Here is a 72,089-nt window from a genome sequence, read left to right on the forward strand (position 1 = left end):
ATGCAGTGCACTGGCTGACCTGATTTAAATTGTTTACAATTACCCATCACAAATCAATGGCATGTCAGAACTGCTTCTGCCACCATCCTTAAAATAACCAGCATACAAGAATATCAGAATTTTCTCTAGCAGAAATCTTCTTGCAAAGAGGTCAAATTTTTGGTTTGATTATTATCAACATTTTACTTATAGAGATAATTAACCATTTTTAAAAAGCAGTTTCCAGGGAACTAAATGTCCCTTATGTCCCTTATGAGAGAATAGACAAATAATAGGTCTCTTACAAGAAGGCAGTCAGTGATGCTTGTCAAACCTTGAAAATATATCATTGTCATTCACAGGCACACTCAGAGAAATATGATAGGAGAACTGAAGATAAACCTTTCCCTTGGGTAATATATTGCAAAATACTTTAGAATAGGAAAATATTCATTACACTTGGAAAAGGATCTTAAAATGCTCTATCAATTGTAGAGATCCTCATGAAAGCAAGAGACCCAACCTTGTATATAAAACCTCAACAAAGAGAACTGAATTTGTAATTAAGTTTGATGAAAATAACATATGTAACAAGCTGTTACAAACACTGAAAAAAACAATGATATTAAAATTATGCCTTATTTTATTCCATGCTAAAATAATTTTAAATCATGAACATTTTGCATACATTATGGCAATACAGACCTTAGTACAAAACAGATCTATGCTCTGTATAATCTTCACTAAAGTTAAAAAGAGGCAAAGAAAAAAATACAATCCAGGTAAATAATTTTTAATAATGAAGTTATCTAAATATTAAATAAGGTAAAATGCAATGTGACCAAAATATTCTTAAATTATACATATATAAGGTAGAACTGAAACAAACAAGAACTATTAAGCACTGCTGTTTACACAACTGCAATAGAATATCAAACTATTCAATTTTTATGATGAAAGAAACATGAGGATTCTTCTACTTTACCCTCCTTTTGTATAGATAACAGACATACTTATGAGTAGCTTGTATTGTTTTCTCAGTAATGGATGGAGTTTGAATACTTGTTAAATCTTAGGATTTAATGCTAAGTACAAGAGAAGTATTTTCTCTTTGAATTCTAAACATTTACTTATCCTTGTAGGTTGCTATAGTGGACACAATAAAATTATTTCTTCTACAGAATTCATTGGAAATTAAAGTGAAAATTTTGTAAAGTCAAATTTCTCTACAAAAGGACTTAGGGGAAGTGCCAAAGTGGGATATTAATACAAAACGTCTCCACTAAGGCTGATGGCTTTGATATTAGTTGGATAATCATATCTAGAAGTACAAATAAGTAGTTGACTTGTTTTACAAAAAATATAGACATCATGAAACACCAGTATCACAAACACGTGTTGCCATATAATGATCATTTTAAAGAAATCTCTCATTCAGTAGCATGGTAGGCAGTTTACTATATTTTCTTGTGTTGTTGTTTTCTTTTCAGTTTAGCATTTTTTAGAAATCAACACATGACTTTGTGTAAGTTAAAATACTCAGCTCAACTTTATTGCATTAAACTTTGGGCTTTTTATACAGGAGGAATGTAAAGATTAGAGACTTTACATAATTTACTTAACTGAAATTCACAAGAGTTGAAAGAGGTCAGTCCAGATTTAAACCATTTCTCTCATACTCTTAAATTTTCATTTTTATTCTTTGACTTAAACTAATATGAGGCCCAGAGAAGTGAAGGTAACAGAAACACCAATTTAAATGTGTAACTTCAATAACTCCTATTTCATGTGATTCCTGCTCTGTGCATTCTCATTTAGTATGAGAAGCTGAATCAACTAAATGTCATGAGAGTCAGCCAAAGGGATTTTTAAAATAAAAATTTATTATAAGACAATTTCAGAAATATAGAAAAACTGCAGTGTTCATGTAGAGTTCCCAGGTCTCAGGCCAAGTTTCTCCTATCATGAATATCTTACATGAGGATGATGTCTTTGCTATAATTAATGGACAAATATAGATTAATTATTGTGAGAAAATGCTAATACCTTACTATGATTTCCAAAGTTTTTACCTATGTCTTTCTGATGATTCAGGATCTCATTCAGAATACCATATTGCATTTAATCATCTTGTTCCCCTGGGGTCCTCATAGCCATAACAGCTTTTCAGAGTTTCCTTGTTTTTTGATGACTTGATAGCTTTGAGGGGTACTGGTCGGATATTTTGTAGTTCCCCACAGTTGTACTGTGTCTGATATAATAGAAGGTTTATAGGTTATGCAGGAGAGAAGACCACAGGGACAAAGTGCCATTTCCATAATATTATATTGAGAGTACAGTCTGGCAATAAGACTTGTCACTTATTAGATTTACCCTGGGTCACCTGGATGAGGTAGTTTGTCAGTTTTACTTCACTCCATCCTCCCATATTGTACTCTTTTGAACGAAGTAACTAGGTGCATCAACACTTAAACAGTGAAGAAGGGTGAAAATCAAATAGGGAAATATTTTAAGTGATCTTCAAGGCTATCTTTGTAAATTACTTAGCATTCTTCTGCTTGCAAAATTGGTTCATCTTACCTCACTCATTTATTTTTAAGCACTTTCTTATTTTCTGGCATTATGAGATATTCTAGACTGATCTTGTGTATTAACTGACTCAGTCCTAGAATTAGCTACTTATAAGGAGCACTGATTCCTTTCATTGTAGAATAATATTAGACAGCAAAATATGAAGGCTAGGGGGGCTCACTTCTAGGGAGCTGTCATTATTTCTAAGATATCAGAGAACAACATAGACATGCATGTAGGCTACCTGCCTGTGATTGAGACATATAAATATTTATATATGTAACCATGTCTATCTCTATTAAAGTAAATGTGGCTTCATTGATGTCTGAGGCTCTAATCTATTACCAGATACATAATTTCAGACTCTTCCCTTGATTGATTTGTAAATTCCAATTGCAGCAATTAAAAAACTGTCTCACACCATCCACATTTACTTAATTGTGTATTATTAGTATACTCACATAGGAATATCAGAATGTTAGCCCATATAAACAACTTTTTCAACTAAAGCATAACATTTATGAGCATTTGATTTTTCCTTTAGATTTGCAACTAGAAGATATTCAAATTTCTAGATTTTTTTTTCAATGTAGACCAAAGATTAGAAATAGAAGTGTTGGAGAAACCTCTTAGATCACATGAATACATTCACCTTTTGTAGACCAGTTCATATCTATCAGGAATGTTTTATTCTATATAAGTATTCATTATTTTAATACAACTTGGCATCTAGCCAGGGTAAAAAACTATTCTATTGCAGGTAAGTGACAGACTATTTGTATCTGAATAAACTGTTCTCTAGGTAGTCTCAATTAGTTACTGTTGATATTTATAAAATTATAAAGTAAATATATATGGTACTACTGCAACTGAATAGTTATTCAGATTGTCTGTACAGGTAAATAGAAACATCACACGAAATAAGACATTTTCTTGAAAACAAATTCTAAAAGCTGAGAGAAAAGATGTGATGTTCACAGTTTAAATTGAATGTTATGATTTAATGAGTGGGAATGCTTGCTCTTATAATAATATTTATAGTCATTTCAATGTAATTATTAATATCTCTTATGCATAATCAAGTTTAAGCAACACTTTGTTTCAGATAGGATAATTCTGATTGGACCTTGAATCATATATGCCTCTTATTGGTTGATAAGGTTTTTCAAGTGCCAAACAAGGAAAGTAACTTAAAACACATAATACAGTTGTGGTTTAGTATCAAGGAGAAGACTTATAGAGCATGTTGAACTGTCCTAAGTAAATAATAAGTGATTCAGAATTATTTTTTCATCCATATCATTTGTAACTTCTTCTAGGAAAAAAATATGCAATATGGCACTCTCTTGGGAAATCATATTGCACTATGAGTTTCTATCATCATTACTTGAGGCATGACTTTGATCAAATCCTGTAAGTTCTTGGAAATGCCACTCTGTTATCAAAGTGATTAATATTCTCTTCTATCATGTTACCTTTTTGTTTATTCTTATCATAAATAGTTCAATCTGTTACATAGAATATGTGACAATATAGAGACCTTAAATGGAAACAAAAAGAATAGAAGAAAGGAACCTAAGTGTTCTTTATTTAAGTTTTTCCCAAGAGTATAGGACATGGTTCTGAAGTACACAGATGTGTTTCTGAAAGCATTAAATTCAGGCTTTTTAGAAAAGGACCATGTCTACTTTTTCAATCACTGTTTCTTTTGTTTTTATTACTAAGGCTGATATTTGTTATTCATTCAATACACATTGGTGGGATAAATGAAAAAATGAATTAAAACCTTCTCTCCATTACATAAACACTATTTAACTTTGTGGATATATTACTCAATGTTTATTATATTTGTTATTTCTCCTTAAAGCTCAGTTTCATCATTTACTAAATATTTCTTAATCAGGGTAAAATACTCGTTATACCTATGCAATATGTAAATATGATTGGTTACAGAAGAATTGGCAAGCTATGTTTCACAGACACTCCATCCCACTTTCGTAAATAGAGCTATTCATTTGTTTAGTTATGTCTATTGCTGCTCTCTTGCAACCATGGTAATTACATTGCATAGCTGCCATAAAGATTATATGAACCACACAGTCTAAAATATTTACTATCTGGCACTTCTCAGAAAAATAAAAATTGTTGACCTTTAAATTAGAGGAATAAGATGGAGATTTAAAAGCAATGTTTAATAATCTCTGCATTATTTACAGTAAGAAAAACTTCCTGGGGAAAATATCATCTGCATTATATGTAACTTGGTATAGAAAATGTGAATTTAGTGCTATGCAACTGACATTTTGAAAAGAATTTGAGAATTTATAGATCTCAAGGAGTGCTATCTTCTGTGGCACATGCATTTATGTACCTCAATAGTACAAATGGATTTGTTCTTTAATGGTAAGTTTAAATTTTGGAAGCATCCAACATTGTTTTAGAGCTCATGTTACAGAATAATGCTTTTGACAGCTAGCAACAGTTTCTGTATGAAAATATGAAACACGGATATTTATTACTTTTCATGACCTGTAATCTGACTCTAAGGTAATATCAAAAAGGCAGTTAAAAACATTTTGAACAAAAGAAGCATCAGGGAAAAAAGTGTATTGTTTACCAAGATTTCAAATGTCACAATTGTAAAACCCAAGAAAACAGTCACATCTGGTATGAGCAGGACATATAAACATAAAGCTTGTGGTATCATCTGTGATATCATAACATATTACTTTGGGTTATCAGCCTTCATTCTGATTATTTTTTTCTTTCTTTCTGGTGAACATTTGGATCAAACAGGGGAAAAAACAGACATTGAAAGGCCAAATAAATTTGCAAAATAAATTAATTAATACAGAGTTTTTTTCCAAAGTGCATTATAAAGCATCAAATAACCTTCCTAATGTTCAGCAAAACTAACAACTGATTCTTATTCTGTCTGGGCAGAGTGACATTACACATTTTAACTACATTGGTTATGAAAACATGTGTCAGCTTGAACATAATTTCTTAGGAATGCAAGGGTATTAAATATTGCCTTGCAGATGCTCACAAAATATGTACCCATTTTCGCCATATGGAAAAGACAAATGAAAGTCTTCAAGGATCAACAAGAGAAAAACAAACCACCCATATGCAGATAAAATTAAGTGCCAACTTGGGATAAAATCCTCTTTTGAAGTGTCTGGAATGATAAGAGAGCTTTAAAAAGAGATCTATGAATACACAATGGCAAGAACAGCAGCAAACAAATCCTCTTATTTTGTAACAAGTAGATAGACAAATCTATTTTTATATTGCAAAATAAATATTGAGCCATGTTGCAAGAGATATAATGGTATTGTCTATGCCTCAATTTTAAATACAATTTGAAAATAAAAGCTCAGGATAATATGTTAGTATGCTATTTTTACTGTATACAAGGCTATTAAACACCCAAAGAAATATTAAATATGCACATGGCCACAGAATACAAAAGAATACCTAATGGTGTGGTTGATGCTATCTTATTCAATAGGAAATCAATATCTCTTCTCTTTCTGCCTCCTAAATTGACTTCATTTACTGTGTTTATAATGTCAATAATTGGCACCACCTTCAACTGAGTCAGCCACTTGAATCACCCTGTTTTCTTCTTTCTCACCCTCCACAATCTGTCACCAAATCCTAGAAATTTTACTGAATAACTGGATCTAATTTCTATTATTTCTATTTCCTTTACTTCTAAGTCAAGATTATCATACAGTCTATCACTATGATTAAAAGTCCCTTCATAATATTTTCCTCTTTCACAGGACCTTAGTTACATAAAATTAAATTAATAATAATCCCCTTCCTATGACTTACTGTTATAACTTTTCTGCATGGGCTGTTTCAATAAAAATATCTGTAATTGTTTTACAGTGCATATATCACACATTTAGCAAGATGGAACTGCATACCTAAAATGTAAGTTGCTAGGTATTTGAGAACATTAATTTATAAAATAATAATAACTTTTTAAATGGTGTACTAATTTCATCCATGCCTGCTATATATGAGATAATCTTAACCCATGTCTGCTATAAAACTTGATATTGTCAAACATTGTAATCTTTGATAATGAAATAAATGAAAAAATGTATTTTATTTTATATTTGAATCAGCATTTCTTTAGTAACAATCAAGAATGAATACTTCCTGCTATTATCTCTAGTTTTTCACCATCTCTACCTCTGACGTAACCATAAAATAAACACATGCAAATGTACATACACATAATGTACACTCATGACACAAAATAACATACTTATGTTCTTCACTTGTATAGTTGTTACTTGTTTTATATCTCAGCTTAAACGTCATTAGCTCTTGGAATTTTTTATTTCTGCTTTATTCTGTATCTTTTAGTTAAATATTATGTGCTCCCTATAACATTTTCTACTTCCTCTGTCAGAGTAATTAACTATACCATGTGTTTAATGAATATCTACTTGTTTGAATTCCCAAGCATGAGCCCATAAAAACAAAGGATTTCACTGCACATTCTCAATGTATAGTGAGAGGAATACTAAAAGTTTTGAAGTATCTATTTTTTCTGATCTTAAATTTGTGCTTATTCTAGATAATTCTTAAAATATGAAAAAAAAAGTTATTTCCACTTAGTAGCATCAGTTACTTTTGGTATTAATTTCTTGTTCTTGCTTTCAGTTTTTATTTTTTAAATACTTTATATTCATAAGTATATATTCATAAGTATATTCATAAGTATTTGTGTACATATATATGCTTTAAATGTTCCATATTTATACATATAATTTGAAAGAACTTCTATCTAATATGGAAGGCTAATATTGTATAAGACAGAAAAATGAATACAAATTAAAAATTCAGAAAGACACATAGGAGTTATGAGGAAAATAAAACAAGATTCATTGGTATAGTAGAGCTGCATGCTCATTTCAGAAAGTAACACAGTTTGACTTCTCTGTAGAAGTAACATTTGAGTTTAGATATTACTGATGAGAAATGGAGCTGGTATTTATTTCTTGAAAGCTGATTTAAAAATATCTATAGCCAGTTTTGTTTGTTCTCCTGATGGCATTGCCAATGTCATGCCAAGAATGCTACCTCCAGATATTCTCACAAGTTACTATGAAAGACCTTAAGGCCCCAGGCCCAACATTAGGAAATCCAGCCCCTATGCCTTGAAGCTGCAGGATGCTTTCTTACCCAAACCCCATGTCAAAGCCCCACCAGCTGCCCATAGCATTTCAAGTGTTGCACAAAGTTACCACAAGATGTTCCATGTAGATAACCCTAACAGGCCCCCTACCACAAAATGTTCCTTTCAGACAGCCCTACCGGCTAAACTTGAGAACTAGGTTTAAAAACAGGAACCAAGAAGGGCAGGGTGTAACTTTAGGGTTTTTCCGAGAACAAAAAGTCGAAAAACAAGTTTACCCCCTAGGTGACCCCCCTGCTGGATTCAGAGGAACCAATAGAAGGGCTGTTGCTGTGCTAAGCTAAGAACTAACCCACTTGTACCCTATAAAAGATCTGTATCCCAAAGCCCGGTGTGCCAGTTCACCGAAGCTCCGGCTGAGGTTTCGCTGAGCACCCGCAGGCGCCTGTGTGACAATAAACGCCTCCTGCTTTTTGCAGCCAGTGTCTCGTGTGGTTTGTTCCGGGTTTGGGATCTGTGGATCTTTCAACTACACCCTTTTGCTTGCCACAGTGATGCAGACCCTATGTATAAGAAAGGCAAAGGACTCTAACCCAGGATCCTAACACATGTGCCTCCAAACTCAGGGCTTTCACAAAAGATTGTTTACTTCAGCTATTCTGATCATCCTCTACTGAAGTAAATTTCTACAGCTTCAACAAACTCCATAAGAAAAGTTCTGTAAATGAATTTTGTTTACCAACCCAAGGAATTAACCCCCACTTCTGCTGCAAATGGCTTTCAAAATAAAGCTCTGCCACAGTGAATAAAGTGCATAAACTTTGAATTTAGGAAGATATAGTCATGAAGTCTCATTTCATTGACCTCTATGACATTCAAAACTATTTAATGGTATATTGTGATTGGCCGCACTCACTAACATTCAATGGAAAATACTTCTTAGGTTTGCATCTAACAAATTCAATCCTTAAAGAGTAATCTGCAGGTTAGCTATGCCAGAAGGGAGCAGAGGCCCAGTTCAGTCAGTGTGTGTGTGTGTGTGTGTGTTCAATATGTAAAATAAAAAAAAAAAAAAAAAAACATTAAGCAATTGTGGTCATAGTTGGTGTACACTCAAGTGTGAGAATTGCTACCTCTGACAACAAAATCAAGAGCTACTCAACTTGTTTTAAGGCATCAGGAATGTGTTAGTTTCTTAAGACTACTATAAAAACAGACTACAAATTGAGTGAATAAACAAGACAAAAACTTACTCTCTTACATATTTGAAGGCTAGAAGTCCAAAATTAAGATTCCATAAAATTAGTTATCTCACAGTGTTGAGAGAATACACTTCATGCCTCTCTCTGGCTTCTGCAGACAGCTACAGTCCTTGGCATTTCTTAAATGGTAAATGCATAGCTAATTGGTAGTTGTATTCTCTGCCTTCCTTTTTTACATGGCATTCTCCTGGTAGGTATCCCTCTCTTTATATTGGATTAAGGGCCTACCCTACTCCAGTATGATATCATCTTACCTAATTACATCTAGGACAATTGTATTTTCAAACAAAGTCACATTTCTAGGACTGGAGGATTAGGCCTTTGTATTAGGGTTCATCAGAGAGACATGAACAATTGGATGAATAGATAAAAGATTATTACAAGAACTGGCTTATATGGTTGTGGAGACCACAAGTCCCATATGTTGTCTACTGTGGAGAATCAGAGAAATCTGTGTTGTGTGTAATTCAGTCCTAGTCCTATGTACTTGGGAATGCTGGTGTAAGTCGTAGAGTTTGAAGGTTTGAGGAAGAAAAGCTCTCATGTTCCAAGGCTGGAGAAAATATCCTAACTCAAGAAGAGAGAGAAATTAGGTCTTGTTTTATTTCCAGGATGTGAACAGCTGTTAATTCAGGTACTGGATGAGGGGTGATATGAAGATGAAGAGAAAACAACCAGACACACAAATAGAGATAAATCTGAGGCTTGGTGGTTCACTAAAATCCCTAGAAGGGAGATAGTGATCCAAAACAAGCTCAGCATGTTTATTATATAGGTATAATCATAAAAAGGGTTATTGTGAGAAAGTTTCTTCAAAACAAGCAGAATCAAGGTCATAAGAATGAGCAGCCCAATTATGATTGTCAGCTTCCACCCATAAATTTCTACCCCAGAGCAGCTGTATCTGAACCTCAAAGTCAAGAACTTATAACTCCACGACTGGCATAGAACCTCCTTTTGAACAGGGTGTCACCGTAGCAACTGAGCAATCTTTAATTAGCACATTCTCACTGAAAGTTCCCAGGAGAGGCATTGCCTCTGTAGCAGGACAGCTCAAGGACCCTAATTCAGCCACCGCTCCTGACATTCCATGTTTTGTTTTACTGGGCCTTCAGTGAATTGGGTAATGCTCACTAGACTGTGCATTCCTTAGCCCAGTCAAATTGGCACATAAATTAACCAGTAAAGAGTTTAACTGACTTCATTTTGAGGGAGAAACAAAATTCAACTTAATTGCATATTCAGCCTCCCTGACTACCCCCTAATGATATGCATCAGTATCTTCCAGATATCAGGGTAATAATGCAGCTATACTCCATGACTCATAAATAAGAATTATCAAAGATATAGACTTCTCATTTGATTTTTAAGCAACTTTTACAAATGTGTTTTAAAATCACTATTTTAAAGATATACCAGTGGCATGTTAATGTTTCTATGGCAATAGATTGTGCCATTTATAATATAGTGGAACACCTTTTTGACATTAAAACTCAAGGTAAGACAGAATACCAATTTTCAAGTTAACCAAGCAGTATTAAATATTGCTTTTATGAGGTTGCTATGCTACAGATATAAATAAAAAAACATTTCAGCTTAAAGTGAAGTATTTTGAATTTCTCTGTATCTCACATTTTTCACATACTCATTTATTCCCTTTTTGTATTAATCCTTATTCTCTCTTTTCTTGGTATCTCTACATTTCTTTTTTTTTTCTTTCGTAGAATAACAAATTATTTCACAAACATATTGCCATTTTAACAAATTCTTAATAAGTGCATATTTGATTTTCTGTTAAATGCTAAAGAAAAAATGTTCTTTAAGATGCAATCCTAGTTCAGAATTTTTTTTTATTATAAAAGAGAGGGAGAGGGAGAGTCACAGAATAGAGAAAAAGGAAAGGAAAAAAAGAAGGAAGAAAAAGGGATGAGGATAAGTGAAAGGAAAGGAAAGAAAAAGAATTGTTGAAATGTGAAAGTGGTTCTAAAACTTCAAATTGACTTGGGTTCTTGTTTAAAGTATTATCTGTTGCAGTAAATGTGGAGTGGAGCCCGAGTTTCTTCATTAATAACAATCTGGTAATACTTATGATCTGTGACCTATGCATTTTTGTAGGTAGTGGATATGAAATAAAATAGAGATGCATTCAGAATGCTAGTGGAACATAGATAGGAACAAAATTATTACAGCCTCAGTGTTATGGTTTAGATATTAGGTGTTCCCCCCAAAGATTATGTGTGACACAATGCAAGAATATTGAGGAGTGAAATGATTGGGTTATGAGAGTCTTTACCCAAGTGCATCAGTCCCCTGATGAGGACTAACTGAGTGGTAACTGAAAGCAAGTAGAGAGTGGCTGGAGAAGGTACACATTGAGGGTGTGGCTTAGGGTATATATTTTGTTTCTGGCAAGTGAATTCTCTCTTTATGCTGCTTGATCATCATATCTTCATCTGTTTCCCTCCAACCACACTGTTCCACCATGATGTTCTGCCTCACCTTGAGCCTTGAGGAAAGGAGCTGGTTGTCTATGGACTGAAATCTCTGAAACCGTGAGCCCTCAAATAAACTTTTCTTCCTCTAATTGTTTTTATCAGGTCTTTTAGTCACAACAGCAGAAAAGCTGACTAAAACACTCAGTTTTCAGGTTTAAGTCTTAATGGCTTAAAGGTAGTTACATAGAAGAAAGATGTTGATAATGGGCATTAAAAATCACTGAGTTAATTGTCTAAATGGGTAAAGAACACTCTTAACCATGGAAATGGAACACATAAGTGTTCAGAAGAAGAGGAATAACCAATAATGAATATGGTTAGAGGAGTGATTTTTAAAAGGCACTTGTTATGAGAGCAGATTTTTGAAACACACCCCAGACATAATGATTAAGAATGTGTGAGGCCAGACCATGGGACTCTCCCTCTTCAGTGAACTCTCGACTGCTCATCTCTCCCCTCAAGTGTGACAGTTCTAGCATAGTATTTTGCATATTGATACAAGAAGGAAATAGTGTTCTGAGAATATCCTTCAACATAGCTTAAGGTCAAATGGTGAGAAGCTGTCTGTACCTTATCTAGGAGTATGGCTTTTTTTCTTCCATAGGCATATTCAACATTTTTAAAGAAATTTTTGCTCCTATTTTTAAAAAGTTGAATATATTCCCTGTAAATGTATCATTGTTTATTTATAATATATTGAGTACAGTAATTTGCCTATTTTATATTAAATAACATTAATGAAGTAAAAACAGTGAAATGAATGATATGCATGATATCCATAAAGATTAAATACATGATACAAATTTAAAAAGGCAATATATAGATAAGTGAAGTTTACTATTATTCATACTCAATACAAAAAGCTATTTGCAATATACTATTATAAAGCTTATTTCTTATGAAACATTACATCAATGTTTTCCCTTGAACTAGGGAAGCTTTGAGATGGAATTAATTATCAGTTCACTAAAGTTTACATGATTGATGTCATCTACAGTTTGGCAATTTTTGTTTTTATGTGTTGCCATTTTTTTTTCATTAGGAAAGAGTTATGTGATTTAAGTCTATTAAATGCAAACTTCCAATACATGCAATTGAGCAGGCATTAATATCAATATTTAGCAATGTCCCCAGAGACAACAAAACCATATATGTGCTGGTTTCAACTCCTTCCTAGAGAAGAATTATTTTTACTTCCCTTGGATCTACTCGGGAGACTTAGTCAAGGGAGGATTATGTGTATGGGTGTATAAAACAAAAAAACATAGACAAAATAGAAGATCTAACATTGCCTTCAATATTTCAAAGAATATTCTCTCCCTGTTCACTGCCAAGTTCCAGAGTATAACTACTACTTTGGAAACCATGCACTAGGCTTCAGAAATTTCTAATAAGCCTCAGAAAAAATAAAAACTTATTTGGTCTATTCAGTATTCACTAGATAAGTATCTGCAAACAAACAAAGAACATGGAAATACATGCTTATTTAAAGCAACCAGTTTGACTCTGAAGTCATCCAGTGATTGCATGTAACTATAGACAGAAGCATCTTAGAACTTTGCAAGGGGGAATGGAAGTAAGATAATCTAAATTACAATAACCCTAAAGATAGTTCAAAGTGTAGAAAATCCAGTGCTGTAGGTAGGGAGGCCAACTGGTCATTCTCAAGTCTACTGTCTAACTGGTAGAGGCTCCAGACACTAATTTACGAGTGGATCGATGGTGACTTAGTTTGGTCTTTGATTCTAAATTGTTCTCATATATTGATAATTGTAAATCTCTTGGATGTTTTGTCAGTATAAGCATTCTTTCAATCATATGAAGTTTAATTTAACGTAAGCTAAGGGCACTGAAAGCTTCCCATTACAGTAATAACTCTGTGCATTCTCTCTCTCCACCTTCATCCCATATAAAATAAGAAGAAAACAGAGTAAACTGAGTTTATAACAATAAGACTCCTCTATGCATCCCAATCAACTATTTATATTACACTAGAAAATGTTTATATCTCTTTGGCTTTCAGAGTAAAATTATTTACAGTTGACATTGGTTGCCAGCTTTATGATAATTTTAATGAAATGTTCTGCAGTCCCTCCAAATATAAAGGATGCTTAAAGTGTGAGATAATGCTCCACAATTGAAGGGATATAACCAACAGGGGAGAAATGATGCAGTAATAAGCAATCTGAATTGTTGTATCGCGACCGTTCTCTTCCAACAGCCTTATTCACTCCTTTTTATGCTCTGGATAAACTATCTTCTATAGTAGTGAATAAGTAATAATGGATCATATCCCAGCTGTGAGCCGTTTTGTGGTTAGTAAAATAGGGAGCAACCAGGGATTTTCAATCTCAAATAACATTGTGTATGACAAGTAAACTTTAGTAATTTGCAGTGAATATTTCCAAGAGAGAAGAACAGAAAACTACAGCTATGTGTTTCAGTTCTTTACATATAATTGGATCTGTGTTTAAAACCTGAGGCTTGGGAATTTAATAAATCAGGGAATTCATCTTTGTTAGCTCATTTATGATATCAGAAAAACTAACTTTCCCAAGTCTCGATTATTCCCATCTTTAAAATAGAGAATTGAATGATGATTTTGCATTTAAACCATGGGGAGTGTAATACAATATGAAACATGGTTGTATCCTCCTCTCTAAAACTGGTTCCTTCTCTTCTTTACATTTTCTCAGATTTGCAATGTCCCAGTGCTGGACTGCAAAGCTTTCCTCTTCTCTTTCTACACAATATCCCTAGAAAAGCTTTCCTTGTTCTTGGTCATAAATCCTTCATGCATTCGGCGGTTCCTAAGTAAGATCTCAAATAGTTCTCTTACTTCAGTCTGGCTTTACATCTTCCTACTCCCCTTTTTGTTTAATAGACATGTCCCCATCACATATTCAGAACTAAGTACTGATTTACTTACCTTCTCCTCAAACCACTAATCTGCGGTTATCCCAATTTACCTCACATTAACAAATAAGATAACCTCTCTTCTCTTACAGCTCAAATTCAATCAGAAGCAAACACTGTCTTCCTGAATTTCAAAATATCTCAATTTTTTTTTACCTCCTTACCATTTCCTCATTCTCCAAACCATTGTTATCTCTCACCTGAATTGATGGAATTTCTTTTAAATTCAACTTTTTACTTTTTTTTTTCTTTTTATTCTGCCACAGGCTCTTCCCTGATTAGCAGTGAAAATAATTATTTTAAACAATGTCAGATAATGCCATTTACTTGCTACCCTTATCCTGTAGAGCACCACCCAGGTACATGTCATGGCTTCCAAGGTGCTGCTACCTTTCTGACCTTATCTCCTGCTTTTTGACCTATTCTCACTAAGTTTCATCCATGAAGTTCAAGTGGATTAAGCTCCCACTTTAAGGCTTTTGAAATTCCTTGGCTCTTCATGAATTTGGGACACATGTTTTAGGGCTGGAATGCTTGGAATATTTGGGATAGTAAGGTCTTTAATCATTTATTTTCTTATCCTTAAAAAGGCTAACTTGGGATTTTTCAGAAGGTAGCAGAATAGTTTTCAGCAGCTATAGAGGGCAAGACTTAATATGTTATATATGGCTTCTTCTTCTATTTTTTTTTTTAATGTTCATTGACCAAAGTAAATTTCACATCCAAACCCAAAAAAAGTGTGGGAGAAGTCTACACAAAATCATGGATCAGTGAGTATAGTTGTAATTTACTGGTAGTTTTACTGAAACAATTTTGTTAGCTTCCTACTGTTACAGTACAAGGGATTCAATGAAGGGTCTGGAATGTATGCCTGCTGGAGAAATGAAGGTAAGAAAGTAGATTGAACATATTATGAGAGAAGGTGAAAAGGCTTCTGCCAAATTTGGTAAGAAGCTTAACCAAAGCAATAATCTGATTAAATTATCTTTTTTCAGAGTTTGATCTGGTGATAACATATAAAATTGACTCAAGAATTGGTAGTATGTGGTAAGAAAAATAAAGCATTTTCACAATTACAATTAATTCACATTTGTATAAATTAATGTGAATAAGTGAAGAAAAGGAGTAGATGGATTAAAAACATGAAAATTTAGAAAGCATATGATTTTTGTTGTGTGATTTTTTCAGCTATAGTTATGAAAATATAAAAACTCCCATTTTTAAAAAAATTGATGTCATTTATAGAAGTCATGTTTTAAACTTTTGCAATCACTTGAAAATAACTGTTTAGTTGATGTATTGAAGATACATGAACTAAAAGACAAAAGCTCAGAAGTAAAAGACATACATAAAAATAATTTTATTATTAAAATATAAAATATATAAAGCAAAATGTAATATAAATGATTATATCCTTAATAAAAGTAAGGGAATTCAGAAAAAGAACATTTTTCTCATGAAAAATAATTAACTGGACAGATTTTTCCAAATAAGAATTGAAATCAAAACATTTTGCTTTGCTTTTTGCAAAGCTATGAAAATTTGAGAATCAGTTAGGATGTACTGCCTTTTCAGCCTCATCTTTCTTTCATAATGAAGTACCAAAGCTTGAGCAAGAAAAACAATGATGATTTTGATGATGTCAAAGCCTAATGTTTGCTGGGGATGTGGCTCAAACGGTAGGGCGCTCGCCTGGCATGTGTGCGGCCCGGGTTCGATCCTCAGCACCACATACAAAGCCTAATGTTTAGGTATTCCTAAAGGCATTTCCACTTTCATCTTCTTTTAATTTGGCATTTAACTCAATATATACAGTTTTTTTAAAATCTATTTCAAATTGGTTTTCTGTCCCTTGAATTGAACATTAACATAATTCAAAATTTTTATATAGAAGGTTGGGAAAAAGGTTTAGTTTTTTTTTTTTGTTTGTTTGTTTGTTTGGTACCAGGGACTCAACACAACAGTGCTTACCCACTGAGCCACATCCCAGCCCTTTTTATTTTTCACTTTGAGACAGAGTCTTGCTAAACTGCTGAGGTTGGCCTTGACCTTGTGGTCCTCCTGCCTCAGTCTCTCAAGTTGATGGAATTCCATGTTCGAGGAAAACAAGTTCTATGCTGCAAAATTTCTTTGAGGATAAAGTAAGCTTGGAATAAGGAAAACAGGTAAAAACTAGAGGCTTAAAAAAACCTAGCATGTGAATATGAAGAGATTTTACATATGTCTGAAAAGCAAGTTAAATGAATAAGAAGACACATAAAGAAGACTACCAGCACTGGATGGATGCTTTATTCCTTTACATTGGAAAAGAAGAATCTTTTTTGTTTTGTTGAATTATGTTTAGGTTTTCCCTTTCTCTGCAGTGAAATGCTTGTCTTTCAATATGAGAATGATAAATTTATTCTATTACTCCTTGTAATTACATTACTTACTATGTCTCAATATAGTCCTAAGAAAACAGTTTTATAGAAGTATAATTCCTAGAAGCTCACTTGGCAATTTCTACATAAAATTTCACATTAATATATGAATAATTCTTCTATAATTAATTTTAAAAGTGTGGTTTGCTAGTGATTCTGTTTTTCTTTGAAAAGTAATCAATGTCCAACAGATTCTTTTTCATTAATACTCTGAAATATGAATCAATACACTAATTTTCTTTTAAAAATCAGCAAACCTTTGTTTGTTTGTTTTTGAGAATATTCTATACATTTGAAGAAAGTTATGGACACTGGAAAAGTAATTACACTGTTAAGAAATTACCTCAAATGTCCACAACAAAGAATTTGAAAAGTTTCTTTATCTTTGTTTTCATTTTTTGGCATTGGGGACTGAATCCACAGGTTCTGGACCACTGAACTACATCCCAAGCCCTTTTCTTTTTTATATTGGGAGAGGATGCCACCAAGTTGCCACGGTGGCCTTGACTTGCAGTACTCCTGATACAACCTCCTGAGCAGCAGAGATTACAGGTGTGTACCACAGCATCTGATTAAAATCTGAATTTTTAAGGGTTTATGACTCAACATTTTTTATTATACTATTATATAAAATAGAAATGAAAATAATTTTCTACAAAGTATAAAAGAAAATTTATGTATAAAAATGCACTATTAATATATTCAGGTTAAAAAATCGGAAAATCATATAATGGGATTGAGTTATTATGCTATAAGCAAAACCCAACTATCATCTAACAACTAAGATGATATTTAGAAGTGGTGTAGTATGAAAAAATGTATGTGAAAAGTTGCAAGTATAAAATGAAACCCTGAAAATAGCATTACTATCTTAATATCGCTGTTAATATATACATTGATAATGAGAAAATTGAAAAATTTTTAATTCTAAATTTTGATGTCTGATTTTTCTCCATAAAAATAAATAGTTCTCATGCTTATTAAGTCAACCTATAGTTTAACCATTTTAACTAATATCTACTGGATTGTTGCATTGGTTCAGAGAGTAATATTGGATAAAACTGGAGAACCACCTGGGAAACAACAAATTTGAGGGGGAAAAATCTATCAGGTAATACAGTTATTTCCCCAGTTGATGATACAGAAATGAAATCAACTTTCCAATGTCCACATGGTTAAATAAACTGAACATCTTAGAACCTCCAGGCTAGAAAGGGCACAAGAAAGGTCATGAATTTTGTCCCCGGCTCTCTATAAACTGCCCCCAGAAAAATGAGAAAGCGTCCTATTCTCTTTTATTATAATTCTCTAGAGAATGCATTGCTATAACTTCTCACTTTAACTAAGAGTTTTCAATTTTCAAACTTCTTTTAAGGAAACTTCCTTCTTAAACACCCAAGGCAAAAATATAAATAACTTTCTTTCTGTAGATATACAAACTCTGAAATCTTGAAATCATTGATGACCACTATCAAAGTCATTTTCTAAATTTCCACTTTAGTTAAAACAATTGTACATCCTTCAACATTTCTCAGTGTATTTTATTTTTTGGCCCATAAAATATTTCCATGATCTTTCTGAACACTCCCCAGTTTCTCTGAATACCAATTTATTTGTGCAGCAAGAAATTGATCAGAGTCCCCCCATTCCCTTACTTTCCAAACTCTTGTAATCACTTTAAGTTTCTAATGCAGTGTTTTAACAACAACAAAAATTTGTTCATTAATTATAACTACAATCGATGTTTTATCATTTAAAAGTTTATTAAACAGAAAATTAGTAGGATTCGATGATTGCCATGATATACCCATTGCCAAATTTTTGTTGGCTGATCTCTTAGGGTAAGGAATAACTTCAGATATTTATTTTCACCCAGTATCAAGGCTTTATCTTTAACAGGTTTGGTACAACCATCTACCAACCTCCTGAAGGAATACCTATTTATATTTAATAACCCGTATATAATCAAATTTATGAAAATCTTTAAAACTAAAGGCAGTTCCATGAAGTAGGATTAGAGGCACCCAGAACTTGTCCAGTTCTGTGGGAAACAGAATTAAAGCAAGAATGTGGCTGCTTATTGAGAAGGCTGACTTGGGGTGGCAATGCAGTAGTGGACAGAGAAGTATTGGAAGATGGAACAGTGGGAGAAACAACCCTCCCCGACCTTCTGCAGAGCAGAACAGCAAGGGTAGTACACCCACTTAGTGCAATGACAGTGAAATAGGGGGAGTCCCAGTGAAATCTAGAGGACAGGATGTTACCCTACAGACAAGAAAACTAAATGAATAAGGGGCCTGGAATTTGCATAGGGAACTAGCTCTAAAGTTCTCTGCACTTCCCATGAGCTTGTAGCTGTGGAAGTTAATGGGGCCTCTGCATTTTCCCAGGCTGGGAACCCACAAGGATATAACACTGTACTTAATCAGCAGACTTCCACCAGAGAGTCAGTCTGGCGCCTTGGGAAAAGACCGTGACTCCCCAGAATTATATGAGATAAAAAACCAGTCTGTGATGCAGAGGGGAACTGAAGGTGCTTCCCTTTAAATCTTGGGTTGGAGAATCTGTCTCTGAAAATCAAGGGGAGGAAATAGTTACTTTTGATTTGTTGTGGGAGGCAACTCTGGAAGTACCCAAATTGTAGGAAGCGGATCATGCAGACCCCTCCACAAATACCCCCACATCAGCACAATTATTTTGTGACTTTGTTGCTTCTAACTGTCCTTGGGGACATTTGGGGGTATGCCACAGAACCAGCCTTAACCCCATCGTTCCTCAGAGTGCACAGCCCAAAAAGCTTTGGAGAAAACTTTTGTGGAGTTGCACATTTCACACTATCACTCTGATGAGCCCCAGGATGTTGTAAGCAGCACCCTTAAAGCATACAGATCAAAATCTCCAGAGAATCTGCAGGCTTTTCCTTCATTCTTGCTTTCCAGGTGCACGGTCAGTTTCTCCACCATTGCAGAGCACAGTCTAAAAAGCTCCAGAGAAAATCTTTACCTGGGGAGCTCCACTTTACACTCTAGTTTATTATAGTGAGAAAAGCATCAGAGAGGAATTCCAACTACAGCTATAAATAACTTCTACTAGTCACTGGGGGAAGCACCACAAAGAAAAGGAGACAAGGATGAATAAAACCCATCCTTTGCTCTGATCATTAGATGCCCAGTCTAAGAAGACCCACAGAGGAGCTTTGATCAGAATAGGTTGTAAGCATGCACTTTCATCCCTTCTTTCAAGAGCCTTAATGGGCTAGAATTTTCATTTCCCCCTAATACATTTTTAGTTGGTGCTTTTTTGTTTATTTCCTTCTGTCTTCCTTTACTCTCTCCTCTTTCTAAAATTTACTCTTTCTTTTTATCCCTGTTTTACTTTCTATCTGCTTTTCTTCTATTTTTCTCTTTTCTTCTATTTAACATTTAATTGTTTTCTCTTTTTTCCTTTTATTAAAAAAGATTATTTCTATGGTATTTGTAAATTTTTATTTTGTTCTATGTCACTTCCCTCCCTATATTTTGTGTAGTTTTTGATATTGAATTTGTTGTTATTTTAGTCTTCTTTTTTTTAAGAGAGAGAGAGAGAGAGAGAGAGAGAGAGAGAGAGAGAGAGAGAGAGAGAGACTGAGAATTTTAATATTTAATTTTTAGTTTTTCGGAGGACACAACATTTGTTTGTAATGTGGTGCTGAGGATCAAACCCCGGCAGCAAGCATGCCAGGCAAATGCGCTACCACTCCAGCCACATCCCCAGCCCTATTTTAGTCTTCTTAATAATTTATTTTTCTTCACAGTGCTGGGAGTCAAACCCAGGACTTTGCATATGTTGCACAAGTGCTCTGCCACTGAACTATACTCCCAGCTCATCTGGGAGAAATTTTGCCTTGCTACTATCTAGTCCCACGGAAACCTTGGTGGATACTTCAAAGAAAAAAAGGAGAGAAAAACCTCCCAGCTGAAGACTCATTCCCAAGTGGTATGGGTAGGGGAAGAATCTGATGGCCTGCCCCTAGACACTCACCCCAACAGAAAAAGCAATGAGAAATAACATAAATTTATGGATATCCTACCTATGAAGGTTCTAAACATTGGTTGCCATATCCTATGGCACATTTACTGGAAGTGAATGCCACAGAAAGGGAGATCTGACCTTGAACCTTTTTATACCCCAGGAAACACCATGATCTCAACCAGTGTTTAAACAGAGAATATAACCATGGTTGTAGCAGTCAGTACCAGAATTGCTTTCAAATAATAGAACCAAGATCAACAATACCTGAGTAACCCCACATCACCTGATAGGGTTTCCACTCTCATTGTAGAAGTAATCACAAAGGCTGCAGCCATTTAATCTGCTGTCTACACTACACCTGGTTGAATTACTAGAGGGACTCCACTGTTTTGAGACTTACAGAAAAACAGATCCCACAGTGTCTGTCATAGTATGCATTATGTCAAAACCCACTAATCACAAAGAAGAATTAGGGAGACTATAGTCAAAAGAAAAACCAGGAAAATTTAATCCTACAGAAAAAAGTGGTACTTCAGGTATTAAAGAAGACTAATTGATAAGAAGGCCCCCTCATTTAATTGTGGAAGAAATGTATATCCTAAATAGATGCCTAGATCTCAACAGAACAACACGAAAGATATGAATAAGCAAGACAATATTATACCTAATAATTTATAACTTCATAGTGACAAATTTCAAAGATATCAAAATATATGAAATGTCAGACAAAAGTTCAAAAAATTATTTTTGAAAAAGCTCTTTGAAATCCAAGAAAATACAAATAAACAGTTGAATGGATTAAGGAAGAAAATTAAGCATTTTTAGTAAAAAAAGAGAATTTGAAAAAGAAGCAAATGGAAATCTTAGAAATTAGAAGCTCAATTAAGTCAGAATTAAAAGTCAATTGAAAGCCTCAACAACAGTATAAATCAAGGAAAAGAAAGAATATGAGAAGTATTAAATAAAAAATAAAGAATAAAAGAATGAAGAAAACATATATTTCTACAGGACACCATTAAGAGCTGAAACATCTACATAATCACCTGAAGGGAGAAGACCTTCATGCTGAGGACACAGATTACCTATTAAATAAAATAATAGCAGAAATTTCCCAAAGCTTAGGAAAGACGTGGACATACTGCCACAGGAGGCATTTAGAATCTCAAATATGGAGGATCAGAAAAGAACTTCTCCATAACTATTATAGTTAAATTGACACACACATACACTTATACACACACAAGGTGTAAGAGAGAAGCACCAAATCAAAATTAAAGACAAACCCATTGGAAGAACAGCACATTTCTCAGTAGAAACTATAAAGGTCACTAGGGCATGGAATGATGTATTTTAAGTTCTGAAAGAAAATAACTGCCAGTCAAGATAACTATACCCAAGGTAGAAGTAAATATAATCCAAGTTAAACAATCTGAGGGAATTCATGTCTGCTAAACCAGCATTATACAAGATATTTAAGAGAATCCTATACCCAGAAGAGAAAGAAAGATAAACACAATCATGAGAGCATTAAAAGAATAAATCTCACTGAAAGAATAGACCTACAAATAATAAGTAGAAAAAATGAAACAATATCAAGATAGAAAGCCGTCAAATATCTAAGATGAATATGGGAAGAAATTAGCAGAACATATTCAAAACAAGGAGAAGGAAATCAACAAAATGACAAAGAACAAATACATATCTTTTACTAAAAATCCTCATTGTTAATTCAATTAATCCTCCAGTCAAATCCTCCAGTATAGACTAACTGATTGGAATAAAATCAATACCCCCAAATAAGATGCCTGAATAAAACTCAGCAAAAACAGAGACATTATTAAGATGAAAGTATAAAAAATATCCCAAACACATGGAATTTGGAAGCAAAATGGTGTAGTCACATTAAGGTCTGACAAAATATACTTTAAACCAACATCAGTTAAAGACACAAAGAAGGTCAATACATATTCATAATGGGAACGACTCATTGAGAAGATATAACAATTGTAATTAGAGATGTCCCAAATATCAGAGAACCCAATTTTATGAAATAAATACTAATATAAATAGAGGGAGAGATATACCTTGGCTTTTGATGGCTTGAATAAAAACAAAGATATTTGAAGGTCGAGTGAGGATGTTAAATAAAGGACTATCTCTTGCAGTTTTCCAGAATATTTCCATTAAAATATTGAAAACATTGAAAAGAAAAGATACCAGAACAACTAAGCATTTCATAAAAATGGGCCATAAGTAGTAGTTATGGTAAAAATTAAAGCCTCTGGGATTTTATGTGATTTTAAATTATAGTTCTTCCCCTTAGTTATAGAACCTTTGGAAACTTTATAACATTTATTTTATTTTATTTTATTTTTTTATTAGTTGCACATGACAATACAATGATCTTGACATATCATACATTTGAATCAAATGGGGTATAATTTCTCTTTTTCTGAGTGTACAGTTTGCAGAATCACATTGGTTATACAGACACGTATATACATACAGCAAAATTAATGTCTATTTTATTCTGCTGCCCTTCATCATTTGTTTTTCTTCTTTTGTACTGGTGACGAACCCAGAGGCTCCCAACCACTGAACATCATTCCTAACACTTTATTTTTCTTCTTTTTTGAGACAAGATCTCACTAAGTTGCTTAGGGCCTTGCTAAGTTACTAAGGCTGTCCTGGAACTTGCAATCCTCCTGCCTCAGCCTCCTGAGCCATTGGGACTATAGGCATGCACCACCATGCCCAGCTCAAAGCTACCAATTTTTTTTTTTTTAATTACAGTAAAATGATCTTGACAATTCATACATTTGAATCAAATGTGGTATAACTTCTCATTTTTATGATTGTACAGGTTGCAGAATCACATTGGTCATACAGTCACCTATATACATACAGCAATAATAATGTCCATTTTATTCTGCTGCCCTTCCTATCCCCTCTTCCCCTCCCCTCCCCTCCCATCACATCTCTCTACCCAATCTAATGTAGAATGGAACCACCATTTAATCCAGCTATTCCCTTTCTCGGACTATACCCCAAAGACCTAAAAAGAGCATACTACAGGGACACAGCCACATCAATGTTTATAGCAGCACAATTCACAATAGCTAAACTGAAACCAACCTAGATGCCCTTCAATATATGAATGTATAAAAAAAAATATGGCATTTATACACAATGGAATATTACTCAGCACTAAAAAATAATAAGATCATGGCATTTGCAGGGAAATGGATGGCATTAGAGTAGATTATGCTAAGTGAAGTTAGCCAATCCCTAAAATACAAATGTGAATGTCTTCTCTGATATAAGGGGGGTGACTCAAAATGGGATAGGGAGGAAGGGCATGAGAAGAAGATTACCACTAAATAGGGAAGAGAGGTGGGAGGGGAAAGGAGGGAGAAGGGGATTTGCACAGAAGATTGAAGGAGACCCTCATCATTATACAGAATACATGTATGATGTTGTAAGGAGAAAAAAAAAGAAGTGTGTCACTTTATAACAATTTAAGGTTTACTTTCATTGTCTGAAATCATAGTGGGGTGCTCATAATGTTTGAAAAGCAAATCAGATATTGAGATAAAGTAAAAAATGTGACAGTTTCTAGCACATATTAAATATTCAATAAATGTTTATTATTATGATTATTTTTATTTTAATAAAATATTTTTAATATGTATGGTCTGAGTTATGTCTCAGAATATTAATAGAAAAATTTTATATTCTCTTAAAATTTTTTAAGTCTTTTTTTGTCTTTTTTTTCTCTCTCTCTTTTTTAAGGTGTAGATGGACACAACACAATGCCTTTATTTTTATGTGGTGCTGAGAATCGAACCCGGGTCCCGACCATGCTAGGCAAGTGCTCTACCATTGAACCACAATCCCAGCCCCCTCCTTAAATTTTTCTTATACTTTTTAATTATATTTTTTTAAATCAGTTTAATTTCAGAAAATGTGTTAAAACATATAGTTATACATTGGTTTCTGAAATTATTTTCACAAACATGTTTTCATGAAACATGTTTTAATGAAACACACATTTTAATCGACATACTCAGGACACATTGAATTTTAAAAATACATTACATAATATCTTTGTAAATAAAATTATTTTCATGAAGTGCTTCTGTATTAGTCAGTTTCCTGTCATTGTTGCAAATACTTCAGATAAAAATCTTAAAGGGAAGAATGAGTGACTTTGGCTCATGTTTTCAGGCGATGGTGGCTTGGCCCTGTTGCATTGGGCCCGTGGTGACTTAGTACATCATGGTGGGAGCACATAGTGGAGAAAATTTCTTGTCACTTCATGGTGGCACAGAAGCCAAAGAAAGCCAGAAGAAAAGAAGGGGCCAGAGTCAAATTACTACCTTCAAGGGCACACCCCAGTGATCCAACTTTCTTCCATTTGGTCCCACGTCTTAAAAGTTTCCACCATCTCCCAATGGCACCAACTGGGTGGGGATCAAGGCTTCAACACATGACCTTTGTGGAAATACAAAATCCAAACTATAAAAAATCTCTTTTTAATTCCTTACAGTTTTAATTACTGATATAATCAAATTTCTCATCAAGCCACTTACTTATTTCCAGAAATATCATGAATATGTGCTCTCAAACTCTAACTACAATAAAATTACAGCCATATTTATAATGACTACAAGAAAAAGGAGAAGCTGATCATTCAAGGTAATTAATCCATTTATTTCTTTAATGGATTTGAGATGACAGAGTGTAATCTTTCAGATGGCTAATCTCCTCAAGATTTGAAAAATGGGATTAGTGATTTATTGTAAATACAATATTTGGGGTTTAGAAAATATGAAGACAAAGCAAACCAGTGAAAACCATGTATTTTTTGTTGTAAAAATAATACTTTTCCTTATAGTCTTTATTTTCATTTGTATAATGAAATGTGGTTACTGTAAATATATCTGGTTACAGATTATCAGTCTGTGAACTGATAACAAGAAGAATAAAGAAAGTTTACCACAGTAATCACATGCAAGTGAATTATTAGATGTAACCCTGACTGTAATAGTACTGGATATATAGCCTCTGGTCCCTGCTTCTCATATGAAGTGTTTCCTCATATTTTGTATTTTTTAACTGGTGAAAGGAATTATTCAAACTACTAATTTTGGATATGTCAGTAATATACTTGTTTTATTTATGTGTGCCATTGTGTCCCAACTGGTTTTCTGGGACCTTGAACCTCCTGGTGCTTTAATTGTATCATTTCTTGTTTTTATTTGTACAAACAAGAAAACAGAGAAATGGATTAAAGTAATTTAAATAACTGTAGAATTTTGGCTACATAGCCCATTTTATTCATGTAAATATATCTTCTATGATAAATGTACTGGGCTCTCTAGAGAACTGCCTAATTTCAACATAATTTAGTAAAAAACATATATTTCTCTGTAACATTGAATATTCATCGAGAAAATGAATTTTGAGGAATTAAAAACAGCATGTTGCAGCCAATCAACCTATCACAGCAGAAACACAAATGAAGAAAAGCATTATATGACAAGTGGCTCTATAGTTGATGAATAATAATGACAAATAAAAATGCTAATGAGAATAGAGTACTACATCCCCTAGAACATCTAAAACCACATTCATTAGGCTAAGAAATTAAGCAATGCATATATATATATATATATATATATATATATATATATATATAAATAGACACTTGTACTTCAGAAATTGAAACCCCCATTAAATTTCTTTCCCACAGAGCTCATGAAATATCAATAGGTAACTATGGAATGATGAACAATGAAATATATTAACATTATAAAAAAGAAAGAAAAATTGGACATGCATTAAAAATTCTGAAACCTAAGTAGGTACATTCCTATTGTAATTAATTATGTAATACTATAATTTAAACAGATATTTTATTTAACAAATTTTGGGAAAAGATATAATGAAGAAGAAGAAAAGAAAGATAAACTAGGTTAAAAACATCATATTCAAATAAATACATATGGTAAATTAAATTTAAGATATCAATTAAGGTTCTTTATAAATAATATTTTACAGTTCTCCAAGTTTGCTTAACAAATGATGTATCCATTACTGCAAATTTTTATTTATGTACAATTTCCTGAGGCTAATTTTATTCTCCATCAAAAGAATTGTCTGCATCTTAAAACAGGAAAACAAATATGGGACATGAAACTTGAGCTGTTGCTAGACAATAAGAACACTTTCAGGGATGCAAAGAAGCAGCTTAAAGTACTTTCCCTGCACAAAAAGTGATCCTCTAAAAATTGAGTGAGAAAATAATAATTCTTTGAAAAGCTATGAATCCATAATGATGCTGAAAAATGTTTTAAAGTTTTGTCATATACAAATGAATTTCAGGTGTTTACAGAAATTGCTGATTATGGGCATATCAGAATTGTATGCTTATCTTATTTTAATTAGTACTTAAATTTTGTTACACTTAATGGAAAGTAAAGTGACCAGTTCAATGTCTAGTTGTGTTAACAAAAATGGAAATGGCTAAAATCAAGTAATGAAAAGGTTAAAAACAATGTAAAGATTAACACTGAAGCTGTGAAAACTATGGAACTGTGTTTCTTCATCTGTTAATTCCACAATGGGTAAATTGCATCCTCAAGATTTAAAGTTTTACTTGGTTAAATTCTCATGATGTTATTATAATTTTGCATGTATAATTTAGAAACTGGGTAAATATTGGTGTAAGAAAATGGATTTTATTTGACACTCCTTTACTCTTCAATCTCAATCTCTCTCTCTCTCTCTCTCTCTCTCTCTCTCTCACACACACACACACACACACACACACACACACAAGAGATTATAAGAGCATGCTATGTATAAGTTTATGAGAGGTTTGGGATTACCTAGGCTAAAGGAAAGGCATCACTATAGATTTCAGCAATTAAAATTGTCAGTAAAATCAAATTTTGTTGAATCTTCCTTAAATCTACAGAGATCCCAGAGACGGAGTCCTGGGCCATTAAATCCATGGCAGAATCAAATTTGCCATAGCAAGCATGAGGTAGTCATTAAGAAATGCATTTGTGCCAGCTCCCTGGCACACTCCTGTAATCCCAGCATCTCAGGAGGCTGAGGCAGGAGAACTGAGTTCAAAACCAGTCTCAGAAACAGTGAGGTACTAAGCAACTCAATGAGACCCTATCTTTAAATAAAATACAAAATAAGGCCAGAGATGTGGCTCAGTAGATGAGTGCTCCTGACTTTAATTGCCAGGACCGAACAAAAAAGAAATGCATTTGTATGGGCTGAACAAAATGATTCTATTATTGAAAATTTTATGTACCTCATGTTTATAATCTAAGAACAATAATAGAATCATTTCATTGGGTGTAGATAGTTTGTTTAAAATTCATTCAAAGGTTTAACTTAATTGTTATTAAATTTACAAATGTGGCTTATGCAATTGTTGTCTAAATGCATGGGAATATTTTGCTCAGTATATTGGTATGTGTGTATGTGGATTTGCCTTGTGAAATCTTTGAAATGATCAATATAATCAGATAGATTAAATTGTTGATTGTAAATTGACAGGTAAGTGAACTTGTTGAATTAAACATATACATAGATAGAGGTAAATGTTTAAACCAATTTCAATCTCTGAAATATAAAGTTGAACATAAATTGAAATCAAGTCAAATCACTGATCTTACTTTTTAGGTAATTATTAAGTTACAATAAGTTTAAAGTTTTGAGAACTAATTCTTAAGCTATTAGATATAACAATTGAAAAATTAATTAAAACAATCCCATAAAACTACGCCAACTATGCCATTTTTTTACTGTGTAAAAATGCCCATCAGACATTTAAAAAGGAAAAGACCTAGTGAACTTAGGTTATGTATCTTCCCAGGTGCTGTAATGTACATTCTTTCAACATAAACATACATTTCACTTATTTTGTATTCATGTGAGGAGCACCAATGATGTTCAGCAATTAAAGGAAAACAAAATTCAAGTTTCTAATTGCAAGATCTCCTCAGTCAAAATCTTACATTCATATTGTGTCACTGAGACACGCTTGGATAAACGTGAATGGAATAGTACTAAACTTCCCTAGGGCTCAAGCTAAGCTTTAAATGAACCAGGAAATATTTTAAAAATTATTTAATAACACTCCAAAACTATTTCATGATCTGTTAGTGCATAAAATGAAGTAAAACTAATAATTTTTAAATATTTTAGAAACAACAAAATATCTATATCTATATCCATATATATATATATATATATATATATATATATATATATATATATAATTGTTATTATCTCATTTTATGTACTTAGGCTATCATATTTTGACTGTTATGTCTGGTGATTTCATTAAAATATTTTAATTAAAATATTACACTATTCCCTCCATTCATTTTCTCCTTCCTTCTCTCCCTATTCTAGCTTTCCTGCTTATTTTTCATCCTTCCTTTCACCATTTATTTGTCCATTTTTTCTTTCTTCTATTCTCCTGGCTTCTCCCTCATTCTTACTTTTCTGAGTTTTTTCCATTACTTTCCCCAAATACATATTCATATTGATATGCAAGACATTGTATTTGGTTACATAAGATTTTAAATGATTTTTCAGTATATTGAGATATAATTGACGAATAAATTTAAGCTGTGTAACTTGATGTTTTGATGTATACATATGCTGTAAAATGATCACCATTTAACATATAAAGCTATGTTTAATCTAGCTAAATGACACATTTTCTTACTTTTATTCAGTGACTCCCTAATTTCCAAATATTCATGGTTTGGGAGCTAAATATTTTACTGAAAATGTTATGCATAGAGAGATGGTATTTCTCTAGTGACTGGTTGCAAGTTGGAAAGATGGCATCTTTTTAAAGTTGAATGTTGTATTTGATAGGATCTTTTCTTTTTCTTATATAATTTAGAAAGTTAAGAGATTGCTAAAGATTGGGTAAGTAAACTGTCTCATTCAATTATAAACACACATATACACTAATTTTTTTTTTCTTGACAGTACACAAATGTATCATTGTGAAATACTATAAATCAGTGACAAAGAAAAATAAGACGAATCCACCTCCTCCATGTTAAGTGGTTTAGGAATTTCTTCATATCAACCAATTTACTTCCAAGGGCAAATATAATGAAACTCAGAAGGTAGCAATGATGTCTGGTCAGACGCCTGGAAGTAAGGACATATACATTTTAGACTAAGATTCCCAGATTGGAATGACCATGTTTATTCTTATGCCTCCTAACTGAGAGAGAGAGAGAGTTTAAAGGACAATTTATTTCAGAATGGAAAATAAATAAGGGCTATCAACCTATCATTTTGTATATTTTGGACTGCCTGGATTAGAGCAAATTGGTATAATAAAGAGAATATTATGGCAATGAGCCAGATTCCAGAGACTGACCCAGGTGGTTTTTCTCTCATTTTCCTCTTATCCCTTTGGTACATTCGTGTTTATAAGAAAATGTGTGTGAACGATTCCATACGATTTTTAAAAATATAATGAAACCGGGGCTTATGAAGATATTGTCTCTCAATGTTGAGACTATACTTTTTATGCTTGAGGGTACAGGTGAAGAACTCCACCAATTGTATTTCTTCTTTGTCAGGCAGCTCTTCCTTGACCTTTACATGACAGGGAGTACAGTAACAGTGAAGCCAAGGCAGGGAGATGGAAAACGCTTTTCCTGTTGCTCTCTGCTCCTAATTCCTTTCTGCACTTTAGACTCCCAGTTCTATCAGTGGCACTACAGCACCACCTCATTCTGACAGTAAGTCTATCCAGAAGGCAGAGTTGATTCCAGCTTGCATTTTTCCCAGTACTCATGGGAAAAGAACCAACTCCTAAAGGGAAACTTCATCCTCAGGAGTCAGATTTTCAGGTCTAAGCCATCTTTGCTCTAATCTCAGAAATATTAATAAAGAAGGGGCAGCATCTCCCTCTCCTTAAACCATATTCCAGGATTTTAGAATTCCCTCTGGAAAATGTCTTGGTTTCAATAATTTTTATCTTTATTCCAACCACTGCAAGGAGGTAGTTATTTCCTACAGTTGTTATCACTATAATACCTTAGTGATTCCAGCTAATCTTTTTGGATCATTTTTTAACCAGTTAAGTAATACTTTATAGTAATTTCTTTCCTTATTGTAACTGATGTGATTATGCCTCATGACTAGACCTATGCCATTAAAACCTAACTAAAAAATTGTATTTGCCATATTTTCTATCTCTGCTCTTCTTTATTTCCTCTTTGTATTTATTATCCATAGTAGTTTCCTTCTCATTGTTATTTTTCCTGTATCTCTTGTTACCAAAATGTAAATTTTGGAGAAACAGCTTTTCAAATGCTGTGCTCAGTCACTACATTCACAGTGACTTGAATACTGATAAATAGCAAATTAATAATAAATATGTGTTGCATAAATAAATGAGCACTGTATATATGGTAAAAATTAATTAATGAATAAAGGAAAATAATTGTCTTAAATATTCCACCCCAAAATGTGCAAATATAATATTTAGTCATTTTTGTGTATAAACCCTTAAGAGAAAGTCAATTTATATAGAAAACATGAAGAAAATAATGGAATAAAACTCTTTAAAGTTTTAATGAAATATTAAATGCACTTTAATTTAAGTAAAAATGGGTTAAAGAAAAGATGAAGAAATAATTGGAGAAGAGATAAGTGTTTACCACACAGAATATTAGTTCTTAAAATGTTGAAAATTGGCAATCAGATTGTTGGAAGAACTCATTCTACTGACATTTTTATATGCAGAGTGTTAAAATTTCTAAGAATGCCTTTATAATAAACATATGGATTTTAGTTAATCACCGTTTCTCCTATTCCCAATAGACTTAAATCCAATTATTTCATTCCTTTCATTACCAGCCCTGCATCTGGTAGCATTTGGGTTTATGACCCCTGTTTAAAGATATCTGTAAATTTAATGAAAATGGTTTCATGGACACTTGAAATAGTTGAGCCTTTATCATTTGATTGATGTCTCAGGAACAGAGTTGAACATGTATTGTCCTTTAAAAATTAAAGCTATAAAAGCTGTCTCTACAATACTAGCAATAGAACAAAATATAGCTGGTTTGCTTCATGACCCAGAAAAATGATTCTTTTCCTTATATTTTCTCAGCAGAAATGTGTCATTAGGCTCTGCTACAATGTCAAAGTAAATTTCATTTTACTTGCATTTTATTTAAAGATTTTTTTTAATTGCTTCCCATGATGTCAATGTGCCTAACATAACTTACACAAATCTACTCTTGACCAGTGTTCAGTGGTTGTTGGCTGAATCTTTAGTTCATGTCTGTGTCTATACTAGGTTTGAGTGATACAAAGTAGTTTGTAATTATGCCTTGGTTCTCAGGGAACTTACTTCAATTTTAGATTGAAATATTATGTTTCCAAAGGAGTCTAAGAAAGCTTCTCAAATACATTATATAACCTGAATCTTCCTTGACAAGGTCATATTATGAATCTCCTCTTTAACATAGAGTGTATAGAAAAACAAACAAACAAAAACACCAATCTCTTTCTTTCTTCAGAACACTATAGCAAGGTCCATTTGAAAATATACCTGTTTGTGTTATGTATTGTCTATCACATATTTATATTGATCTATGAATAATTTACAAATCTTTTCTTTGAGATACAGACAGAAAGACAGAGATATATGAAATTGCAATATTGAGACCACTTGTTCTGAAAATGCAATTTATCTTCACTAAATGCATCAAACCAATGTTCAAATTGGACACCAAATGGGTATTCAAATAGTATATAAAAATAAATATAGAACAGGGAGTGGTGGGCTCATCATCTGTCTTAGTTCTTCTCCCAATCATGATATTAATATTTGCTGGGAAGAGTCAGTATTAGGTTGTATATAGGCTTATGTTCTCCATGATGAAAAATTTTTACTATACCAGCTCAGACAGTACAAATGAAGGAGCAATATACTGTGGGTGCTAGCTACCTTTGTAGTAAACATACAAATAAAATGCAACGTGTTTTTATCTAGGTATTTTTCTTTTTTTAATTTAAAAATAATTTCTACTCCAAGTGTGGTATGGTAGTCCCACTATTATTATACCTGAATCAGAATGCCCTCAAATATGATCATATTAATATTATTTTAATTCAACAGCAACCTGAAAACTTGAAATTAAGTATATGGAATCAATTTAGTTACTAACCACTTCATAATATATGAGAGAAAAAATCCAAAATCTATAGAAGAGGAGCTGGGCTATAGTTCAGCGGTAGAGCACTTGCATAGCATGTGTGACACACTGAGTTTGATCCTAAGCACCACATAAAAAGTAAATAAAAAATAAAGGTTTTGTGTCCATCTACAACTAAAAAAATAAACACATAAAAAATTTATAGAAGACCTATTCATCATTGAGTACTGAGGTAGATTCTTTGTATATGTTTTTCTTTATTTGCTAATTAAAACAACCTTGTAAGGCATATTATTATTCTTATACAACATTTATAGCTGAAGAAACTAATATTTGAATACTTTATCATGGGATAATACCTATCTTGGGAAATAATAGAGTTGAACTAAGGTCAGATTAGAAGCTCAGTCCATGTTTTTTCCATTCATCTTTTCCCAGATGCAAAAAAAAAAAAAAAAAGAAGAAGAAGAAGAAGAAGAAGCATGCCTTGTAGGTTTCTTCCTTCTAGTTCAGAAATGTTAATTTATATTAAAATACTACATAGTACCCCACTTAGCCACATGAGATATATTCAAAGACCCCCAGGGGATGCATAAAACAGTAGATATTGTGTCAAATTTTTATACATGCTGCCTTTGGAAAATAAAGTTTAATTTATAAATCAGACAGAATAAGAGAATAAATAATAGCTAGTAAAGAAAAGAAAAATCATGGCAATACATTAAAATTATGTGTAAGTGATCTATCCATTTCTTTGTTTTTCTCTCTGAAAATGATATTTTTGTACTGTGCTCTCCCTTTTTCTCACTACAGTTGACTGTGGGTAAATGAAACTATAGAAAACAAAACCACAGAGAAGGAGGGACTATAATCTAAAATAGATATCAATAAAGTTGTGTTTTTACTTCTTAGCAAGTTATTTATTTGTATCTTCAAATGTAGACCTAGAGGAGTAGATTTTAAATTGATCTCATGAAGGTCATGCATATTTTATGTTTTAACTAAAGTCTCTGGCCACCTTTTCACATTGTAGTGGGAAGAAAATGGAATGGTAGATATAGCTTTAACTTAGATTGTCTCTGCAATCTCCTTTTGCTAAAGGATTTAGATCAACTATGTAAACATTAATATGAATGCTTGGAGGCTGACCACACAAGCATATTTTGATCACTAGAGACATGACTCTGTCATTTCTTCTTCATTTACATATTCTGTGTTTTTAATCACATATATGTTTCGGATTTCCTCCCTTACATAAATGTTGGACTCTCAAGAAGTTATTGTCTTCTGTTATCTACACTTCTCTCTTTCTTCTTATATCATCTTAACCCAAAGTTCTTTTTATTGTGTATTAGTCTCTCTCTCTCTCGTTTTTTTCTGTGACTAACATCTCTTAGAACAACAGCTTAAACAAGAAATAGTTTATTTTGACCCATGATTTCAAAGATTCAGTCCATTGTTGTCCAGAGAATTCCCTCAGTGGTCCAACCACTCCAGTCACACTCTATCTGCATTTCACTTCTGAACATTCTTGCATTGACTCAGTAAACTAGGAGTACATCTAACCAAACCATAACATTACACCATTGGACCTCAGAAACCCCTGTCTATTTCAAGGACCTGCAAAACCCATTTAGCCCATCTCCAAGAGTCTCCATAGTCTTAACGTTGCAATATAGCCCAAAAGTCCAAGTCTAAAGTCTTTTCTGAGAATCAAGGCAAACTCATGGCTGTGAATACCTGTAATGATCAAAATCAAGTTGTCTATGTAACCAATATACAATAACAGAGAGTAACCATTCTCATTCCTAGGTAGAGGAATAGGGAAATAAATAGAAAGATGAGATGGGAGCTGGATACAGTACAATATACCTGTAATCCCAGAGGCTCAGGAGGCTGATGCAGGAAGATCATGATTTCAAAACCAACCTCAGCAAAAAGCAAGGCACTAAGCAACTCAGTAAGATCCTGTCTCTAAATAAAATACACAAAAATGGCTAAGGATGTGGCTCAGTGGTTGAAATCCCCTGAGTTCAATCTCTGGTACCAAAAAAAAAGAAAAGAAAAGAAAAGCAATTGGCATCAAAACAAGTCCAAAACCCAGCTAGACAAACAAGTTCTGTGGCCCCCAGTGATCTCTGAAGTGTTTGGGAAGTCTTGTCCCTTTGGCCTATTAGTTGAGGGTATCATAACCTCTTTCATGATCTGTCCCTCTCTCTATCAAGCAACATTCTTGGCAGACAATCCATGTTACTGGATATCTTAATTACTGGGGTCTTTATTCCAACTTCATTTTCACTTCCACAGCTCCATGCCACTGCCTAAATACCATGCTGCCTTGAAATTTTCTCCATAAATTAAGCTTATCATCTTTAAACTTGACCTCATACAAAGTCTCAGGATAAGGGCAAAATGTAGACAAGTTTTGGCAGAATATAACATGAATGGCCACTAACCTAATACCAAATAGAATCTTTTTTACCCCCTGAAGCCTCATGAGCAAAATCTTTTAGTGTCCACATCCTCTTGGCATTCTGGTCTTCTGAATGCCCATAAGAATCACCCATTAAGCTCCACATACAATGATCTAATGCTCCACTAGCACGCATCTTTGAACTTTTTCAATATCCTCTTACAAACCAGTTGAAAAGACCTCTGAACTACGTTAGTTACAACAAAGAACCTGCTTCTTGCTACCATTTTTTTTGTGTGTGTGTATGTGTGTGTGTGCGTTTAGTTTTTATTGCTGTGACCAAAATATTCGACAAGAAAAATTTAGAGGAGAAAACATTTATTTTGTCTCACAGTTTCAGGCATTCAGTCTATGGTCAGCTAATTCCATTGCTCTGGGCCTAAGGTGAAGCAGAACATCATGGTGGAAAGGCCTTGTAGAGGAGCACTGCTTTGCTAATGACTGTCAGGAGGGAGGGGGCGGGGGAGAAAGGGGAAAGTGGTTATAAAGGAGGCAATCCCTTCCAGGGAAATCCTCCAGTAACCCAAGGCTTCCAATCATCTACAGTTCACCTGACTATTCCTTCAGTGACACAGAATGTTTTTGGAGACACCTCATGTCCAAATAATAACATGGTGACCGATGGAATACATGCTCAGTGTGTTTCAGTACATGATTATTATTATCAGTATTTTGTATTTGCTCCAGAACTTGTAGCACCAGAAAAATGTAGAGGAGACACACACAAATACACACCAGCACACTCATCAGGTTAGCCCAAGGGAATTTTTGTTTATTAGGTTCCTAGTGTGCTCTTAAAATAAAAATAACATGTTAAAGCAAGTGCATATTGCTAATTTCAATCTGCCTCAACAGCAACCATCTGTTAAGGTAAAATTCAACTCACATTCCCAGCAGTGCAAGGCTTTACCTAATGCATGCAAGAACAGAAGGAAAATCTAAATTTAGAAATTAGGATGTTGGATAGAATATAGTGAGTGTCCTTTGAACAGATCAGTAGTCAGTTCTATATCTTCCTGTCCTAAGACATTTGATACATTTAAAATACATTTCTGGAAAATTCTTTTCTGGATCAAAATTTAAATGACTATGATTTTCTTAGAAGACTAAGAAAAAAAATTCCTAGATATCTGTGGGTTTTTTTTTTTTTGTGTGTGTGTGTGTGTGTACTTCTTAGTGTGTTTATCATCCTCAAAATTTTCCATTAGTAGAGGTTAGATGCAAAATTTTAAGTTCTTTCAAAGAGTCTCTGTCATGCCTTGAATAAAATCTATCACTTTTTTGTAAATTCCATTTTATGATATTATTTAAGTACTTTTAGCTGTCCTATACCTCTGAGAATGTGTTTATTTTTTGTTCTGCCATACTGGAAAATTTTAGTTCTCTTCTGGCAACTCCTAAATATTATTTTCTCTTTCTAGGTGAAAAAATTGGGCATTGCCATTTTTAATTTTATGAACTTTTTCTTCTTAAATACTACATTGGAACTATTTTTATTTTTACATTTGCCCATAAGATTTAATATTTCAAATTTGTAATAATTTTTCTGGTTTATTTTCTGACTTGTAGCATTTCAAATCACAGTTAGAAATTTCAACCTTAAGGTAAAACTGACATTTCATTGGTACCTAAATTCAATGATTTATCTTAGATATCTAATCAATCCTAGTCAATTAATTTTTTTTTTCTTCATACAGGAACTTTCCTAATAATTCCAGATATAAGTTGAATTCTAGATTTGGCTGACTTGGCTACAAAAATGTTATCTGCATCTTCACCGTACATTCCTCAATTTGACTCTGCTTTCTTTCTGATATTAAGATAATTTCACTAGTTCTATGCATTACACCTAGAGAAGAAACAGTTGAAAGTGAAGTAATGTAATAGCTCTTTCTATAATTTTTCCTTAGAAAAAAGTAACCTCACTTATGTGACAAATGAGATTTTCTTTCACTTATCTCTGCCATAATTTAGACTAATTCTTTTTATGCCAATTATTAATAAAGGACATTGAAAATCATAATTTGTTTAAACTAATTACCTGATTTTTAATGGATATTGGGAGCATTATATTATCTCCTTATTATTCTCAACTGCTGAATTTCCAATAATCTTTCAATGTATAAGTCTTCTGAAACTTCATGCCTGGCACACATAAACTCCTTCCCCTCTCCTTCTACCCATACTACCTATATAATGTACACCAAGTACTGACTTGTACACCAATATTTCTGCATAACATAGCTAACCTTTATATTTTTTTTTTGTTAGTTTGCAGAAATCTACTTATTATTGTTAGTTAGACATGAAATACTCACTCCAGGTTGAGGTTTACTATAGACTTCCAGTACCTTTGTGTAAGCATCAACAGGGGCCCACATAAATAGTCTTTTGTGATGGCATTACAAGAACCTCTGCTGTTTCTGTTTTTGTGTTATCAAGATTGACTTCATCTCAGCCAGATAAAAGTGTTTTCTTCTGCCTAGTTACATGGATATATTTACTATATCAATTATAAAAATATCACAAATTAATAATTTTGAAATATAGAAATTAATTTGATAACATGCATGCATATTGGATTTATTAGAAAAAAGCATGGAAAATACCAAAGCAGACTGAACATTTAAAGAAAAATATTATAAGATCTTTTTAAATCCACAAAACCTCAATAATCACATATTTATTTCATGGAGTAATATAGTCCATAATAGCAAATATGGAAACAAATATATGTATTAGATAAAGTCATTCTCTTCGTATATTTGCAGCTTCTAGATCCTCTAGAAGTGACTTATAACTTCACATAAAATCACTTTATCAATTTTTACTTTTTCAGCTTTTTTTGAAAAATTTTATTACATCTACATAAGAACTTATTTATATTAGAATGTACAATTTGGAAATGAAGATTTATAAATCTACATGATTATACACACAAAGATTCCTAACCTTATTATATGACAGAAAGTAGAATTTTCACATGGCAATTACATGAAATTCACACTTTCTTTTGAAAATTTCTGAGAGGCTTACTCATTTGCCATGTACATATGAAAATTAAGTATCTGTCAAAATTTTGTCTACCTAAACATAGACACAAATAAATAAAATTCTATATTTCAATCACCAGGTTTTTTTCTTAGTAGTACAAATGTATCTGGAAAGTTTTATCTGCTCAAGATTATAAAAATTTTCAAAACTCTGATTCTTTGATAAACAAATGAGAAGATAAAGATCTTACAATCCACCAGGTTTGTTGTTTCACTGAGGTCATCAAACACAGCAAAAATATAAGAGATCATCTGACTACTTATACCAGTTCTTGACATGCAATATGCTAATGAACAAACCATAGAAAAACAGGCTAGATTTAACTCTTAAAAGCCATACTTCCGGAATTTAGTATCTGTTACCTTCTTAATCTTAGGTGTGGGGCCATTTAACTTGACCTGGCAATTTGTAGACCTTATTTTATGAGAGAAGAACATGTAGGATTTAACAATAAAAAGAAACACTTGAAAATCAGGAGTTCTATTTCATGAAAAAGTAAATATAAAGAAGTTCAGGAGAGAACTTTAATGCTTTGAACATGAAAACACAGAAGCAAAATAAAAAATTTGGTTCTTCAGATAAACAATTTTAAACTTAATGAAATGATGGAGGGTAAATATGATAATACTCAATTGATTGAATTATTTAGTCATTTGGTCAGTAAAAGGTGAATACTGCCAATTTTGATCATGTACAAACCAACAGAATCAAGTTATATTATCATTTTAGGATCAAACAAACTATAACCAATCAAACTTAATCAGAACAAAAAACAAAAACAACAAAGAAAAATTTAACGATTAGTTTAAGAGTTTTAGAAAATTGAATACTATGTAGACTTGGTATGGGAGTTAGTTAAAAGTTTAAACCTGGGGCAGATGATGACCAACATTCAGCAGTAAGAGCTGACATAAAATTTTAGTTTCTCTTATTTTTCTCCTAGTTTGGGCAATTATTGCTTTTCCTTACTGAAGTGTATTACCAAGGTTGGTAACAGCATGGGAAGGATTGAAAAAAAAAAAAAAAAACCTTGCTGGCATAAAGCATTGAGAAAATAAGAATTGATAATAAACTATAGTGGGATAATCAGTTCCTAACTGTCTCCTCAAACACTGTAGATAATAACCTGGAATGATGACACTTTTCTGTACTATGATATGATAATATTATTACATATAATAATGATTTAGAACTGAATATATATATGAGTATATATATGTATATTGCATTGTGTATATATGTGTAACATTCATATAAATATTAGCATTGTGTATATAAGCAAAAATTAAACAATGGCAATACTGAAAAAATGCACATATATGTTATTTATTAAAATAAACCTTAGCATTAGTAAAATACACCTAGTAAGATTTTATGAAGACATAAGGAAGAGAAATAGCTAAGTGAAGCTTAAAAACAGATTATAAAATGAAAATGAGTAGTATGATACCAGTTGACTTTTGTGCTGGATATTAAGATATATTGTAAAGCCATAGCAATAGCAATGATGCTGAAGCAGAGCAAGCACAGGGAAACAGACATGGAGCAGAGTAAAAACTGTAAAGGTACATTTATATGTGCATGGAAAATTAGTAGAAGTGAAGATTGACCTCATAAATTAACAAGAAAATGAAAAGATTTTTAGAGATGTTAAAAAATTGACTCATTATAGAGGAAAAACATAAAACTGTAAATGTGAATGAAATAAAGTGAATTCAATATTAAATTCACTAAAAGTTAAAAGATCAACAACAACAGTTAAAAGTAAAAGTTAAAAGTAAAGTTAAAAGATCAACAACAATAAAAAAGAATAAGGATCATTCTTCACAGTTAACTTCTTATGTCATTCCAGAAGGGGGCACGAACAACCATGTTCATGGAGCAGTGTTCGTGGAACTAGGGAGAGGAAGGCAGTGGAGTCAGCCATCCCTGAACATGGGAAGAGGCATATGGCAGACTATTAGTGAAGAAGTAAGTATAGCAGACATAAACCTGATAAACTACATTAAACCATAATTTGTAATTGAGAATATGAAACTCTGTCTGGAAAGTAAGGTAAAAATCAAACATGACTATAGCATAAATTTAAGAGTTTAACATCTTTAACGTTAAGATTAACAATAAGCCAGGTGCCTTAGCACACACCTGTAATCCCAGCAGTTTTGGAGGCTGAAGCAGGATGATCAAGAGTTCAAAACCCAGTCTCAGCAACTGAAAGGTGCTAAGCAACTCAGTGAGACCCTGTCTTCAAATAAAATACAAAAAAGTAGGTCTGCAATGTGGCTCAGTGTTCAGCTGCCCCTGAGTTCAGTCCCTGATACCTGCCCATCACCCCTGCTCAAAAAAGATTAATCTTAATATTAAATTTAACTTTAAGAGTTTGATATATTTCTTTCTTTTTCAATTTTCTATTGATGGAAGACAAATTAGTTACCACTGCAAAGGACAAAACATTAAACTATACAATTCAACATTCATACCACAAAATAAAATAATGAGAAATCAGAAATGAAATCTACTCTGAAAGTAAAGCAGAAAGTTATTTCACATACTCATCCTCATAGAGAAAATATTGGGATATTGGGATAATCTAATCTTTGGAAATAAGTATGTTCTAGAAAATATATCTAATATTTTACCCTTAGTGTTATTGAACACAGAAACAGAAATGTGTGCTTGGTCCTAATATCACCTAAACTACAACGTGAGATTATATTCATTCTGTTCCAACCACTTTGTTTCAAAATTTGTCAAAGGTGTAAAAAGTAGTAAATACACAGAACCATTTCAAGAAAATATTTTATACTTTGATCCATACAAAATATGGTCCTACAAATTAAAACAACAAGGAGATATGACTAATAATTATCTATTAATATGGTTAAACCAAAGCAAACCAAACTAAAAGAAACAAAATAAAACAACAAAACAAAACAAAACATACCTGATAATATTTCTTCATGAAAGTATGGAGTCATTTATTGCTTCTGGGAAGACAAAATGCTATAAAAATGTTATAATACTTTGGAAGACAATTTGGCTGTGTTTTACAAAGCTCAACATAATATTATTGACCCAGCAATCATTCCCCTAAATCTTGCCCCTAGTGTAACTTAATGGAAAATATATTAATTTGTAAAAACCTACATATTGTTTAGAAAAGCTATTTTTATAGTAACCTAAAACCAGAAGTAAAGGAGATGTATTTCAGCAGGTGAATAAAATATGGAACAATGGAATATTATTCAATGATTTAAAAAAATAATAAAACAGGGCATAGTGGTAGATACCATTAATCCCAATTATTCAAGAGACTGAGGCAAGACGGTTGCAAAAGCACAAATTGAAGGCCAGTTGGGGAAACTTAGACCTCATTAAAGGAAAAAAAAAGAAGAGAAAGAAAGAAAAAAGACTGGAATGTAACTTAGTGGTAGAGCATGCCCTAGCATGTGCAAGGCCCTAGGTTCAATCCCCAGTTTTACAAATGAATTAATTAATTCATTAATTAATAGGTTCCCAATAACTTATTACATACTTTTTCATTATTAGCAGAAAGGAACATAAAAGGCTGTAGTCACAAAGTAATGATATGAAAATGTTAATTACCCACATTTGATCAATATACATTGTAAACATGAATTTATATAGTAGTAGTTATCACACTACTCCTCATGAATATGTACAATTATTATGTTAATAAAAATTTAAAGGAATATTTTAAAAGATGGAAATGCTAACTGCTATTATAATTACACATGGAATTCATACATTGAATTATGACAACATACTCTGCAAAGGGGTACAATTAACAGAATAAACTAAGACTGGGATAAAATATAAATGTATATTGTTAAATGAAAGAAACAAATCTGAAAAGACTTTATAATGTATTATTCCATTTATATAACATTTTGTTAAAAGCAAAAATGTGAAAATAATGAAGTGATCAGTGGTTTCCAGGAACTTAGGGAGAGGCGATCTTTTAATGGACAAAGCACAAGAGATATTTAAGGCAATGAAGTTATTCTGCATGATTCTGTGGTGGTGAACGTATAGCGTTATGCATTCATCAAAACTTATGAGCTTAAGAGTAGAAAATGAACCTCGTTATATGAAATTTAACATCCCAGGATTGAATGTAGAATGTGACAAAGCAACTTGTTAACAAATCTACAGAATGACCTCACTAAAGAGGGGAGACAAAAAGCTTCTCACCTAAGTAATTGAGAATGAGTAGACTCTCTATGACTAAAGGAAAAACAAATAACTACACTAGTGCTATAGTTGATAATTTTTTTTCTCATAGGGTACATCTTAAAAATTCTGATACAGTGCACATCAATTGAATGGAAAAATCAAGTAAATAAATGGCAGCATGTTTCTCACTGGTGGAGTGGTAGGTTACAGATGAGAAAATAGAGAAAGTTAGAATTACCCATGTAGGAATGAATTAATTTGAGACATAAATATGAACTCATGTTAGCTTAATGCAGAAATATATAGTTAAACACAGAAATTGTTAGAGGTATATGAGTATACATGGGTTAGTATACACACATGAATTTCCTCATTCTGTCAGTGAGAAGACCTTAGAAGCAAGACTACTTCAAGAGCAAGAGGTAGCTCTGAGAACTTGGATTCTAGTATCAAATTCCAATAAAAGGAAACGTGGTTGCTTAGAGAAATGGCCAGTTTTAGGAAGTGGGCATTAAATTTATAAATGGTCCTGGAGCACTTGGAACTGTCATAAAGTAAAAGAATTCTTTTAGCTGGATGTAATGGTACATGTCTGCAATTGCAGGGATTTGGGAAGCTGAGGCAGGAGGATCAGAGGTTCCTGGCCAGCCTGGGCTACTTGGTGGGACACTCTCTTAAATTAAAAAGCAAAAAGAATTAGAGGTAGAGCTAAGCAGTAAACTGTCCTCCAATTCAATCCCAGTACCAAACAACCCACAATGATAAACTCTTTAAATTTTTTACAGAACTAATTAAAAACAAACAAACAAACAAAAAAATGCACACACACACACACACACACGTAGTACAATTCTGTATAAACTGAAAAGGCTCCAAATAGCCAAAATACTGTTAAGAAGTGAAAATCTATAGATATCAGACTCCCTGATTTCAAAATATATTCCATAAATATATTTCAAAATATAATAATTAAAATAATATTTCACTTTCATAAACAAATTTATAGACCAATATAATTGAACAGAAAGCCCGGAAATCAATCTATGTATGTATGACCAAATGATTTACAGGAACAGAAAATGAGAAAAGGACAGACATTTCAACAAATGGCAGTGGGAAAACTTGATATTCAATTGCAAAATAGTGAAGTTGAACTTTATGACATACATAAAATTAGCTCAAAATGGATTAGACTTTAAATGTAAAGATTAAAACTAAAATGCTTAAGAAAAAATATAGGAAAAGACTTCTTGCTATTAATCTCAACAATAATTTATTTTTTTTTCTCAACAATAATTTCATATGTATAATATAAACAGCACAGCAACAAAAGAAAAATAGACAAATAGGAATACATCAAACTAAAATGCTTTTACCTAGTAATGGAAATAATTATAGAGTAAAAATACAACTTACACAGTGAGAGAAAAAATTTGCAAACCATATATCAGATAATAGGTTATTTTTGAAAATATAAGGAACTCCTGAAAGTAAATTACTAGAATAATGAATAACCTCACATTAAAAACTGGGGTAATTACTTGAATAGACATTCCTCTAAGAACTTATGATAGCCAACACCAGCTGTATAAAAATATGATCAAAGTTACTAATCTTCAGGAAGATGCAAACAAAAACACAATGACTTATCACCTAACACCTATTAGGATGGTTCATGTTAAAAAGTTAAAAAAAAAAAAAAAAACATTGGTGAGGTTGTGCATCAACAGATTTGGATGATCCCGTAGGCTCACTAAAACATTGTTCATAATAACCAAGATGTAGAAACAACCAAAATTTCCATTGACACATAAATGGACAAAGAAAATGTGGTATACATGTAAAACAAATGTTACTCAGTATTAAAAAAGTAGGAAATCCCACAATATATAACAACCTAGATAAACCTTGATGTCATTATGTAAGTGAAATAGACCAGTCGCAGAATGACAAAATACTCTATGATTCCATCTACCTGAAATAATCAAACTCAGAATCAAAGACTAGATTGTTCATTGCCAGAGGTTGAAGGAAGAGAAATAGGAAATTACTTTCTAATAGGCATAACTCTCAATTGTGTAAGATGAATAAGTATAGAGACCCAATCTTACTCTTTACATAGTTTTTAATACTGTACTGAACATTTAAAATTTGTTCAACAGGTAGACCAAAGAGTTCTTGCCACAGTAAAATTAAAAAAGAGCAAAATAAATGTAAAAACTGAAGAAGATAAGAATAGTTTACTTTATTTTGAAATATAATTGTGTAAATTATAGACTAACAATGTTGCAAAATATTAAAATTATCAATAAAAATATAAATTAATAAAACATTAAAATCTCCAAAATTACAAAAAAATTCATGATGATTTAAATGTAACAGGGACATAGGAAACAACTGGAAGTTCTCTTAATGGCCAAAACTAAAACAATTTCATCAATAAAATATATTTTTATTAAATTATAACTCAAGGAATAAAATACATATTACAGAATCCACACTAATATGAATAAAGGATGAAATAGACAAAACCCCCTTGCAGAATTTCAAATGACTTTTGTCGAAAAGATAGTTTCAATGCATTTTGCAGTCTTCTCCATGCCTTAAACAAGAGCTGGATCAAGGAGTGCAGTGCACAAGGTGGAGAAAGGAAAACTGCAATGGAGAAACCCAGAAAAATGCTATCTCAGCCAGGTGTTCAAAGTGACAAAGTATGTAATCGGAATCTATGGTAAATGTGATGTCAGGGAAATGTCAGTTTACCTGTGTGACCTTTCTCCTGAAATGACATCATCCCTTCCTCATCTCCAGAAAAGCATTACTCATGAGGGACATTCTACAATGTATCTCATCACTACTATTCAAAGTTGGCAGAATAAGGAAATTTCATCAAGAATAAGGAAAATCTGGGTAATTGTCATAGCCAAAAGGGACCTAAGAAGATAAGACTATTTAAATGTGATTTTCACTTTTTTTCCCTTTCTTTTCTTTGTTTTTACAGCTACAGAATAAATTTGTGATTGTTTGAATGGCTTATAGAAAGTATTATGTGCTTCATAGGTGAAATGACTTGAAATCATCTCAACCATTTTTCAAAAAAATTGTTATGTATATGGATAAAATTCCACCTTAAGAATCTCCACATCTGTGATATGTATCAACTCCTTTAAATCATAATTGTTTTGAGGTCGCTATGCATACTGAGGTGAAGAAACCATTCTGAGAGAGAGAAAGAGAGAGACATATAATACATATATATGACTAAATCATATATATGTATTATTAACTATAAGCACACTCAATGTTACTAAAAGTCAATTTGTCACCATAACTCTTCAACATTTATTATCTTCTGGAGGATGTGTGGCAGAAGAGTCAGGCAGAGTGTGTTCAAAATGCATTTAAAATATTCCAGAGATGCTTTGTTGACCCATTTAAAATTCTTCTATGTTCTGTTGTGACAAAGTTAATAGCTGAACTCATTTTACATGTATATTTTACTTGCAAACTAACTGATGGTTTGACTACCATCTGCTCATATTGCTGCCTGCTTACAAACAGCTTCTGGGGATTTGTGAAGAATAAGAAATGCCAGACCTCAACAGAAACTACAAAATGATATACTCATAGTTTTGACATTTGTCCACAGGTAGGGAAATATATGCAATGCTGACATGACATTACAAATAAAATGTACTGGTGGAGAGAACTAAAACTTTCAAACATGACTGAATGATTCCATGACACTTGTGGATAAGTTATCACAAATGATTCATCTCTATTGAAAACCACAATGTGCTTTTAAAAGGATAGTGCTCTCCTAGGAAGGTAAATACATATCAGAGACTGTTATAACCTCTGCTTCCAAGGGCTTATGTCTACACTCAATGATGTGTTTGTGCTTGAAATGTGCATGTGTGTGTGTGAGTGTGTGTGTGTGTGTGTGTGATATGTGTGTGTTAGAAGAAAGTCTAGTTTTCATGAATAGTAAAAAGGAAACTAAAATAAATTTCTTTTCTCTAGAGATTATTTTAAAAATTGAATTTCAGAGGAATATCAGGATATTAACAGAATATTTAAAGACACATCATGCTGTGTAGATCACATTGTATGACTGAAATCATTTACATAAAAAATATAATCAAAACTATTTCGATATTCAAACCAAATAGTTACTTATTTACAAATACACATTTTAATTTTTTTAAATTTAATTTTTGGTTATACAGAGGTACAATATTAATCATTAGCCAACTTCTCCAAATCAAAACAATTAATTGATGCATCCTCTTTGGAAAAAATAAATTATATTTTTCTACTAATGTTTGAAATGTATCTAAACACATTTTAACAAGATAGTCTGACTTTTTACAGTTGTTCAATTAAATGTATTAACAGGATTGTTAATATTTAAATATATGAACTCTAAAATGTCTTATTTATTCCAGATGGAATCCACTGGTTTACTTTTTCACATTTCTCTATAATATCTGTGTATATTAAAATCACTCTGTCTTATCTCCAGCATTTTTTTGTTCAGATAATGGTGTTAAGTTTATGAACTCAGTTCTTATATTTTTACATTCACTCCTCAAATAATGTTTTGTAAGTTTTCAAATTGGAAAGAAATTGTCATTATTTAGTAAACAATAAAGAAAATGTAATTGCATTTTTATTTAGATTCTATGCAACTTAAATCAAGATATTCAACACAAGTTGAATTCCTATATTTCATCTCAAACACCTATCTTGTTAAGAATTGTTAGATAGTAAATTGAAGCAATAAAAGTTTTAAAAAGTTTATTTGAACAAACAACTATTCATGAATCTAGCATTCTGTGCAAGATGTTGTTTAGGAGTTCCACCAAGGGGACAGGTTTCTTTAAGTCTACAGACCTGAAACAAAGAAAATATTTGTTAGATTTCAGATATGCCATTGCCTTATTATAGTCAACTTTTTGGAGAGTCATTGGTTTTATAAGATTGGTGGTTATTTTGGATTTTTAAGGGTACTTTCTGATTTTCTTATAGGCATTTACAGAAATAATGGTAAGTTTCATTTGTAATTGCAAATCAAGCAAGATCACAGTCATGAGGACTGATAGGTTTGTCTATTCAGAGATTCTTCAGGCCTGGTCTCCATTTTTATTTACTCTTAACAGAATAAATTAAATTTTTGAATAGGAAAAAAAAAACAACCACTTGTAAGAATGTTTTACACAAAATATTTTGTGACACATTGCATATACCATACTATATTACAGTATAATAGTATACCATAATATTATAGTTTTAGAGGAAGGAAGGGGGAATGGGAACAGGAAAGACGATGGAATGAGATGGACATCATTACCCTAGGTACAAGTATGACTACATCAGGTACAATCAGAGAAATGAAAAGTTGTGCTCCATTTGTGTACAATGAATCAAAATGCATTTTGCTCTCATGTATAATGAATTAGAACAAATTTTTAAAAGTTATAGTTTTTAAAAATTTTACTCTAACTTTCGCACTAAATTTTCTAGATTCTCTTGTGCTTTGTTATTCTTTTCTTGTAATTTTATGCAGTTTATACATTTTCTACTTTATCACTTTTACCTCTTCATTTTTAGGGTTAGTTCAATCTTCATGTTTTTTGAACTGAAATGTGACCCTTATCTTTAAATTTTATTGTTATAAAAACAGACTTATAGCAGCATAAGGAAAACTATTTAAATATCTCACTTTATAATTAATATCATGGCAAAAAAACTCTTTTTAGAAAAACATAAATATTTCTTGGATTAAAAGATGCACTGATAGTATAAATTATGAGGCAATAAACATATATGTGTGTATATATATATATTTCAGCTATATATATATTTTTGATAAGTAGAAATTTGAGTGTGTATGGGGATAAGGAAATGAGGAACAAGAAAGAGCATAGTCATAATATATCATTTCACCCGAAAAGAGAACACAAACTGTAAAAGGGTGAATGTTGAATGATATTTTAAAATCACTTGAATTGTTGCAGAATAACCAGAGATTCCTCTACTAAATTTTAAACAAATTATACTATTCATGAAAAATCTGCATGTATTTTGAAAGGTTTTATTTTTGTATTATAAATCAAAAAATGGGCTGCTTTCCATATTCTTGTTTATCCTAGAGATAAAGGAATATCCCACAAAGCAGAACAGAGAGAAGCATGCGGAAAAACAGATTGAAGCCTAGGGAACTTGGAGAAATCTTGAGAAAGTAAATGGACTTTCTACTGGAGTTTTTCCTCAATATTACATATGTATGAGTTGTCAGAAAGCAGCATTAGCATTTGGTATTTCTTACAACTTTCTTAGATCTTGTTCACTATGATACACCTTAACACTGTGAACATATCAGGGCTGGGGTTGTAGCTCAATGGTAGAACGCTCACCTAGCACGTGCGGGGCCTTGGGTTTGATCCTCAGCACCACATAAAAATAAATAAATAAAATAAAGGTATTGTATCCAACTACAACCAAAAAAAATAAATATTAAAAAAAGTCTATGAACATAAGATGATATGCCTAATACTACAATAAATCCAGGCAAATAAATTTCATTCTTTATTTCTAATAAAGTACTAATCTATTCTTTTCAGGAAACATTCCCAACATGAAGACTTCAAATTGCTTAACTTACTTAAGTGCTGTATTAAATGTATGCCTTGTAATAACATTAGTCACTTTATTATCATGAAATTATATTTTAAGTGTGGGTATTATTGAATCCTATTATTAAGCATCTTGTAAATTTATTTTTAACTGATTTTTACTTTTTTTTTTCTTTTAAGCACACCTATCTTCTATTGCAGGATCCACACTTGGAATTGCTAGTATGGTGAAAAATTATTATATTATCATATAAAAGCAGAAATTTACTATCCATTAATACAAAATAAACTTGACTTTAAAACTAAAATAAATCTAAAGATAACTTTTAAAGAAAAGTAATATAAATTTTGCAGTAATAGATGTTTGTGTTTGAAACAATGGTAATGATGAAGCATATATCCTGCTGTCTAACATAAATTAATGAATGGCAGTAGGCACTGTACAAGGTAAGAAAAAGTAGCTCTTTTACTATATTGTGAAATAAATTCTATAATAGAAAGATGTTGTTTCTCTTTCCCTTTGGAACTCTGAGTGGGAAGCTTGTGAATTAGATGACTTTCAATGAATTTTACTTTCCTCACTCAGAGATGTAGTACTGGAATATAATGAATATAAACTCAGATAAAATGAAGTATTTTTATAATTCTTTCCTTTCCCCTACACTCAAAAGATCACTTAAAGGCAGAATGATATGAACACAACCATTTGTCAACATAATGGATTTTACCTCAATCACAAAAATAGTATTCAGTATTTGGATCAAGTAAAATCCCTCTGTAAATGAGTTTATGACTGGGAAAATAAAATAATAGTTATTATCTGCAATCTTCTTTATAAAACCTAGAGCTTAGGTTTTTAAAGACCTGTCCTAGAATCCTGTGATATCTGATAGCACAATATTAAATAAGAGATTGAACAGTTCAGTAGGTGAAGGTAGAAGCAGATGCCTATGGAAAGAAATCCTTATTTACATGACTATTACCTCCCTCTAATTATATGAATCTATTTTATTTCATGGAAGGCTTATTAGTAGTAGAAAAAAAATATTTGAGACATATTTGCAATTTTAGCACTAATAAAGTATTTCTGTAAACTTCATTCTTAGATTTGTTCCTGCAACATGTGAGAGTAAGTTAACCTAAACTCACAACCACTGAAATAATATACTTACCCATGGTGTAGCAGCTGTACTCCTAAATACTCAAGAAGAATGAGTGTCGGTGACCACCAAGGACATATATGAGAACGTTCATACCAAGTTCATCATTAACTGCCAGTACCTGGAAATAAGCCACATGTTCATTACCGGAGGAGGGAAAGCATATTCAATATACTCAAACAATGGAATATTACTAAGCAATAAATAGAAAGTCATTGGGGTTGCACCACATAAATCATCTTACATTTATAATAATACTTAAAGGAATGTAGCTATGAAACTAATCATAGCAGCTTGGGAAGTTGAGGCAGGAGGTTCGCTCATGAGTGCAAAGCCAGCCTAAAATGTGGCCCCTGAGCAACCCAGTGAGACCCTGTCTCTAAATAAAATACAAAATAGGGTTGGGGATGTGGCTCAGTGGTCCAGTGAGTGCCCCTGAGTTCATCCGGGGTACCTCCTCAAAAAAAGAAAATAATAAATAATTCTATTTATATGAAGATCAAAACAAGGCAACCATAATTTATGGTGACAGAAGAGATGATAGTCTATACTTCTAGTTAGAGAGAAGGTCCACAAAGGCAGAGCTCCACAGTTGTTCATATAAATATGTATCTTGATCTAGGAGATGCATGCATACACACACACAAACACACACAAGCTTGCATTAGTGTCCCAATATTATACATGAGGAAGCTGAAGCTTAAAGAGCTTATGTAAATGCCTATGGCCTGACTGCCAGCAAGCAGCAGAATGGGATCAAATGACTTATAATATTAAAATATGTTTCAGGTTTTTTAATGTATTAAAGATTCAATATTTTAATGAATAATTATAAATTTAAAATTAAATTTGTATTTAAATATGGTAAGGATATAACATTGTCAACTAGTGATACAACTTATTATAGTAGAAACAAGCTGTTTATAAATTTGCCCAGAGAAGTTATACTAGAGATATTTTTAACAAATAGTTTTATTGTTTTAACAGATGTATCAACTAAGCATATTTTAATATTCCCTATGTTTAGAATTTCAATAACTAAATCCTATAAAATATAAAGATTATATCTCTGCAATTAATTGAATTTATTTCTATATCACCTTATCTAAATCACCTTAACACTTTTTTTTTCTTACATTGCATTCATGCTGTGATTCACTTTCTAATTTATGTTAATAAATCTACAAGATAGCACATTTTTTTAAATAGCCCAAATGTATTTTTATTTTTATTTGTGCATCAAGTATTTTATTAAAGAAACATACATTATGTTTGATTTTTATAAGCACATTATGAAAAAAAGTGAGAGAACTTTAAGGTGCTTACATTTGAGTACAAAATATTATTTATAACTTCATATTTCAATTAACACAATATTGGGTGACAATTGGTTAGTTCCCAGAACTGAATTGTTAGATGATGAATGCACTCATTGTAGTTCTCTCATTAAATGGGGTTAACTTAGTCTATTTGGGCATCCATAGCAAAATATCCTGGATTGGGTGGCTCAAACAGCAGGAATTTATTTTTTCTAAGTTCCATAGATTAGAAGTCATAATCAAAGGGCCAGCAAGGTCTATACTTGGAGAGGGATTTCTCACTAGCTTGTAGATGGCACTCTTCTCCTTGAGTCCTCACCTAATAGAGAGAGAGAGAAAGAGAAAGAGGAGACAGGAGAGAGTCTGGGAGTGAGAGAGAGACAAAGAGGATAAACAACTTGCAAGCTTTCTTTTCTTTAGGCAAAGGTAATAATCTCATCAGGAAGACTTCACTCTCAGGACTTTATCTAAACCCATTTATCTCCCAAAGGCCTCATCTCTAAAAATAGGTTTTACTGGAGATAGCTCTTTAACATTTGAATTTTGGGGTGACACTATTTAGCCCATAACAACAGTTACTACAGAATTTGGCTCATAGTATAATAGGCTTCTTTTCCTTTTTGCTTATAGTTCAGGTAATAATTTTTTTTAACTTTGTATTTTCATGAATAGTTTTCAATTTTACCATATTTGTATAGCATTTAAGGACTCTAAAATAGATAAAACATGACACTAAGTGAAGCATGAATAAATTTTTCTTCATAATCTCATTTTAACTTCATGATTGTACCAAGGTGTAAAGACTATTAATAAACTGGAATGAATTAATTAATAGATCAGTGACTCCACATGTGCCAGTAGAGGACCTATGGTTTGTAAAAATATGTATCAGGTGCTAACTACTGTTTACTTTTAAAATCATTCTAATTTTGAATTTTGAACTGATCTCCCTCAATTCTCCATTATTATAAATGCTCAGACATTCAGAAAATATGCTAATAAATTTATAGATGTATACATAAATGCATAAGCATAGTATTCAGAAAGGAAAGGAATTTTTTAAAAAGTAGTTTAATTTATCTAGGTTTGTTTTACAGCTAGATGGTAATCACATAACATTAAATTTTTCTTAAGAAATTGAACATAGAAAGTTCATTTTTACTTTGTTTAAAATTAACACAAATGCATAAATGCATATTTGTACTGAACAATTTTTGGAAAAAGTCTATTTGATGGATAGAACCATTAATAATATAATCTAATATTATATTAAATATATACATTTGACTAAATAAATATACATATATATGCATATGTACATATAGTTAAAGGATTGGTGTTTGATAAGTTATTAAGGTTCATTTGAAAACTATAAAAATCATCAAAAGAAAGAAAAAAAGGAAAATACTTTATGATACTAGAGTTCAAAATGAAGAGAAAGAAAACGGCAGAATAAGCACATTCTACATGCCGAAGTGGCCTTCAACTAACCTTTAGATATCTATATTTTAAAATATATTTTCGGATCTTTTTTAGTTAGACATTATCACTTATATTTTTCAGAGTGGAAAAAAATATGTTTTTCACTCATGAGATTTCTATAGCTTCTTTAAAAATAGTAAGACTCTAAAGAGAAATGTTTGCAAAGTGGACATTGTACAATAAATTCCTAGATGTTATCTTTGAATTTATTATATAATATTTAAATATTTAGCAATTCCTAACATAATGAAAAGTAAACATGTATCCACTTAGAACTAGCATTTTATGTAATATTGTTTCATAATATCTTTCTGATAATTTTCAGTCTCCAGGCTCACTTATGAACATTTTTACCTTTATTCTCTTGAACATATCTTCAATAGTGGATTGTCCTTTTCATTAACTTTGGATGTTGTTTGTAGACTATGTATGTGTGTATGTGAGTTTAAGTGTTTTTTTTTTTTTTTTTACCAGTAATTAAATCAAGGGATGCTCTTAACCACTGATTGACATCCCAGTCCTTTCTACTTTTTTGAGACAGGGTCTTGTTAAATTGCTTGGGGCCTCACTAAGTTGCTAAGGCTGGCCTTGAACTTGCAATTCTCCTGCTTCAGCCTCCTGAGTTCCTGGGATAATAGGGGAAAGTCACCATGCCCTGGCTAAGGGTTTTGTCTTTTAACCTAACTGTGGTAGGTAGAATGGTCCCTAAATTCCTAACACCTGGTATATGCATAATTTCTACCAGTTATTCACTCAAACAATTCATGGATATAAGAGGGAGATCATTAGTGTACAGGAAAGGAGTCTAGGGGAGAGTGGGGCACAATATATTGGGAGGTAAAATTAATCAATTATGTTATATACAAGTACAAATATGCCCAACTGAAACCCACTATTTTATATAATTAGTATGAACCAATAAAAAAACAATGTTAATGAATGGGAAAAACAATTTTATGAATTAATTTCTAATCATGGGGGGGTTTTTTTAGTTATAAAAATGCATAATAAAGCAAATCTTGACTTTGAAGAAGGGGAAATATAGGCAGTAATACTGTGAAGGGATTTTGCAAATGTAATTAAGATCACAAAGTAATTGCCCTTAAAATAAGGAAATTATCTGGATGTACCTTACTAATCTCAGGAGCCCTTTAAATATGAGTCGAGTGGTCAGAGATGTGGAATTCAGAGATTCAAAGCAAAGAAAGGATTTATATGCTGGTGTTGGCTTGAAGCCCGTGGGGAATTTAGGGTATGGATGCTCACCAACAGCTTGATTTCTTGATGTCAAGAGCAGACTCTTGTGGTCTGTGAGTAACTCTAGTACTCCACCAAGGGAAGTATTCTACCCTAAAGCTTTGTAATCTTTATTACTTACCTTATTTCTGTCCTTAGAATATAAAGGACATAGGCATTTATGTCCAATATTCCCTGATAATTTCTGTCATGTTTCTAATCAATGGAGATATTTGCCTTTTGAGGGGAGAAGGATGCAGTTACCTATTTCTAATATATTTTAAAATAATTTTCTATTAACTCATGTTTTAAAGGGGTTTATGTGAATACATATTAGAATCATTTTTCACTGGAAATCTCTAGCATTATGTCTTTATGACTTAAGGAGTCTCTTATATAATAGAATTGGAAAATAAAAATATAGACAAAATCCCACATTTGTCAGTTGAGTAGAAGACACTGGTTTCCTGTCTGGAAACTTGGATGCATCCAGTGTGTCACAAATTTCTTGCTCGTTTGACCTCTGCTTTTACATTCATGAGAAAGAAATGGCACTGTTATGCCTGCAATTTGGGAGAAAATATCATGAAAGAATTTTAGTTTCTTTAGGAAAAAAAAACCTGATATTTTTTCCAACAAAATTATGATGATAATAACTATGACAATGGATTGATAATAACTAGAAGAATGTCACTTATTATTTGTGCTAAGCATTGAATATTTTATTCCTACAACTACCCTGTTGAATAGATTTTTTTTTCTTTCTACTTTATGGAAGAACAGTTGAGAATAGCTTAAGCACTTTGCACATGGTAACAAAGCTACAATTTAAATTGCATCTGTTTGGGGCAGGGGATGTAGCTCAGTTGGTAGAGTGCTTGCCTCCCATACAAAAAGCCCTGGGTTCAATCCCCAGCACCACACACACACACACACACAAAAAAAAAAAAAAAAAAAACCCTTATGCAGCAGGCATTTTATAGACACAATCATACTTTACTCCATCTTGAACACAGTAAGTACCAACTGCTTGAAAAGCACCAAGTAGGCTTTATTCTTTTTTCTTGAGTCACACACTATGAATTGTCATAATATCATATCTTGAAATATTTTGTGGATTAGTACTCAGTTGATGTCTTAATATATTCAATTGAAATGGTTATGTCATTCATTGAGTGAAGAAACAAATAATATTTTATTGAGCTGTGGGAAATCCTAGGTAATAACAATAACTAGTTTTATGCCAAGTCTTACACTAAAAACAGTGTGTTATGTACTCCTCATGATAGAAAGACTATTAGGTTTACCAGTAGATACATAAGGAAGCAGAGGTTGACTTATGTGTCACACAATTGCCTTTGGTTAGGTCATATGACCAGTAAGTGGGGTTATTGCTAAGTAGGTGTACAATTCTTGAGTCCATGATTTTGTCACTCAAGTGTTAAACCTCTAGGTGATTTTGAGCTGAAGACAATGGCAAAATTTAATTTTGAATATTCTACATGAGTGAAGGTATTTTGTGTATTTTTGCAAACATTATTAATCACACATTCTGGATGAATTTAGAAAAGAAAAAAATTGACTCCCACTTCCCTACTTTTGCATGTGAGGATTAGACACCAGCAATAATGGATTCTAGGCCCTGATTATATTCAAATAATTCATTTGTTATATTCTTGTGAAATTCCTAGTTAGAATTTGTCATCTCTTTCCTGAGAGTATCATGAATAATGGTTAATCATATCAATTAACAATTAACACAGCTGATGTTCTCTAGTAGGCAAATGGAAAAAACAAAGAATTCTTTTTTTTTTTTTGTACTGAGGATGAACCTGGAGGCCCTGTACAACTGAACTACATCCCCAGCCCTTTTTATTTTATTTATTTTTTTTTTATTTTCAGTAAGGATCTTGCTAAGTTACTTAGGACCTTGGTTAGTTGCTGTGACTGACTTCAAACTTGGGTTCCCCTGCGTCAGCATCCTAAATCACTGGGATCACAAGTGTGTGCCATCCATCATGTCTGACTTGGTTTATATTCTGAGATGAACAAGGTTTTCAAGTGTCTAAAACTATGAGATATTTGTGTTGCTTTGATACCATTTTACTTAATATTTGAGTTACTTAATATTACTTTGGTTATTCATGTTAAATATGTTTATGAAGCAGTGCGTGGTGATGCCTGCCTATAATTCCAGCCACTCAGGAGGTTGAGGCTGAAAGATAGCAAATTTGAGATCAGCCTCAGAAATTTAGAAAGGCTCTAAGCAATTTGGTGAGACCCTGTCTCGAAATAAAATATAAAGTAGGCCTGGGGATGTGGCTCAGTAGTAGAGTTCCTCAGAGTTCAATCCCCAGTACAAAAGAAAAATGTTTATGAAATATTCTTCAGTTTAGTAATGGAATTTTGTGAATTAAATTCCATCCTTTTCTAAACTTTATGAAAATTGAGAGATCTTATATCTTCTAGTCCCAGCAAAACAAGGCTATAAAAAATTCTTCATTTATACCACTTTGCCACAATATGTCTCCTCCTATTCCTGAAAGGGTTTTGCGGGCATATCAATAGTTTTCTGCCTGATATTGAGTCCAATTTTCCCATCTGTAAAAAACCAGTAGTTTTAACAGACTGTACTCAAGTGTAGCAAATTCCACTGGACATGCTCCATTCATATATGGAATACAAGTTTCTAAGTTTGGGTGAAACTTCTACATGATGTATGAACCTGCTCTTCTTATTAAAATAATAACAGCAGTATTTGTTCAATCTACAACTCTTTTCAGCTATCATCCCTTTTTCCTTACCCCTCAATTTCATGTTTGCCTAATTCTTGCTTTGGGCTAGTTTAGGGGCTATTCCTTTGTTGGTCTATAATCCAGTGCAAAATTGATTATATATTTCCCTGAATTGCAGTCATTGTTTTGCATAGATAGTAGCATGTCTGCAAACTAACACTTTCCAGGATGAGGATGGAGATGTACACAGGGGTAGAGAACTTGCTTAGAAGGCTCAAGTTACTGGATTCACCGCAGTAAAACAAAAACATAACAAAACAAACAAACAAGCAACACACACACACACACAAAAGCACTAGTTGCACTATCCAGCAATAGTAACATTACTATTGTTCGATATATTTCTTCAATACTTCTGATTCTTTGGCAAGTGTGATCTGCTTATCTTAAATGTCATTCAAATAGAAGCTAAGTTTTTGTTTCTCTTACATTTTCTAGTGCATGCTCAATGGCTAGCACTTTTCTTGGATTATTTTAAATGCCAATTTTCCTTTAGTCAAGAGACATAGTTGGAAGTCTTCACCAAGAATTCTGTATATAAACCAATCTGGCACATTATAATTAAAAAAAAGAAGGTGAGACAGATATTTAAATTCTTCAATATGATAATTGACTAAATATTCATATATTCTTCTATAATTCAGTATTGCATTTAATATATAGCCTAGTACTTTATCCTATCAACAGACTTGGGAAGAAAGTTTTATGCACTCTTCTAAGCTTCAGAGCTCTTGTTAAATGATACATTATATAGTTTCTTATAAGATATTATCTAATCAGCAGTCTCACAAGTTCATAAATACTGTATGGTATATGAGAGGAGAGAACATTCTTGGACATCAAGTTGTCAGTACACTGTACATCAATGCATGCAAGTATCAGTAGACAACTAAAAAAAATCAATAAGGTTAGATTCAACATTTAAGATTCACAGCATATGGATGCTATAAAACAACCGGAAATCAAATGCTAACAAATGTCTCTAAAAAGCCATAAAATTATGTTACTGTTCTAAGATTAAAATTTCATGAATATATATTTAGTATTTCTTATAATGAAAATTTATTCTAATATTTAGCTTTACATTTCCTGCTTAAGAGAAAACTTTGACATAGGCATTGCCATTTCAGTATTACAGATGAAGAAACTAAACCTTGAGAAGGGAAATAACAGTCCTAAAAAATCTAGATTTCAAATATGAGTATCAAATGTTACATATTCTGATTATTCTTCTGTAGATTACAAAATGAAAAACAAATCCATGCAACTTCTTGGATTTTGTGAGAATATGGAAAAAATGCTTTTTTTTTTTTTATTTGAAAGTGTGCTTTTAAAAAAAAAAAATTCCTACATTGAGAATAGTGAGACTGGTATTCCATTGTGCTAAACTGGAAAAACCTCATATTTTCTGTGTTACATTTAAAGCATACTTGGTGTGATTCTTTTTAGAAATCGTTTAGCTTCCTTTTTCCCTATGAAGTTTGAACAAGTAGCACTGAAACTTTTTATATCAAAAATGTGCTGTGTGCTGGTTTTAAGATAGCACGGACCCTTTTTCTTTAATAGGAGAATCAATCTTGGTTTTCTTTCCTTTTAAAGAGCTGCCTGTGATAGTCTTTGGATAGTGCTGGACTACACAAGGTCAGTTTTCATACCAGACTTTTCAAACCAGTGTCTTAAACTGCTGAGAAGCAATTTTGGTAAACATGGCATCTTAATGCTACACTCCTTGTTGGCTCAATACAGGAAAGATTCACAGATTGAAACAATCAATAGAAAGCAGCGGGCTAGTCAGCAGCCACCGCTCACCCTCCTTAGAAGTCCTGTAAAAGCTTACATCAGTGAAGAAAATCATGGCAACAGCAAAATCAAAACTAAAATGGCAATCTTCTGCTCTTAGACTATCTGAAGCTACTTAATGTTCTGGTTGAATCTCTCCGGATTTCACATAATTCTGGATTATTGCTCTCAAGTTTTGGGCACTGTTTTCCTTCTTATCCACTGACCTGACATTGACATATGAGAGAACATCTTCTACACTTAATTCCCTCTTCATATTACCTTCTACTGCTTTTCAGAAGAGTGAAACTTTCCTAGGACGACTTGGTAAGGTAAAATATGACAGTGATCTCAGTCTGAGGAATGAGACTTGGCACATGGCACATTTTCAGAAGGAGACTAAATGTCTTTACGTCTTTTATGAGCAAAAGATTCTGTAGTGAATATTAACTGAATATTATATAACTGGTATCCTTTTTGCAAAAGTTATTGCAATTATAGTAAAATATGATATGTTACTCCGGCTTTAAAATTTTTCCTTTAGGTTTTGATGGTTGTAATCTTTCCACCTTCACATTATATTGGTCAACACATAAAGTATTATTATTGCCCCCTCCAGACTGCCACAATGAAGGATATAAAATTCTAGAAAAGTAAATACACAATTGCAAACAACGTTGCAACTAAGTAACAATTAACTTGCATCAAGTACTTGTTCTACACACTTTAATTGGTCCATCTCTGGCAATCTTCACAACTTCATAAGGTTTAGGTGATAATATTACCCCAATTTACAGATGAGGGAAGAAAGTCTGGCCGTCTAGGCACACTAATTAATGTGTCCATTAACAACAATAACAAAAAAACCTGTGAAGCTTTCTGGAGTCATATTTGTTCTCCTGAATAAGTATATGTAGAAAAACAGCTAATAATTTTTTAATTGTAAATGTTATCCTGTGTACAGGGAAGACCGTCATTGGTGTATGTATGAATCCAAGTTAGATCATTGACTATATCAACATATAACCTGTCATCACTTACATGGGATAACAATAATGTTTATTTCCTGAAGAAAAGATACTTTCTTCATTTGAAAACATATTTAAACTTATCATGTGTAGTTTTCTTTTTCTGGCTAGAATATATATTGCATGAAATATGAAATTATCTTTTCTCATTTTTACTCTGCATATTATTTTTTGCAGTGTTTAAGAGAAAACATTATATTGTATACAATTCACCCAAAATGTATAAATTTTATTTAACATTTTCTAAATGTAGAGTGTTGGATTAGTTAAGTATATATGTCCCTATAAATTATTCTTAATATTACAGTTTTTAAAAAAGAAACATTTAGAAATTGCTTTGCAAGCAAAGTCTGATTACTTATTTGCTGCAAAATAATGTTGCTGTTAGTTTGAACAATGTAACCTTGTGTGTAGTCTTGTCTGATTTCATTACCAATAAAAATACTGTATAAATTATACTTGGAGGAGAGATGAGTGAACTTTTCTGCTTCTACATTATATCAGGGCATGTCCTAAAAATGTTGTAATATTCTATAAAAATAAGAAGAAGCAGGCTTCCCAGGGACCAAAAGTAGAAAAATGATCAGTGTTTTACTTTGGTGTATTTATTTATTTATTTTTATTTTTTTAAAAAAAAAATACTTATTTTTTAGTTGTAGTTGGACACAATACATTTATTTTGTTTATTTTTATGTGTTGCTGAGGATCGAACCCAGGGCCTGCCGCTGAACCACAACCCCAGCCCCAAGGTGTATTTATTTTGAAGGACTAATAAACCTATTTTCCAAGGAGAGTGTATCCTTTTACCATTATTACTTTTATGTGCATGTGTCTGTATGTGTGCTTCTTGAAAGTCATCTTCATCCAAATCAAAATGGAAATTAGAGAGGAGGCCTCAAAAGCTTGAAGTCCTAGGAACATAAAGAGGAACAGTACCTCTACTACCTGCTCATTAAAACAGGAGCTTCTAAAGCATTTGGCAGTGGTAGTCTAGCTGTTCTCAAAACATCTAGTTTCAAAGTAGCATAATAGTTTTAAAAATTCTTACAAAGAACTCAGAAAAAAATTTATTTAAGATAGTTTTATATTCAAGTTATTAGAAATTAAGACTAAAGAGGTTTTATTAATTCATTATATTAACTTGTTAATTCAAACGGCATATTTTATACAATTACCTATATTTTCCAAAATTTATTAGAAGACTGGCATTGTTCTATATTTTTTTTGCAAATCTTGTTAGGTTATGGGTGAATAGAGCTCAACTGGATTATCATATTCATTTCACTACCAATTTTCCTTTCATGCTTTTAAAATACTCCATTATACACTACTTTGAATATATTCCATAGATTTAATTATGTATTGTTTCATAATCACTACTTCTTGGGTGTGTAATTTTAGTTTGTACTTTTTTTATGAAATGAAATGATTTTGACAAATATTTTAAAATTTGTAGGTATAAAGTTCTAACCTTTAATTTTGTTAATAATCAGACATTATTGGTTATGATATTCCTGCTTTATAAGAATTCATAAGTTTTGTTTGAAACATAAATCATATCAAATTTTGTGACAGTTCAATGGGTGCTTAAAAATGTTGTAGTGTATTTTCTATTATCAGCAGCCCAACATCTAATTCTTGATCATGTTGTTTAGGACTTTTATATCCTTAAACACTTTTTGTCCATCTGGTATTTCTGGGATTTGGAGTGTATTCAGAGTGGAATACTAGAATCTCATCTTATTTGTGTATAATTATATAAATGTTCTTTTGCATTCCTTGTATGTTTTTAAATGAAAGTTTTAATTCCAACCCTTTTAAATTTGCCTTTGTCCAGTTTCCCAAGTACTATTTATTAAAGAGACTATTCTTTCCCCAGTGAGTGTTCTTGACACCCTTCTTGAAGTTCAGGTGGTGGTATATGCATGGATTCATTGATGTTCTGTTCATCTGTATATCTTATATCTTTTTTTTTTCTTGTCAGTGCCATACTGTGTAAGCTGTGAGTCACTGTTACCAAAATACTCAACAAAAACAACTTACAGGAGAAAAAAATTTATTTTGATCTCAATGTTTCACAAGTTAAGTCCGTGGTCAGTGGATTCCATTGCTCTGGCCTGAGTGCAGCCAGAGCATCATAGTCGAAGAGTATGGCAGAGCAAATCTCTGCTCATGGCAGCCAAGAAGCAAAGAGAGAAAGAGAGAGATCAAGGAGTCAGGGATAAAATATAATGCCTGAGAACATGTCCCCAGTGACCTACTACCTCAGGCCACGCCCCACCTGTGAACAGTTACCTCCCAGTAATCTATTCAAATTGTTAATCTATCAAATGGATTAATCCATGGATTAGGATTAGATTACATGGATTAGGTTACATCTGTCATAATGTAATCATTTCACTTCTGAATGTTCCTGCACTCGATATCCTGTTTCCAGTAGATGAGCTTTTTCAGGTAAACCATGAAACTATGTTAGAGTTCTGTTGCTATAACAGACACCTGAGATACATAAATATATAAGCAGGAAAGGTCTATCTTGGGTTATTGTTTCAGAGGTTTCAGTCCATAGTTCTTTGGTACTGTCGCTTTGGCCCTGTGGGAGCATGGATCATCGCGTGGTGTGGATCATGTAGTGGAGGAAGTTGCTCACATTGTGGACACCAGAAAATGAAAAAGAGAGACAGAAAGGAGCTAAGGAATCCCATAATCACTTCCAGGAGCATGACCCTGGTCAGATAACTTCCTTCTACAAGGTCCCACTTCTTTAATGTTGTGACATCTGCCAATAGCACCTTGCCTGATGCATATGAGCTTTGGTGGGGGGGGCATTTAATTTCCCAAACTACAGCACATTATTTGATTACTGTTGCTTTATAGGCTTCAGCTTTGTTCTTTGTCCTCAAAACTACTTTGACCTTTTGGGGTCCTTTTTTGTGCTAAATGAATTTGGGGATTTTTTTTTTTTTTTTTGTCTTTAAAATGACAAAATAGGGATCCAAAATGGCAGGTCAGAAAGAGGCAGCATTCTGTATTGCTCCATGACCTGGAACTCAAGTAGTGAGAATTCTGCTTCTTTGCTAGCGATATTTCTACGCCTGTGCAAAAATCACGGCCAATGTGCCCATGCAGAGCTTTTTCATTGACAGAGTAGGTCTCCCAACTACTCACCCACACAGGACTACCAGGTACCTGACCAGGACATTCAGTACTTGTGCAGAACTTTCAGCCCCCCACCCGAGCAGAAATCCCAATGCTGCTTCCACTAAAAACACCCAGCAGCTAACCACATGCAAGAACTCTGGTAGCCACTACTGTGTAGAACCCCATCTATCAACATGGGGCTCCCCTGGTAGCCTCAATCTTGGGACTCTGTCACCTCAATCTTGGGACTCTGCAGCAACAGAGATAGTCCTCTATATGCAGTAGACTGCTTACACCTGGGAACTTCTCACAGGCTCTGAAGACAGCTAAAATCACACACTGCATGCCACAGAGCTGTCTCTGAACACATTATCCCCCCACCTGACCCAACACTCAGTTGCTGAAAGCAGCCACCTCCATCTTGGGTCACCTTCATCACCATTTTGGTGGAGGCAACTCTCAGTTTGGAACTCTGGCTGACCAGGTAGCCAGTTTCTAACACTTGCCTCTACCCAGCAGCCACTAACAAGGCACTATGACACCCTGGTTACCTTCACCATCCTGAGGGCAGAGAAACCAGCTAACAACAGACGACCCCACCTATTGGATTAGAATTAAAATCAAGAATCAATAAATGGGATGGATTCAAACTAAAAAGCTTTTTCTCAGCAAAAGAAACTATCAGTGAAGTGAGTAGATAGCCCACATCTTGGGAGGAAATTTTTACCACTCACACATTAGATAGAGGACTAATCTCTGGGGTATATAAAGAACTCAAAAACATTAACACCAAAAAAAGAAAAGAAATAACCCAATCAATAAGTGGGCCAAGAAAGTGAATAGACAATTCTCAGAAGATGCTATACAATGAGTCAACAAATATATGAAAAAATATTCAACATTTCTATCAATTAGAAAAATGCAAATCAAAACCGCTCTAAGATTTCATCTCATGCCAGTCAGGATGACAGTGATTAAGAATACAAACAACAATAAGGATTGGTGAGGATGTGAGGAAAAAGGTACACTCATACACTGATGATGGGACTGCAAATTGGTGCAGCCAATATGGAAAGCATTATGGAGATTTCTTGGAAATTTGGGAATGGAACCACAATTTGACCCAGTTATCCCTCTCCTTGGTCTATACCCAAAGGACTTAAAAACAACATACTACAGGGACACAGCCCCATCTATGTTTATAGCAACATAATTCACAATAGCTAAACTGTGGAACCAAACTAGATGCCTTTCAATAAAAGAATGGATTAAAAAAATGTGGCATATATACACAATGAAATATTACTCATCAATAAAAGAGAATAAAATCATAGCATTTGCAGGTAAATTGATGAAATTAGAGAAAATAATGCTGAATGAAGTTAGCCAATTTCAAAAAACCAAATGCTGAATGTTTTCTTTTATTTAAGGAGGCTGATTCATAGTGGGGTAGGGACGGGTAGCATGGGAGGAATAGACAAACTCGATAGGGAAGAGGGGTGGAAATGTAAGGGAGGGAGTATGGGGTTAGAAATGATGATGGAATGTGATGGGCATTATTATCCAAAGTACATGTATGAAGACACAAATTGTTGTGAATATACTTTGTATACAACCAGAGATATGAAAAATTGTACTCCATATGTGTAATAAGAATTGCAATGCATTCTGGTGTCACATATAAATAAAAAATTAATTTAAAAAATTAATTCCCCTTTAAATGTCTAACTAAATGTCTTTTAAAGATTAAAAAAAACAAATACAGACAACAATAAGTGTTAGTGAGGATGATGGGAAAAATGCACACTCATACATTGCTGATTGGACTGCAAATTGATGCAGCCAATATGGAAAGTAGTATGGAGATTCCTTGGAAATCTGGGAATGGAGCCACCTTTTGACCCAACTTTCCCTCTCCTCATTCTATACCCAAGGGACTTAAAAAAAAAAAAAAAAAGCATATTACAGGGACATGACCACATCAATGTTTATAACAACACAATTCATAATAGCTAAATTGTGGAACCAAACTAGATGCCCTTCAATAAAAGAATGGATAAAAAATGTGGTATATATACACAATGGAATATTACTCAGCAAAAAAATAAAATTATGGAATTTGCAGATAAATGAATGGATTTGGAGAATATAATGCTAAGTGAAGTTAGTCACTCCCCAAACACCAAATGAGGAACGTTTTCTCTGATATAAGGAGACTGATTCATAGTGCAGTTGGGAGGGGGATCATAGGAGGAATAGATGAACTCTAGGTACCAAGTAGGGGGGCGGAGGGAAAGGGTGGAAGCATGGGGGTAGAAAAGATGGTGGAATGATATGGACATCATTTCCCTAAATACATGTATAAAGACACAAATGGTGTAAATATACTTTGTATACAACCAGAGATATAAAAAATTGTGCTCTATATGGGCAATGTGAATTATTTTGCTGTCATATATAACAAATTAGAATAAAACATTAATTAAAAAATGACAAAATAGAAATTTTGATAGTATTATTTATTCCTGTTCATCAACATGAGGTGACTTTCTATTTATGTGTGTTACTTTAATTTCTTTCACTAATGTTTATTGTTTGGACATCTTAACTCTTTTACCTCCTAAGTTAAGTATATTTATTAGAATTTATTCTTTTCAATGATATTGCAGTGGGTATTGATTTTTTAACTTCTGTTTTAAATTACTCATTGTTAGTATATTTAAATACAACAGTTTATTGTGTATTAATTTTCATATTGACATTAAAATGCACATATTGATGAGGTTTTATGTAATGTTGTCATATATGACCCATCATGTAACATTCAAATCAGGATAAATTTATTTTTGCCTCAAGCATTTTCTATTTTCAAATAATACTATGTTTTGTGGTTTATAATAATCTAAACATAATGAATAGTTTTTATCCTTGAATAAAATGAAATAGTGATTTTTTAATATAGTTTAGTGACTATTGAATATGTTTGCTCAGGGTTTTTAGATTCTTCTTCAAAAATTATGGCATTAAATAAATTATACTATACATGTAACTTAAAAACTTCTTCTTAAATGTGCATGAATTAGGGTAATGATAACATTAGAATGATATGCTACTTTATTCAAAGTATTTAAAATATAAATTCTAAAGTTATTCTAATTTATTAAGTAATATCTGATATTACTTAATAACTTCCATTTCCTTCTTTATTTGTAATAAAATTTCTCTATCCAAAAAGAACTAAGATTTTTTTGAAACTATCTCAAAAGTATTTGACAACCATTTATATGATAAAGGGTTAACATCCAAAATATGTAAGTAGTTCAAATAACTCAATAGCAAAGACTAAAATGATAAATCTAATTTTAAATAGGAAAAAAAACTAGAGACATTTTTAAAAAGAAGTCATACTAATGGTTAACAGTTAAATGAAAAGGTGATCAACATCATTACTTACAAAAGCACAAATTAAAACATTAATAAGACATGGCTTTATCCCTCTTAGTATGGATATTGTCGAAAAACAAACGAAGAAGCAAAGGAAAGCAAAATACAATAATTGTTGAATTAGAGAAGAGAGAACACTGGTACACTGTTGGTGGAAATGTAAAATGTGCAGACACTTTGGAAAATATTTTGTAGGTTACTTTAAAAATTAAAAAAATATAAATACCAAATACCATATGACCCAGCAATCTTACCTGTAGGTGTATATGCAAAGGAATTAAAATTGAGAACTTATCAGATACCTGCATCTCTATTATCACTGCAACATTATTCACAACAGGCAAGACACCAAAAAAAAAATTGCATTAAAAGGAAAAAGCATAAAGAAAACATGGCATGTACACATAGTAAAATATTATTGAGATTCAAAAGACATAAATTCTGCCACATGGGAAAACGTGGATGAAATAGAGGGCATTATAGTGAGTGGAGTAAGTCAGATCCAGAAGTACAAATGCTCAATGATATTACTTAATAATATCAGGAATCTAAAATAGTCAAGCACATAGAGGCAGGCAGGGGAATGTTTGCTGCCAGGAGCATTGGCAAAACTAAAGATATCAGTAAAAGCATACAAAGCTCCAACTCTACAGGATATATAAATCTTGTTGAACAGTGCAACATTATTGTCTTATTGAAACTTGCACATACCTAAAATAATAACTAGGTTCAATTAGATATATCATTGCTATTTGGTTTACATTTTTATTTTCTTAAGTTTTTTTTTTAAAATATCACAACTGCAGATTATAACATTATCTATCTATAGATAATCATAGATAACAATAATGATTGTTGAACAGTGCAATGCCTATGTTTAATATTATATTAATACTGTAACCAATACTGTATAGAGATGTTACTTATGGAACTATTATAGGATAATAGCATGCCTATTATATTCCTCCAAATTTGTTAAAGTGGAAGCAAAAACTTCCATTTCCTTCCTTATTTATAATTGAATTTCCCTATCCAAAAAGAACTAAGATTTTTTTGAAACTACATCAAAAATCACAAATATTACTTTGACATTCTATTTTCAAGAACAAAAAGAAAAACTCCCTAGAAGCAATTTCTAAAGAATAAGGTAGATTTACCTCAAAACAATTTTCCTTTCATGGATATATTGTGAAATAATGGGCAACTTTTTTTCTAAGAAAGAAAACCAATAAGCCCACAAATTGAATTTATAGGTGGTATACCTTTGTCAATCAATCTTCAAAATTATACAGTCCTAGGTTTGCACATTTTCAAATAATACTATATTTTGTGGTTTATAACAATTTAAACATAGTGAATAGTTTTTATCCTTGAATAAAATGAAATAGTGATTTTTTAATAGTGTAATGACTATTGAATATTTTTGCCGAGTGTTTTGAGATTCTTCTTCAAAAATTATGGCATGAAATGAATTATACTATACAAGTAACTTACAAATTTCTTCTTAAATGTGCACGAATTAGGGTAATGATAACATTAGAATGATGTGCCACTTTATTCAAAGTATTTAAAATGTAAATTCTAAAACACTGTAAGTATATTTCACCTTTCCAGAAAACTAGCTACATGCACATAAAGATTTTAAAGACATGTGCTAATAGAGGACAGGCAGCCCTCAGACCATCTATCTCCTGGTTTCAGCTTTTGTTTAGAGAAGCACAAGTGTTCTGAAGAAAATGGTTCAAGATGCCACAATTCCATGAGAAAAACAAAAGGATATTAAAACACAGGAATTCTATGATCTTCTCTATATTCTAGCAGCTGGGACACACAGATGTTTTCTTTTCCTTTCTTTTCTGTTTTTTTTTTTTTTTTGCCATTATTGAAAAAGAACAATAAAAAGGCTGTAGCTCAATAGAAAAGCTGTGCTTTTCTTCATTCATTTAACTGAATGTGAAGAAAAGGAATTAAAATCTTAAATTTACAACTAAAAATCAAAATACCAGATGGTTTTATAATTGGATATTTCTTTTCTCCCAGAACAAACCATACTTTCTCAGACATGAAGATATGGGCTGAAAATACTTGTGTATGTAATTCAGTCTTCACCCTTGAAAACAGGTAACTTGAAAGCAAATCAAAACAAAACAAAAATTTCCTTTATTATTGAGAACTCTGGAGATGTTAACCAAATAATATTTTAAGATAAATTATATTTGGGTGAGCCATTGCATATTGATTTATGAACCATTTTGAATATTTTACAAGACAAAATATAATTTTGAAATAAAAAGAAAAATATATGTATTTAAGAAAATCTATGAAGCTTTGGTTTCCATTTGAGGCAAAAATAGCAGTAAACTTATAATCTGCAGTTGTGATATTTTGAAAAATAATTTAAGAAAATAAAAATATAAACCAAATAGCAATGATATATCTAATTGAACTTAATTATTATTTTAGGTATGTGCAAGTTTCAACAAGACAATAATAACAGCCAAGTGTCATGGAACATGCCTGTAATCCCAGTGACTCAGGAGGCTAAGGCAGGAGGATAGTGAATTCAGAGCTAGCCTCATTAATTTAGTGAGGCCCTAAACAACTTAGTGAGAACCTGTCTCTAAATAAAATATAAAACAATGCTGGCTAGGGATGTGGCTCAGTGATTGAGATTGAGTGCCCCTGGGTTCAACCCTCTGGTACCAAAATAAGAAAAGGAAAAAAAAAAACATAAAACAAACAAAAAATAATTACAAAATTTACAAGTGTGTTGTATTTAAGCTTCCAGATTTGCCTTTTTTTTTATTATGGTGTGTTCCATCTCTCCCAAAATATACAAGTTCTGATCCACAGAAACTGTGAATATTTATATGGCAAAAGGGACTTAGATGTGTGGTTAATTTAAGAATTTTGAAATGGGAAGATTATACTGAATTAACTGGGTGGATACTGAATGTAATCACAAGCCTCTTAAGAAAAAAGTAAAATGAATTTTGACTAAAAAGACAGAAGGCAGAAGACAGAAGTTTGATTCAGTGCTGCCTATCTTGAAACAAGAGAGAGCAAAGGACAACAGTCAAGGAAATTGAGGATTGCAGGGGGCTCCAGAAGGTTGAAATTCCAAGAAAATGGATTTTCTTCCACCATAAGAAATATAACCTGCTGCATTTTGATTCAGTCCAGTAAAACATATCTCATCTTTTGACCAGAACTAAAAAAAAAATAAAGTATACTATTTTATAATGATTTGTTACAGCAGTCATAAGAAATTAATGCACCTTTATAACAAATTATTTTTAGTAGCTATTAAATTATGCATATTACAAAATGTTATAAAATATATTTTAAAACAATTTATTTATAAACTAAACCATTGAGTTAACAGAATTTTCAAAAATGTAAATTTCAGTATAAGAATCAATAGACACATATAGCCAGATACGTAGATTAATATATGTACACAAATACATATTAATTTGTATGTAGAAATTTTTATCCTGAAGCTATTTTTTAAAATGCTTCATTATCTTCTTTAGTTAACAATAATTTATTGTATATTTAAATATATTTAGAAGAAAGATTTTAATGTCCCCAACATACTGATATAAATGTTTTAAGCCATGGCTATGCCAATGATGCCATCATTAATTTTAATATATTAAAATTAAAATTGTTATATTGCATCTTATAAATGTGTACAATTGTTTCAATTAAAGACAAAAATGGAAAATGCATCACACCTTTGCAAACCACATTGAATTAAACATAGTTTTATTTTATTTTATGTTTTAAGATTTAAGGAGTGAGTGATGAGCATCTAAAAATATGCTTGTTTTGACCTCGATCTCTCCTGGTAAAATTAAATAATGTTTCTAGAAAATTACATTAAAATTTGATTATGTTACTATTTATTCAGAATACTTCTGTTGTATCCAATTAAGCAATTTATTCTACTTATTGTAATTTAATTAATTATCCCAACATATATTCACTTAATTATTTATTCCAATTGATGGGATAAATTGAGGAATTTAATAAATTGAGAAAATTGAAATACACAATATAAAGTAAATGTTCCCTAAATGTATTAAGAAAAGGGCAGAACTTGTGGATAGCCAGAAGTTGGAAATACCAAGAAATGCATTTCTCCCAAGGAGAACCATTGTTTTTCATAAGTATATATTTGATAAGTAATCAATTATAGAGTCCGATTTTTACTTTTATTTATAATTACTAAAGTATTTCAACCAGTTTTCTATTTTTTCACAATTCAAAATTTAATGTTGTATAGTTGTATTTTTCTCTTTCATGTTTATAAAAAAAGTGTTTTAATTATTTTGATACTATTATCAATTATTTGACCTCATTAATTTTAATTCTGATTTTATTTTTGTTTAATTTGAGTTTACTTCAATTTAGTAAAATTTTATTTTTAATGTATGTAATCCTAGTAATATTTCTACATGAAGTAATAATAAAATTATTGGAAAACACAATTGTTTTTATTCCTTAGAAAATAGTTTTCATATTTGCATGTGAAATTCTAATAAATTTAATGCAAATTTTGGTATATAGTATAAGATGAGGATAGCATTTCAATTTTTTGCAATGATCAGTCATTACCTAAAAATGTCTTTCTTATCTGGTGATTTTTCCCTAGAGTACATCATTGATAACTTGACCACAGGGGTTTTATTTGTAGAGTGGATGTTGCTCTCAATGTTACTGCTGTTTGTGTGTTTATATTTACTGCTTTATTAGGTGTTTCAAGGTGGAGTCACATCTCAAACAGCTTTCAAAATGTGGGAGCAAAGTGAGTTATTTAAATAACAGTATCATATTTTACATGAAGAGCAAGCCTGTTTTTAAAATTTAAATATATAGTTTTATCATAGGGGAAAGCAAATGCATTTCAAATTTTCAGAATTTTTGAATAGCAGAATCAGCATGAAACCATCACCATCAACATTTTTAATATTTTAGATGGTTAATTATAATACTCTGGTACTTAGAATATTTTAATATAGATAAGTGACCTGGATTTTAAACACTTACTAACAGGAAAAATATGGTTAGATAGTTCATTATGACCATCACAAATTTACAACGCATAATTAAATATATATTTCATTTTCATCTTAGAATTTTCCTCTTGAAAATAATATTTTATATTTTCCCCATCTTAAAGTACAAATAAAAGTGTACACCATGCAAAAATGAGTAATAAATAAACTTCAAGTCTACTGTATGTTGTGAAATTTTGTTTGTTTTTTCTGATAGTGGAATTGAACCCTA

At 32.2% G+C, this 72,089-nt stretch overlaps 1 long non-coding RNA gene across 1 annotated transcript; it reads left to right on the forward strand.

Moving 5' to 3' along the window:
- Positions 1-11,419: 11,419 nt before the first annotated feature.
- LOC114089278 (uncharacterized) lies at positions 11,420-33,500 on the forward strand. The gene is made up of 6 exons (XR_003582144.2): positions 11,420-11,525; positions 16,402-16,549; positions 17,228-17,356; positions 24,608-24,682; positions 25,418-25,513; positions 33,487-33,500. It is a non-coding gene; the product is annotated as an uncharacterized lncRNA (long non-coding RNA).
- Positions 33,501-72,089: the final 38,589 nt, after the last annotated feature.

Source organism: Marmota flaviventris, chromosome 13 (genome assembly GCF_047511675.1).
Source record: "Marmota flaviventris isolate mMarFla1 chromosome 13, mMarFla1.hap1, whole genome shotgun sequence".
In the NCBI taxonomy this organism is placed as follows: domain Eukaryota; kingdom Metazoa; phylum Chordata; class Mammalia; order Rodentia; family Sciuridae; genus Marmota; species Marmota flaviventris.